We start from the raw sequence: 72089 nt of genomic DNA on the forward strand, positions 1-72089 counted from the left end.
TACCCTGTATAACTTTAAAATGTATAAATTTTTTCTACACTCCCATATTTTTTTCATGTAGTCTCATATTTTACATTCTGAAGTTTTTAATAATATCTTACTACACATGTCCTGTGAAAAGAATATTATGAGACCATTTACCTAATACATCTAAATAAATAAAAAAATCAAATTTTTTATTTAAAACTATATTTTTTAAAAAAAATATTTCTTATGTGGGCTAGTCCACAAGCCCGATGGTCAAACCTTATGCGGGACGAGCTAGAAAAATTAATCCATAGATCCTATGTGAGGCGGAGCAACCTGATCCACTTTTTGCGGGACAAATGCATGGCGGACCTATACGGAACGAACCAGTCCGATTGTCACCCATAAGTATAAATAATTTCATCAAAATTTTAAATAACACAAATCACTGTAGCAAAACTACTTTAATTCAAAGAATACTAAAGTGAAAATATTAAAAGATACATTCTAAATATAATTCAAATATTAAGTCTCTACGTTGTTTATGCTCAGAATTTTGTAAAGATAGTTAGTTTAGGGTTAATTTTGATAATTTGTTAAATATCTACACTAGTCGAAAATTTCAATAAAACTATATAAAAATTTAAGCTAAAATTATGAAAATATCTAATCATGATACTTTAAATCGGTTAAAAAAACAAATTTTAAGAAATATATATTAGTTGAGATCCACTTAAAAACAAAACAACTAACTAAAACTTATAAACTAAAATAGACCTATTATTATAGACAAACTCATTCAATTCTAAATGTTTTATCTAGAAACACTATAAATTCGATGTAATTTTGGGTAGATGGAGTTTAATAAAGAGTTATATTATTAATTAGTATATTACTATTACTAGGATTATTATTTTAATAATATTAATTTAACTAAACTTCAAAGCAGTACTTTTGTTACAAGGTAGATTTAAAACAGTATTTTCCATCAACGGTTTAGTTTACCAAATTTTAATTTAGAAAGTAGCTCCTCCACCATCGTCTACCTAAGTATTGCTTTATTAGAAATCTAAAATTGAATTATTCCCTTCGAGTTTTACTCATTTGCTACAAGACATATCACATGACCCTCTTTGGATAAAAGCTGCATTATTTTATTAAAAGGGATAAAGTTAACCAACATCAACTACTATCTTTCCTATATTTATAAGTTATATAAATAACAAGAGATATTTTAACTCATCAACTTTTATCTCATTATATTATTAGACTATGAAAACAATTTAATATAATTATAATATCATAAAAGATATCATTGATTAAAAAAATAAAACATATATGAGTTTATTTAATATACTGAACCAATGAATTAATACAGTAAAAGATATTAAAAGACATAAATTTATATAATAGTTTGTTATTTCAATGTTAATATTTTGTTTTATTACTTCTTATTTTATATTATTTTTTAATTTAAGTGTCAAGGTTGACATTTACAGAAGAATCTTTGTTTAATATTGTGTTCAATCGTCATTATAGTTCATATTTTGATTCAATTAAAAAAAGTTAAAAAATTTAATTAAAAAAAAAATCGGTATTAACATTCCAGATACAGTCTATCAGTTTTATAATCTATCAATCTATCGTTATCAAATATAAATGTCATTTTTACGATCTATCAGTTAACTCTACCAGCTCTAAGGTCTCGTTATCAAATATAAAGGTCATTTGTACAATCCATCAGTTAGTACTATCAACTGTAAGGTTTCATGGTCAAATATAAAGATTGTTTTTACAATCTATCAATGAATGTTATCATTCGTATAAGACCTCACTATTAAATATAAAAGTCATTTTTTACGATCCATCAGTGAATGATATGAACAGTAAGACCTCACTATCAAATATAAAGATTGTTTTTACAAAATTCATCCATGAAGCTATCAACTATATAGTCTCACTATCACAACTCTCATATTTCTTACTACACTATATGTCGAAATAAACATTATTAAATCAATGAGTGACACACATTTTTGTAAGTAAACATATTTACTTTAAATACCTTGAACTACAACTAAATTAACTTATGTGATTTTGCACTTGACCTACCACTCAATATGTTATATTCAGAATAAACACTAAAATATGAAGATTTTGTGTTAGAATATAACTTTATGCAAAATGGATTTAATAACAAATGTTAAATGAAATTGTCTAACCTATCTACTATTTGTTTAAAGTAGTTAGGAAGTTTTTTATGCAATGAGTAAAATCATGCAATAGTATGATCTCACTTTTTAAAAGATATGATCCTATCTCATTCGAGAAGATTCAATTTTTAAATAGTGAAATAGTACATAACTTTAATCATCATTTATTGTATTTTACAAAATTTCGACAACATTTCGCATTAATCTTTAAGTGACATGAAATAAAAGGGATGACACAAAATCTCCATAATCAAATATAGTCAACACAAGATGTATTAAATGTAGATTATAGGTTATCCACTAATCACCTATTAAAAATGGTTTACTCTTCTCAAACTATCCAACTGAACAATTCAATATTTAATACACTTCCTATTAAAATTTAGGAACACTGAAATTGGAAGAATGTTACATAATTTAATGCATTAAATCTCAAATAAAAAATTAAAGATATCTTCAAAAACAACTCTAACAAAAATTGGACATTATAATGTTTAAAAATAAAGTTCAAATAATATCATAAAATTTGTTAGGGATTAAACACCCGGTACTTAATTAATTCTAAATGTTTCATGCAACATTTTCTATAAAACTTGACTTACACTAATATAACAAAAATACCATATAATTGACTAAAGATATTAACCTTATAAGAGTTCAATCAAAATACATTCAATTGTATGAAAGAAAAAATAATAATTGCAATTTGTTATTAATCAATCACTCCCCCTTCTTTCTCTAAAACCTCTTCCATTTGAGAGTTTTACGTTTTTTGTTCAATTTGTTTCTTCCTAAGGAGGAGAAAGTGAAGGGTAGCTTTGAAAGTCACCGAAAGCAAGTTATAAGAAAGCGGCAAGTAAAAGCCGAATATATACCATCAACCCATTGCGAAACTACACAACGTTTGTTTTTCTTCTTGCATTAACGTATTCCACTTTTTTTGCTCGTAAATAAAGAAAAACCTAACGTTTACTTGGTTTGAGAAATGCTATTTGATATATGGACACATGATATGTTTCTTTTTACACCTTTTTTGAGGCAAATCATGGAGACCCTTTACATACTTTTATGATCAAAATATATATAGGTTTTCCTACAAGAATTCTGAATTTTATTAACCATGCATTTTCAAATATGATATATACAATAAGAAACTATGAGTGGTCTCTGTCACATCAAGAGGAAAAAAAACAGGTAGCTACCAATGTGGTCTGAATTATTGAATTCCAAAATACTCCAAAACGGAAATGATATTCTCTTCTGATTTACCTTCCTAAAACAGAAAAGGGAGACATGGACAACATCTTCAATACAACTCAAATTCCAGAGAGTGACGAAGGAGTAGCTTCCTTCTCAATGTTAATAAAATGGTCAATAATTTTGCTCTAGCCCAAAACAAGTAATTAATATGTAAATAACTGAGAAATTGTGTACAGCCATATATATATATATATATGCACTTGGATATGTTCACTTGAAAGCAGGAAGCTGTCTGGTTTGACCTAATAAGAAGGGAGATTTTAATATAAGGAACTAAAAAAAGTGTTACGTAAAGAGTGACGTTTGAGCCTTTGAAAAAGAAATGGAACAAAAGTTTTGTCCTTAGTTGAAAGAAGCAGAGCGCGGGATGAGAAAGTAAGATGAAAACTCAAAATCTTAAAGGTGTGATGCTTGAAACGTTATGCTATGTTTTCTCCGCCATTATAATACTCCCATCTTAGTTACAGTGACTAATCATAGTCATCAACGTGGAAAAGTTATGAACTACTATTCTGTTCTGTGACTGTGACTTTGTGAGTGCGCATGTCAATTCACCCAATTAATCCAATGTCAATCGTCTTTCTTGACTATCATATATATATAGCCACATATATAGAAAAGAAAGATTCACAAATTTCATTGTTTTATGGTCGAGTTGAAATTAATGTTATGTTTGATAGGGTTAGAGACTTGTACTCTTATTATCTTAGGTTTTTTATTGTTTCTCAGAAAGTAAAAGCAATCTCTTGTTTTAAAGTATTGTGATGGGTTAGTTGATATGATTACGTTAAAGAAAATGATCACCATAACAGTTTGAAAACTTAGCTTACATAAAATTTACTTCCATCTTCCTCCACCACGTTATTTCAAACTTTGCTAGAGAATAGAAAAAAAAAAGACGTTACATAAATACTAAATAAATATTTAAAAATAATAACTGTGTGTGATATTATATTTTATATTAAGAGACATTAACTAAGTTAAAGTCTTTAATTTCACCTCACAAAACGTATGTAATATGCAGATTAAAATCCTCAAAACTGAACTCAAATTAATATATTATATTATTATTTCATAATATATTTTAAACCAAACAAAATTTTAAAAATAATAACTAGATTAATTAATCATATTTTATAAACTGTCCGTAAAAAGACATTTACTATGAAACTTAGGCTTTGTTTGGACTGAGAGGGGATTTGTGAGGAGGGAAGAGAGTGGATTTGTGAGGATTAGAGAGGATGTATGAGGTTGTTTGGATTGAGGGATGATAGAGTGGATTTGTGATGATGGTTTATTGTAAATTTACAAATTTATCCTTGTTATTAAAAAATATTTGAATAATGAATTATGATTTTTTTTAAGTTTGAATTAATTAAATATTTTTTAATTAAAAAATTAAAAAATATAATGAAAATATTTTTGTGTTAAATTGAAATAAATTTATTAAATACATTAAAATTTATGAAAATAATATTTATTATTATATTCATTTGTTACTTTATATAACTATATATATTGTTGATATTATAATTTTATTTTTTTATTTTTATTATTTATAATTATATGTTGTTATTAATAGTATAATTAAATATTTTTGAAATTATAAATAATAAATAAATTTATATAATATTGAATTTTATATATTGTAATAAAATGAATGCAAAAGGATATTTTGGTAAAAATACAATAATCCACATCAATCCCTCCAAATCTCTTCATTTTGTGAAGAGTGAAAAAAAAACCATCCACCCTCTCCCATTCACTCCCCCACCCTCAAAATCCTTAAAACAAACACAAAAAACACCCCTCCCTCCTCCCCATGGAAACAAACACACCCTTAATCTTTCAAGTGGTGTTTTACTATATATAGATGGGATAGGGTTTAAATCTGTATTCTCTTTATGAATAATTATTTTTCAAAGTAAGAACTAAATAAAATCGTTTGTGGTATGAAGTTATATAATAATTTCTTGAATATATATTAGTGATAATATTCTCACGTTAATAAAAATAATTATTAAATAAAAACTAATTTTAAATACTAAAAATAATTATTTATTATATTATTAAATTATAAACAATTTTAGAGACTATAAAAATTATTAATTTCTATTAATAAATAGTTCTTAAATTGTATCTAATTAATTATCAAGATTTTTCTATCAAATTTAAAATAATTAATTTCTATTTCATTAAATAAAAATAACTTTAAAAATAAAAAATAAACAATAATTATATTAAATAAATTAAATATTAATTTAAAAAATAAAAATTAATAATATATAAAATAATTTTTATTATTAATAAATAACTGTACCAAAAAATATCTCTATTTAGTTGTAACTAAAATTTTAGTAGTTAAAATTTAAAAATTATTTATTAATAATATAAATTATTTTAGATATTAATACTTTTAATTTAAAATAATATTTAATTTAATTAATATAATATTTATTTATTTTTATGTTTATAATTAATTTATATTTTATGTAATAACATAGTATGCTTTGAAACCTGTGGAAAAGTGAGAGTCCAAACTTAGGCCTCAGTTGATTGATTGTGCTATAAACCGACTTGTAGTTCACGATCCTTGACTAGCCGCGTGGATCATCATTCAACTCATATTTGAAATCAGCTGGGTGATTCACCAACAAAAACACAATTAATTTTAGCTCCACCCAAAAAAACCAGTCTACCTAATAATATACATAGAATACCAGAAGAACTGGTAAACTGAATTTTGTTTAAGAAAATGTCAAAGGATTGTAGCAACTCTTATTGAAGTTGGAGGAATTCAGACTGCGTAAAACCTTGGTTGTGGCTTGAAGCGAAAAGAATGTCACCATCAACATTGATGAAGTAGTTTTCATGTGTAATTTTATGATAAGTTCATTTAAGAAGTTTGTCTTTAGGTCAAAATATGTAGACATGGTCGGTGAGTTGGAAAGATATTTCCTTTTCTTGAGAGAGAAGGAAGATGATGTTGCCACTATCTCTCAATTCAATAATTATACTCTTGGGAGAGATCAATTTCAAATATTCCAAAATGGAACACTTCTAAGGAGACGTCACCAAACACACATCTGCACATAACCCATAATATATATATGACTTATATATCAAAATCAATTACCAGCACGTTGTTACGTGTGCAACCAACATAATACAAAAAAGATTTCTTCCTATAATCTAGATTTATGTATATATGAGAACAAAAGTTAACTAAAGAGTATATCTTTTAAAAAAAATGACCATATTAATATATTCAGATGTTATTATGATATACAAAATTTAAAAGTGTTTGCGTATGTCAATATAGTCTCATATCGTTCAAGAATTGATGTTAAAGGCAATTTATATACTTCATTCTCCCTTTACCCTTTACCCTTCAAGGTGCCTTTTCAGGATAAAATTGGAGTACTAATCTCTAAAGCGAACAATATTTCGGATGCGATGATTGACTTTAGCGAGTCTGTGCAACCGACTTGAGGTCAGAACAAAAAGAATATATATTTAAGTTATACTTTTGTTTGATCGAGGTTTATTATTGATTATAGAGTTTGAAGATTTGATATGATTTAGTTGAGTAAAAACAGAAAATATATTCAATTCTCGAAATACATGAGTGATTGTTTATTTTATTTTGAATAAGAAGGTTTTCTATTTTAAGGATGAATGAATTTTATGCTATTGACTTATTATGACCATTTTATTAAGGAAAAAACTTTTAAGATCGTTTTATTGAAAAAATCTTGTAAAAATTATGTCGATAAATGAAAACTACAAATAAAAAATGGTAAAAATTCGTCGATAATTAATATTATTATTCTTAATATTTTAAATATTATTAATTATTATATTTTTTGTTGAAGTTATAAAAAGTTAATGCTTTACATTCTATTATAGGAGAAAATCAATCCCAAATTCACTTATTATATAGAAAAATATATAACTACTCTACCAATGCAATTTAGTAATTATTTTATAATTATTATTATTGTCATTATGTTAATATTCTTATTATTAATAATATTAATATAAAATAAAATTATTAGTATTACTTTTTAATAAATTATCATTAATTATAAGAAAATTATTAATATTATTATTATAATCATTATCATATTTATTTTTTATATTATTATCACTATTATTATTATTATTAAATAATTTATTAAAATAATATTTTCATTGTAATATAAAATAAGATTACTAATATTACTATTATCATAAAGTATTATTAATAAGAAGAATTTTTTTTAATATTATTATTATTATCATAATTGTTTTCCATATTATTATTATTATTATCTTTATTATTATTATTATTATTACAAATTATTAAACTAATATTAATATATATTAATATAAAATAAAATTATTAACATTACAATTATCATTAATTATTACTAATATTATTATTATCATAATTCTTTTTAATATTATTATTATTATTACTTTTTGTTGTTATGATTATATTTATTATTATTACATCAATTTATTAAATTAATATTTTTATTTTGTTATATATCCATAAAAAATAAAATTATTAGTATTGTTATTATAAAGGACTATTAGTAAGGTTAAAAAAATTATTACTATTATCATAATTATTATAATTATCTTAATTAATTTTATTATTATAATTATATTAATATTAAGAAATTTATCAATAAATTTTACTAAGAAATAATATTGATGTCTGATTAGAAACAGATAACACCGACGGATTTTAATTTGCTTTTGAATTAGGGAAGAATTTCTCAGTGCGCAGTAACATATAAAAACTAGCGTACAATTGTTTGACCACAAGAGTTCTAGAAAAAGTATGACGTTAATACCCCTCTGAGTTTAATTTTTATAGACTTTAGAAATTATGATGTATGTAATTTCAGTATAGTTATTATAAAAACAAAAATAATAGTATTATATATGACAGTTAATTTCACATACTCTAAAAATTTGTTTAGATTGTTAATGTATTGAAATTAAATTTAATAAATAAATGTAGTTTCCTAAATTGTGGTGGAAGGTAGTTGTTGTGAGATATGTAGGTCTCACATTGATGGTATGTAGTAATTTGATGATTGATGCTCGGAAGTTTGAACTTGAATTATGCGCACTAACCAACCTTTCTCACTTGCATCATGTGCCACAGCAAAAGCTAAGTCTACTACTATCATTTTTATGTCCCAGATTTTCATCATTGTGTTCCCAAATTTGGGTTGAAAAACCCTATCAACATAACAACACATACTTGCCGCAGCCACTAAAAATCTTACAAAAATTATACTTTCACGATTCTTGTATACAACTCCTAATCCAATCCAAATGTGATGGTATAAAAATAAATATATATAATAAAAGATAAGATTAGAATTAAATTATATAAAAAATATTAAAATAATAGTATTAGGAATTGTAATATAATTATATAAATAAAATATAAGTTTTCAATGTATCATTGTCCATCGTACAAAATCTGATGATATTTTTAAAAGCCTTCACTTTTTTTAACTAAAACAGAACAAGAAAATTAAGGTCTTTGACTTGAGTCTTAAGAAAACACACTTAACGTTAATGAAGGACAAATAAGAAAAAGGAAAAAAATTAAAATCCATAATTCTTGTGAGCGGAAGACTTTCTTTTAGAAATCTTCATAGTTAATTAGGTCATTTTTATTGTACTTCCTGTTCGAAAAATTTAATTTCAAGCTCTAATTAATAATAATAATAATAATGAATGATAGAGGTGTTGTTTTGTTACGACGGCGACAAGTAAAATTGAAATGATTCAGAGTTTGTGATAAATTTTGTAGAAGATGGAAAGAGGCTTCTCTTAGAATGATAAATTTTGTAGCATGCAGGATCTATGAGCATTGAACAATGATAGCATGCTACCCAGTGGTGGCCCTCCCATGCTCAATAGTGCCATCAATGAAATTCTTAATTTCCAGGTCCTTTGGGAGATACAAATCTCACTGTCCCATTTGCATGGAGGAGTTTAGAGTTCCTCAGCTTGTGACCCCTTGCATGTCCTTCAACCATACCTTTTTTTCTTCATGAGGCTTTTTTTTTACCAAAGTGGTATAATTTCAAAGGTTTTTTTTATTGAAATGAGATACATTTTTTTAAAGATATTCTGATAGACAATTTCTTTTACTTTATTTTTTAAGAAGTCCTATAATGGAAATATAGTTTTGATCACAGAAAAATAAAATAAATGAGGTGTACAAATTTTAACAGTAAAATTGAGTTATTTTTGTTTCACTCTAACATTAAAACTATACCGCATTGACACGATTTTATTTTTTACAACAAAAATCGTGTCATCGACTTGTCTATCTCAATAATTTAAAAGAAAAATATTTTATTTTCATAAAATCCTTTTAAAATTATCTCATTTTCAAAAAGAAAAACATATTTATGAAGTTTAAAAGATCTAAAACACAATTTCAAGATTTAAATATTATAAAAATATTCTTTTTAACCCAATTTCCTTAGCAATATTTTTTGTTATTGTAAAATTTGCATAACTTTAAAATCCACTTTTTTCTAGAGACAATGGCAATTCAAACTTTTCTTGATGCGGTTACTTAAACAATTTCTTTAAAATCATAAAAAAAATAATATTGGTGGAATCTTAATCCTATATTTGGAAGAAAAGGGGAAATATAAAATGATAAATGATATACAATAGTTGGAAAAATAAAAATGATATTAATAATTGCAATTGAAGGATGTCATATGTATTGTTGTTGGGACAATATGCATCTGTCTCTCATCGTCACGGTTTGGGACAAAGTTGTAAGCTTGTAATTGAAGGATGTCCATGTATATATATCATTGTTGGGACATTAAAGATGCTTCTGATCTTCTTCATGGTTTTGGACTAAAGTATAAGCTGGAATAGTACTACTTTTGATATATATAATGAATGACATTGCTCAATGCTGAAGCAAATAAGCTCCTTCCTTAAAGGACTTACCCAAAAATCCATTCAGCTAGCTAATTTAACCCTAACATAATTTCAACAGAATCATTTGAATGTTTGTCAAAAACAGATTACAGTGGCATGCTATGAATTTATGTCAAACTCTGCCCCTTTTGACTTCCACACATCATCATCAGATAATAAGTTACGATAATTGAATTTGCCACATAAATCAAGGGATACCAGTGTTAATTGTAGGAGTATACTATAATGTAAGGTTGTTCTATATAAATTAATTGTTTTTGGGTAGGTTAAGAAAAGAGTAAACTGTTCAAGTACAATTCAATTGAAATTTAGGAGTGTACAACCAGAAGGTATTTGCCATGCCATTAATTATTAAGATTAATATCAGCATTGCTTAAGGCACGTGTAGGTATACAAACTCCAGATTAATTCTGAAACATAAACTATTAGCCATACACAAGATTTAACTTAAAAATATTTAAATATAATTAATTATAAATAATAAGAATTGGGATATAATTAAATATTTGAATGTTTAATTAAAACTAGTGATCCTTAATGCAACTTTATTGATAGTATCTTAAAATTAGTCAAAGATGCATACTTTAAAATGTGTATCATAACAATTATGTAGACAAAGTGTAACCCGAAATTTATGTATTAAGATGATACAAGATTATAAAAATTGCTGAAATTACTTTGAAGATAAAATTGAAAGTGAGTATCATAAATTGATGACATTGGAGATGTTCTTCTATCTACTAATAAATTGATAAATTGATTTAGGGTTTATTGCTGATAAAAAAAAAACTAATAAATTGGTGGCTAATCAATTAAAAAAATGACAGCTTATTACACCAAAAAACACGAGTGATGTTGAATACCAAGTAAAGCGAGCCTTGGACTGAGCCAGCCCACTGGGCTTTCTCCATTTGATCCAAAGTAGTACTAATACTAGGCTTCTTCTTCCTTCACCCCCACATTTTTCTTCCTGTACCCCAAAAAATTCAAATATCCCAAAACTAACCTTGACTTATAATTTGAAAAGGGGCACCATGCTGCACTTTCTTTGTCACTGTTCATTTTTATCATTGAATATCAATCACTGGTGGAGGGTTTTTATAGTTGTTTGAGGCAAGGTGGAGGAGTACGCTATATTGCCGAAGTGTTGTTTGAGTTGTAAAGGTAAAAATTAAGTTTTTTTTTAGAAACATGGTGGTTATGGAGATTTTGGGATTACTGGATGTCGGGATCCGATAATGTATTACAGATTTATAAATCTGGAATTGATTAAATTGTGTTTTCTGGATGAGGGGGTGTTCCAGAAGCAAATTTTGCATAAATAATTGATTTTTGGATTGCTGAATCTGGAAGCCTAATTCTGTTACGAATTGGTGAATCTAGAATTTTTTTTTTTATTATGGATTTCTGAATCCGAAATGCTTTTTTTGAATGATGGGTTTCTAAATGTGAAATGTATATTTTAAATTATGGATTGGTGGATTCGTAAGTTTACCGAAAATGTCAATTTAGAATTTTTTTGAATTCCATAATCCAGAATGTAAAAAAATAATTACAGTTTAAGTGCATTTTTGGGTTTTTAAAAAATAATAGGGAAAATATAGTCTTTGCATAATATTGTGGGGTGCAGAAAAAAAATGTAGGGGTGCAGGAAGAAACTCCCCTAATACTATTGTAACCTTAAGGCAAATTCTACATCTAACTCTACTCTTTCTCCCTGCACCTTTATATTCTCTTTTTTTTTTTTAGTTTTAACCATATCTTTCCGGAGTCATATTTTTTTTCATTTTAAAGTGGTAGTGATTGTTTATGCTAGCAGGTGGTGAATGATTAAGATAAATTTTGTGATGTTTTTATTAATGATAAAAGTATTTTCTTTCATTTTATTTTTTATTTTTTTTGGTGTATACTAAATTATACCATTCATAACAACCTCTTACTTTGTATTATGGCATAAAACAGAAAAAAAAAATCAATGGAATGCAAAAATGAATTTCAAAATAAAAAAAATTATCCATACTAAGAAACGTCAATTGTTCTTATTACTCAACACACCTTAAAATGACGAAATGATTTTCTCAAATATTATGAAGGATAAAAATATTACTGCTAAAAGAAAGATATACATATGTAAGGGAGCTGTACCGAATTTAGCTAAAATTATTTAAAAATATTAAAATTATGTTTTATTTAGGATTATTTAAAAAAATTAAAAGTTGAAAACACAGAAGTGCATGAGTAAATTAATGGAGGTGAATATGAAGGTCCATGAGTATATTAATGGAGGTGGAGAGAGAAGTTGACAGCTTAGCATAAGATTGATCCAAGCTGATCCTAAGAATACCGAGGAAGAGAATGTGGTTTTGTGGAGTGAATCCAAGCCTGATGAAGAAGTCTAGTACAGAATGTAGAGATGATGATAAAGAAGCAAAAGGAGTAGAAATCCAAAATCCAAGAGAGAAGAAAAGACATGGACATTTGTTTTGTTATGTCCCAAATAAACACTCATCCTTTAACCACCCATGGAAGGAACAGTGGAAAGCAAAGGGTAGCTAAAAAGAATGACTTGATGCAGACCCAGAAGTGATCCTTGGGTTTTCTCTCCTATATAACATTCTCCTAATGCCAATTCACCCTTCACACACCAATCTCATACGTCAAATATAAACCCATAAGAAACTTCAAAGGCACCATGTCGTTGAGTCCTCCGAGAGAGAGATACAATGGGCATGGCCAAAGGCGAGAGAGGCCAACGTTCCAAATGTACTGGTGCTTCCAGTGCAACCGCATGGTCCGCATCGCAGTGGATAACAACCCCTCAGAGGTCACGTGTCCACGCTGCTTCGGCCAATTCATATGCGAAGTAAACGTGCCGCGCCCAAGACTGGTGGTCGATTTCACTACCGCAGACCCCTCCCCAGAAGCGCGTTTGCTCGAAGCGCTTTCCCTCATGATGGAACCACCCATCCGCCGCTTCCCGGGTCTCCTCCAATCCCAACCAGAAGAAATTCCCGTGCACCACCGCCGCCGACGCTTCCGTCGACGCCAACCCGAACCTGAACCCGTCCAAGAACCTGCACACCACCGCCCTCGCACGTGGATAGTTTTCCAGCCCATGGACCAACCCAACCCCTTCCTGCCCATTAACAACATTCCTAACGGCCCCGGTCCAGGCCAATTCCCATTCCCGCTCCCGCGCACCGTGGACACGCGCGACTATTTCATGGGACCTGGACTCAACGAACTCATCGAACAGATAACCGAGAACGACAGACAGGGTCCCGCGCCGGCGCCGGAAAGGGCCATCGACGCGATTCCGACGGTGAAAATTGCGAGCGCGCATCTGAAGGAGAATTCTCAGTGTCCAGTTTGTCAGGAGGAATTCGAAGTTGGCGGAGAAGCGAGGGAACTTGCGTGCAAACACATATATCACTCGGATTGCATTGTTCCGTGGCTGAGGCTTCACAATTCTTGCCCAGTGTGCCGCCACGAGGTTTCCGTACCTTCTTCTTCGGAGGAGGATGAGTGTGTTGATGTTAGCGGAGATGAAGGTAGGTTGCGGAGGTGCTTGAGGTGGACCCGTCGTTTTACTTCGGTTTGGCCTTTCAATTCGAGGTATAGACGGGTTCACCCTCAAGGAAATAATAATGTTGCTGCTGCTTCTTCCAGGGGTGAATCATAATTAATTTTATTCAATTCACTGCTTATTATTCAATCTTCATCACTGTTTCAAATTACTGTTTCATACTTGTGTTACTGTTGCTGTCACTATTGTGATGTGCTGGTCTGCATTCAATTCAATTCCTTCATTGTTTGCTTATGCTATCTTATGAATTATTAAATTATCACTTATGGTCAAAGAGTTGGATTGTTATTATTATCTCTTACCAAATTCCAATTCTCTCTTCGTAATCCATTTATTTCGTTTAGGCTGTAGTTAAAATACATTATCAGAGTTATTTCGGAGGAGAAATTCCTGTGTTATAGTTCTGAATTGAGGAGCAATTTTTGTGTGTTATTTCTGAATTGAAGAGCATATTTTTGAGCTTTTAATTGATTGTGCCTATAAATATTATGCTTGTCTACAAATGTTCTGAGATTGGAATATGTTTTGATTATATACGAAATCGATTGGAACATGATGCAGAAAATAAGTTTAGCAGATTTTGTGAAAATTGATGACCGTATAAAGTGTTATTTATTAGTCTTGATAGCTGATTTGGCTCACCATTTATTTACTTGTTGGCCAGGATATTTTGCATCTGACAGTCCGACACTCTCTAGAGGTACGAACCAAATTCTAACTCTTCTGGGATTCTCCCAAATAACTTTGAAACCTAAGGAGAAAAGAAATAAAAGTTCCACAAATGAAACAACAAAACTGCATATTGATCAGGTGTTTGATTGTGGTGGTTAACCTTCGTATTAGCTTTCATTTTCAGCAGCTAATAGGAGGCAACCCTCTTGCTGCATTCTTTAGGCTCTCCAATTATTTACATCCAAGGCTGATCAACTGGTTAGGGTTACAGCTTGTCTATAAAGGCACTAAACATGATCACCAGTAAGTTCATTTCAAGCCTATTTTCAACTTTTCAACTTTTAGTTCTTGTCCTTCTTCAATAATCGCGTGACTAATGGATATAAGAAAATAACTTTATTTTTTAAAACTAATGGATTAAAATGAATTTTTCAATATAAAAGGAATCAATAGAAAAAGTTTATAATTCTATGTAAACTAAAATAGCAATATCTGGGACTAAAAGCGAACAGGATTAACAATATGGCCAAAACCAACTAATAATTTTTAGAGATTAAAAGAGGTGTGCAGTATAGAGACTAAACTGTCAATTAAAACGATATGTAAATAAATTATGTGTGTACCGAAGCAAAGGCCTGATTCTGAATAAAAATCTCAACGGCTGAAATGCGTTTTGCAGGGGTAACATGTGGGCTTGCGATTCAAAGATAAAGTAAAAGTTTCATTCAAATTGAATATTGGGTTCATCACCACATACTAGGACGTTCGAGATCCGCATGATACTGCCACTGTAAATATTATTTGTTATTGGCAATGACAATTATGACAACACTACTGGCACACTTTTTTTTCATATAAGAAATATCACAAATGCTACGTATCTATTAACTTTATGGATATCTGATATTTATCCTGACCACTTTTTATTAAAAAAAATTCCCAATAATGTTTTTTACGTTTGACAATTATGATTGGGTATGTTGTGTTGAAAATAATAATAAAATATTAATCATGACAAAAATTATAAAACAAATTTCTCAACCAAAAAACCCTTTGTAAATGAATACAATACCTAAATCAAATCTCGTTTTAATTCTCTTGAGCAACAAAATCCTACTTCCCTACATCTTCAGCGAGCGCATTGTGCGAACACACACAAGTAACATTTAATAGTAACTATATTTGATTAAATAAATAATATACAGTAATAGTGTAAAAATATACTATCTAATTACAAATCATTATACATAACGAACTTATTAACTTCTATTATCTTTAAATTAAACCAAATACTCCTAGTTAATATTAATTGTCAATACAAAAAGTTACATCGGCAGTGCATTTCTATTATCTTCTATTATCTTTACATTGGCAATACAAAAAGTTACATAACGAACTTATTAACTTTTATTATCTTTAAATTAAACCAAATACTCCTAGTTAATATTAATTGTCAATACAAAAAGTTACATTGGCAGTGCATTTCTATTTAAATTTAATTTGAGTAAAGATTCATAAAATCCCATTTTAGTTCATATAACTGCTTTTGATTAAAATATATCAACTCTCTATTCGTGACCCCTAAACAAATGAAAGACTACTGTTCATAAAAAAATTTGAGTTACTATTATTTTGGGAATATTCAACGTAGTTTCTCTTATTTTAACTCTTTAAACAAGTTTTGTATTTGACTATATCATTGTCATGGTTATAAAAAAATTTACCACTTTAATGTGCCTCTTTTTTTCACTGATCAAATTGTTTCATATCAACTATTTTGTACCAAACATATTTCCCAGTATATGAATATTTAAACAATGCATGGTGTGTTATCACAAACTAAACATTGACCAACTAGAGTTAAAATTTTGGGTCCTCTTACTTTCATACCAGCAAATCCTAAATCATCCTTCACAAAAGCGGGGGCCGATAGTGAGTACCAGCATGGAACCCTTCTGTATATGCTGTGTTCTTGAATATCATCTGCAATAAAGAAAATTAAGTCATAAGAGGCATACTTGCATAACATGGAGGGTTTGATTTTCTGAAAAGAGAAAAAGTTAACTAGTATGATATACTTACAGCAAGGTTCTTAAACTCTGAAGTAAGGTTTTTCTGTAATTTGTCAGATACCACAGTACCCAGCTGCGGCCCGTGTAACTTTATATTTTCTTCCTTGACCTGTATGACCATTCTTCAGATGCAGGATGTAGTATAAGCTTAGCTTAGGTTTGAATTGAAAGAAATATTTTTGTTTTACCTCTGAAAGCAATAACTGTGATGCTTTTTGCAATATCTCTTCAACGAATTGACCAACATCTGCAACGGAGCCTGAAGATTTAACATTTTTAACCGCTGTCGGAGGTCCCTTTGTACTTTTCTCACCAGAGGACTTGACAACTTTGGCTGCACCAGAAAATAAAATTTACTTGTTAATTTAATCAGTAGTTCTGCTATCATTACGAAGTTAACTAATAATGTACTGAAATTCTGTGAGCCAAAGTGAGTTCAAATGTAAAAAATATAAAAGCCCCTGAAAAACTTAACGCTAAACATTGTAGCAGCCCAATAGGGACTCAGACATTATGAAGTGACTAAGTATCACATTGATTAGAGGTTTAATTGGTTGGTTCTCACTTCTTATTAAGCAGCTTTTTGAGTAGCGGTGTGTAAAAAATTCCAATATTCAAATTCAATCTAAAACCATACTGATCCAAATCACTTTAAGTCCATTTTAATGGATCGTATCAAATTCAAATCCATATTTTTGGATTTTAAATCCAATTTAATTAATTGGATTTATATTGGATATGGATTAAAAAAAATTGGAATATAATAAATCCAAAATCAATGTTCATCCTAAGAAATTGTTTGATCAAGACAATTTTGGTTGGTTTTTGACTGAGACACTTTTTACTCAATCTACGAAGTGTCTCCTTAGTTCGGAAAACAATCATGATGTTGTTGGGTTGACCTTGGATGGAACATCTTTGGCTCACCTTCAGTCGAGGTGTCCTTAACCTAGCCTCCATCAGAGCATCATCGACCTCAGTCAAGGCTTTGTTGGCTCGACCTGGACTAGAACATCATCAGCATGACCAGCCTCGACCAAAACATTGTTGTCCTATTTACCTACATGCATCTTTCTAAGCCTATGGTTTGTTCAAAAGTTTGGCCTAACCTAAAAATCAGTTTATGTTGTCTAATTTATAGAAAGATCTACAAACAAGCCAATAAGTTTAACTAGGCTAACGATCCTAAAAAGGCCAATGGGTCTTGATCATCACTTAAATTATACTCTGTTTTCTAAAGACTAGTATTAAAAGAAATGAAATTTCCAACAAACAATAAGTTATTATATTAAAAATGGGCAGACACGATCAATAAATGAGAAAAAGTTTTCAAGCAAAAATAATCGAACAATGACAAAGTAATACATAAAGAAACAAGAATGGAAAAACTTCAATTAGAATCATTGAACATTGTTATTAATGTTGTCAAACTCGAACTCGGAGGTGGATTGGAAAGGGTATGAAAAATCGTAACCCAAGGATAGTAACTCGACTTGGAAGAGTTACTATTCGAGTTACTACTATATAAAATACTTAAAAATAGATTCATAATATATGAAATGGTCCAAATGGGCCAAGAATAGCCGCAGCCCATTCAAATTTTATTTGAATAATTAGAGTTTCAGGGTTTTATTAGTTAAAAGTTGGAATGGGCCAAAGGCCCAAACTTATTAGGGTTTTTTCAAAATTAGGTTTAGGGTCTTCATCTTCTTCATGCACCGCACAGTCCCTTCTTCATTTTATGTTGTCGTGCACGGTGTCGCGCAGTGGGAGAGGCAGCGCGAAGGCGGAGGCAGCAAATTGCCTAAGCAGCGGTGGCGAAACGCAGCGGTAGTGGAGGCGACACGTAGCGCGAGCGGCAAAACGACACGACAAAGGCACAAGTTAGGGTTTCTGGGTTTCAAATTAAGGATTTATTGGGTTTAGGTTTTTTTTTTTTTTTAGGCCGCCTCATGGATCGCAGAGGCCCATGGATTGTCCGATCCAACCCTTGGAACACCAGATCACTCTGATCCAGTGAGACTCCGATCCCACCTCCAATCCAGCCCGTTTTTGCCTAAAAAGATCGCGAGATTTCCGATCTAACTCGCGATCTTGACAACATTGATTGTTATCCTCTTATTGAACCATTATACTAGTAGCAAAAGTATATGATTACTTCCTATCCCAAAATTAATTATCTAACCTTGAAAAATATCCTTATTATTTAGTAAAAAATGTATAACATCTAAGTTCAAAAACACAATTTGAGTTCATCAGATATAATGGTCTCAGTTTTAATGTTAATTTTAACCAAATTAAATGGATATGGATTTAAACTAATTTCAATCCAAATTTAATCTAGATCCAAAAACTCCAAATCATTTTGATCACATTAAATGGATCTACTTCATCAGATTTGGATTGGATAAGAAATTTTAAAAATCCAACCCATGCCCATCCCACTTTTAAAAATGTGTTATTCAAATGCTTGGGTACTTATCCGTGTCAACAGTTGCTAATGCAACAGCAGATTGCACACAGCAGCTTCATCCAAAGTAAAGGCATATACAAAAGCTAGCGAATTTAACTGCATAGAAAAAACTTGTAGATTGTCTAAGAAAGACAACAAGGTCAAATGGTACCAAATTCAATTTTAATGCATTCATCCTGTAATGACGGTTTTAAGGATGAAGAAAACGTTAAAATAGTAAACAAAATGAGTTAGAAATTATCCCACAAACATGCAAAAAAGGAAAACCAAAATAGTCAGTTGCAACTGTAATAATTTCATTTCTTCAAGACCGCTCACAGAATAAAGTTTACATTGCTAAAATGCTGAATGTAAAAATTCTGGACCACTATACAACCTTGAGCAAGTCTTAAAGGATGTAGATGTATAAGATAAAACAGGCTATATGAACTGCTATATAACCAAATTTTTTCACTTATTTTATGCTAAGATCCTGATTTGGACTTATTCGTATCAATTACATTAAGTGCATCATAAAATATGGCTCTGCTCGAGCTTTCGAAATCAAATTTAGATAACTTAAACTACCTAAGGTTGCTTGCATTTCAGATATATGGAAAAGGCAAATAAAGTATACTCCATCTGGTTCTTAATATGAAACAAATGAGTTCACATTTTTGTCCTAATTATAAGAAACATTAACCTATATTAATTTCAACTTTTTTATACCCCTCGTGTAATGTGGACTCTATTAATGAGATGCTCACTTATTTGCTATGAGTGATTGCATTTACTGACCTATAGACCACAGAAGTCACAGTCATTGGTGGAAAAAAAATTATCTCTTTTACTATATGCAGTGTCATTAAATATTACCACTACTTAAATCATTTAATTTCATAGGTAAATTTGGATAAAAATGAAAAATAAAATGTTATTAATTAAATTTAACTAAATTATCTACTTTCTCTGATCTTGATGAATTCATTATTTGTTTCTTATATAAAGAACCAAAGGGGTTATTATGTAAAGGGGAAAAAAAAGTGATAAAACAAGGCACCTTTACCGATCACTACAAAAATTGAACGTACAGGTATACTCTACTCTCTGAGTACTATCCAAATCATAGAAAAAACATAAAGTAGCTGTTGTTTCAATGCAAATAATAGATAAATGAGAACATTGAATAGAGCCGTTAATAGATTTTTTTTACCTGAAACTGCACTGGTTTCATTACCAACAGAAACATTATGTGCATCCTTATGAACCTGCGACGACTGCTTCTGTGGTTGGTCGGGTAAAACTACTGAACCGGATGGAACTAATGCAGCTAGATCAGGGGGTTGATCTTTCCCCACTGAAGGATTGGCCTGCAGAGGAATAAGGCAGGCATATGAAGATGGACAATGAAATAATTAAAGAATTATTTAAAATTTGCCTCGAATTGACTCACCTCCAAATCAACATATGAGGGATTTCTTCCAATTGATTTAAGAAACTTGTCAAGATCACATGCTTTTAGAGCTGCATTTGTAAAGAATAGGACATTAATTAACTGAGCTTTTCAGTGCATCAAAGCATGAGAGATCTGACATGAGCATCAAACCTTGTCTTACATCAATATTGATGCATAGATGTGCTAAAGGATATCATTTGAATAAAAAATACCATCACTATTTAATAAATTTTCAAAACTGTCAAATAGTAAGCATGAAAGGAAGTCCGTTTGAACTTCAAATATCAATTGACCCGTAGTGTTGGAAAAATACAAGAAAAAGAATCCCCTAGTGTGGAGGATTGCATCTATATAATATTCATCAACTTTAAAAGAATGTAAAATGTGCAAACAATTTTTTTTTCCTTTTCACAAGAGTCAACTTGCTTACATATAGACATGTCATTTGACAGTGGGTGGAAGAAGCAGTGCTCCTGAGTTTTGAAACCTTGATCCAATAGCAATGAAACATCTCTTCAGAAAGGAAATGATGTGACATGAAAGAAAAATACATTAGTTCCTTATGAATATATAAACTTAGTGGATCAGAAAAATGTTTACAAATGGTTACACTAGCAAACGCATAAAAATCAACAAGCCAGTACAAAGCAAGTGTGGTTAAGGTCAAGACATTATTAATAATTCACAGATTTAGTTTATCATTCAAGAGAAGATCCTTTTTATATTTCATGGCAGGAAAGAAGCAACAACTACATTCAAAACTAGTAGGATTTTCATAAATGAACAAAGTAACTTGATGGGAAAACTAGAAGAAAGATAGAAGAATATGGTTTAAACCTAAAATGCTACAACTGCCAGGAAAACATTGATGGATGGATTTCAATTTGAAACATCTTAATAGTGAAAGAGGGATGGTCTTGCAGTAAACTTGAATGTGACCGAACAATTCCCATGAAAAAAATTAAATATATCATAAGTAAACAAAAACATAAGAACATAAGCATACCGTGCTGATTCATTCACTAGTGCAAATGGAGTGACACAACCCAAGGGTACCTGGCGAGATACAGAAAACAACGACACCAAGTAAGACAATAATTTCAATCATGTCATTCACACACTCTTCATTTTGTTCTTAAATTTTATAATAACTAATGTCTAGCCAAGCAGAATATAAGTAATCATTATACAACTGAAACACAGTATCAACACGCAACAAAAAAAAACTACAATGAACATTTTACACTGATTAATAATAAGGTTCTAAATATATAAATTAGGGTTATCTTATCAATCGCTAAACAAGGAAAATGGAGGAAAATCCATAAAGATGATGAATATTCTACAGATAATAGCTATGAAACAGTTTCCATGACAAATTGGAAAAATCCTTTGTCCAGAGCAAGTTTAACTGGATTTATCAATTTCCAACACCAACTCAATCAGTAATTTGTGAATGCCTCAATAAAAATTGTTTCTCTTATACATTATATAATGCAGATAAATAACAAGGTAACTGGCCTAATTTTGCAATCCATTTGTGAAAAAAAAACAAATAACTTTTATGCAAAAACTGTCAAGAAGCCAAGACAAATTCCAGAGCACAAGCCTCCTTAGATTTTTAGTGGTCACTTAAATAGACACAGCTCCTAATTCAGCGGAAGAATGAAAGAGAGAAATGACTGTTCCAACAACACAGCGATAAAACAAAGGCATAGGCAGACCTGAAGTACTTCACCTAGAGCCTCCTCAGGTGCCATTCTGAGACCACCTTTTCCCAAACCAAGCCGCTGAGATAATACTGCTCAGCTTTGAAGCAACAAAGAAATCTATTGATACCTATTGAAGTAAAATGATACAAACTCCCAATGTTTACAAAATCATGCATACCTTTAAGATCTACTTTGGTAGCAGCTAAAGCAGAAACAACATACAACCTGCTTTTCTTATCCTGTTTAATTTAAAAGATAAAGTAATCAGGGAATGCACATAACAATTTATAAACAAAAACAACAAAAGTATCTGGACTTTGATTTTCCTTTTTAATTATATCACACCTTGAGAAATAAATTCTTACTGAGCCCACCCCCCAAATGTCCAACATACTGAGCCTGAAGGTAAGATCAAGAACACTGAATCAGAAAAGATAATACAATAAAATGAACAAGAAAGGGAAGCTATAGTGTTGTATTAACGGGTTTTACCTGAGCGTCAACAGTCAAAACAACTGGATGTTCGTACTGGGAAAATGGAACCTGAAGCTCCTGTGAATAGAAACGTTCAAAGGTGGATTATGTTTGAGGCATTTTGTGATTGGGGATACATAAGAAAAGTGATGAAATAGGAAGAGAACGAACCTTTAACCGCGCAAGAAGGTGTTCTTTGGAGAAACCCATGAACGGCGACGAAATGGTGGAGTGGAAACGATTGCAATCGCAGAGCAACACAGGTGCGGCGGTTCGCTGATCCAAACCCCAAAACACCATCTAATATGGGTGGGCTGCTTCTCATATCACTGGTTCAGTGTCCATCCTTAAATGGGCTTTACTCTTTCCACCCCTTTTCTTCTAAACTTCACACCCAATCTCTACATAAAAAATAACGAACTAGAAATGAAGATATCGGAACTGATTAACCTAATTAATTCTGATTAACTCATCACAGGTTAAGTTTTAAATAGGTTTACCAATCTGATTCACCTTGTAGTGACGATAACAAATTCAATAAGATGCAGTTCCAGGTAACGAATTGAGTGTTTTGACTCGCTATATAAAAAAATTAAAAATTAAACGAAATTAATTAAGACTTTAAATTTAAAATGACATTAATCGACAAAGTTGTATAGCTAATAGTGGATGGATAGATAGTATATTTATTATGATCAATTGAAACTGATGAGATTGTAATTATAAACCCAAATCTCGAAATGCATATTTTCCCACCCATAAGAAAATACCACTTAATGGGAAGACAAGGATATAAGTGATATGCATAACTTAATATTAATTACAATGTTATTACTACAACATATAATTAATACATTCTTGATAAAATAACTTAGTTCCGAATTATAATAGCTTAATTGCGTTTAATTCTTCTAATTCAATATGAAAATATAAGCATATATTTAAAAAAACGTAATTAAGTATTTATAATGAAGGGACAAATTACTTTGATTTGATTATTATGAGTAATTTGTTGTCTGGTGACTTACAATCTCAAAAACCATTTTGTTATTTTATTAATTCTAAGAACTAATTTTACAAAATTTGACAATAGAATGAACTTATCAGAATGGTAATTGCTTCCGGTCTCATATCACTTCACTAATTTCAGAGAAAAAGACGAAAATGTCCTTAAAAAATGGGATAGATATAAAAATACATTAGAACTTCCTAGAATGTATTATTTTCAAAATTTTCTTACCAGAATGAGATTTTGATTTTTGTTTCTGGATTTTTATTTCCGAAACACAATAATTTCTTGGAGATCTATGTATTATTTTCAATTTCGAATTTTCATTTTCAAAATATTGATATTTTCGGAATTTGAAAATTATGTTGGGTGCAGGTTAAAAAATGTTAGGTGTAGGAAGTATTTGCCTATCAAAATTGCACGCCCAAATTATACTAAAGGAGTTGCTATTTACACTTCTTTTGATTACTAATAAATTCCCTTTAATAATTTTTTCCCGTATACCCTACAATTTGCACTCCCCATTTTATAAATAAACCATCACGTCCATTGGATCGTGGGCAACCTCTGACCAGAGAGTACAGGTTCTTCGCTCTTGTCTTTTTTAATTGCAAGATGATTTACTCTATTTTCGAGTTGTTGTAATTAAATAAATGAAATACCGTAAAAATCCTGTTAGAAACATAAAAAAGTATCAATCAATGCTAATTTATCACTATATTACATTATTCGATCGATAATAGGGCAATTACTTTCTGCAAATACCCAATTTATCCTTTGTAATTTATATCTCTTCCTATTTTTGTGTTTCTCTTAGCTGGTAATCTTAAGGCAAATTCTGCATACACCTCCTTACATTCCCTTTACACTTCCATATTAATGGTAAAAATTCAGTTTTAATTTTTTTTAAAATTTTAATAATTATAAATTATGCATAACCTTACATTTTTAAATAGCTTTAGTTCTACATATGCATCCATATCCTCCCTTTCAACCACAACACTTCCATTTTTCTTCAGTCACAACGTTTTAAAGAACAAATTTCATCATTTAAGCATATGTGATAGAGTTGATGAGAATATTCGTTGTATTTGATGTTTCCCAGTGCAAACATTTTTTTTTTAGTTTTGTACTCCATTTTTGTACATTACTTTTTTATTTTTTGGGTTTTGGGTTTTGTGGCTTAAAAAAAAAGTGAACGAAAACACATCCACTGTTAGTAAAACCACCACAAAACTTACCTCAACCACCAACATTCACCTTCACCATTCACCACTACTTGAAAATAAAGAAAAAAGCACCACACTCTCTACCACACTCATAAGAGTATTGTTGGAATTAAAATAAATATAAAGGTACGGGCAGAATTTGCCCTTACCTTATGAAGTGGTAGATGCAATTACGATGGATGCAAGAAAATCTTTTTCACATTCATGCACCTTATACAATATGTGAAATGACAAATTTACCATTTTTTCATCTTTTTCATTGAACATCATTCTTCCTCTTCTAAGTTGCAGTAACCCCACCTCCAAAACACCATCACAGCAACTCTCCACCTCCAATTCCACCGCCCCAATAGCCCCCACCTCCAACGCCACCGTCATAATAACTCTCACTCCTAATGTCACTTGCTGCAGGACCTCATCTTCATTGTCTAAACTCAAAAAAAATTGTATTTTGGATTGTACAATCCATAATATATGTCTTTGTATTATGGATTGTACAATCCAAAACACAAAAATCCAAAATACAATTTTTTGTGCTTAAACGACGAAGGTAGGTGGTTGTGGTGGTGCGCTAGACTAGAGGTGGGAGTTACTATGACTATTAAGAAAATAATGATTATCAAATTATACACAATTAATTTAATAATAATGGGATAAAATCTCAGGATTAGTGGATCACCACATAATTAGCTAATAAAGTCTTCATACACTTGTATATATTTTCTATAGATGTAGATACACAAGAGAATAAGAAATCTCATTTTTTCTTACCATTTTCTTATATGGTATCAAAGCACCGATATTGGTGCTCTAGCAGCCTCTTCATTTTTATTCATTAAATAAGAGATCACATAGGACAAAGAAGGCACTGGTAACGAGTCCGATGGAAACCTGGTACAAGGCTTCACTGCCGAACAAATTCAGCAATTGACAAAGGTTGTTTACTCTCTCAACAAGTAAAAGTGACACGAAACATTGCAGGTTTGTTTGCCCATAAATCGTCTATTAATTATGCTTTTACGAAACCATCGATTTTGGATAGCGGAGCAACCAATCACATTGCATCTAATTCACAATTTTTTACACACTATCATCATTTATTCCAAATGTTAATCTATCACACGCTCAACTGCGCCCATCTCATCAACGTATTTACGGGAACAATTAAATTCAATGACAATATCACTTCCAAAGTTGTTCTTTGCGTTTCTTCTTTTGATTTAAATCTCATGTTCATCAGTAAGATAACCAGTTCACTAAATTGCTGTGTCATTTTTCTTCACATGGTTGCGTTTTGCAGGACTTGGCTACGGGAGGATGATTGACTTGAGTAAACAATACGCAGGCTTAAACTACATGTTCCCTCTTCCAAACCCGCGCATCTCAAATTTCGACCGACCCTGATTTATAGCATAAGTGTCTCGGACATCCTTCTCCGACACGTCTACACCTTGCATCTTCATTACTACCTATTAGTAAAAATATCTCATTCTTATTTATAATAATTGTAGCATTTGTCCCAAAGCTAAACAGACAAGACTACCTTTCCTTTAATCAGAATAAAATCTCATTCACCATTTAATATATTGCATTGTGACATTTGGGGTCTCATAAAACCCCAACTCATTTTGGAAAACATTTTTTTTTCACTAGTCTATGATTATACTAGATGTACTTGGTCATTTCTTATGAATCATGAAGTCTGAAACCCGACATCTCTTAGAATCATTCATTACATTTGCACAAAATCAATTTCAGGCATCTATTAAAACCATTCGCGTTGACAACGGATTGAAATTTATTTCAATGCGTAATTTTTTTTTCAAAAAGGTATTAAATGTCAACGCACTTGCGTATACACTCATAAACAAAATGGAGTAGTAGAACGCAAACATAAACACATTTTAAACACAACCCTCATATTTACCATTAGAATTTTGGATGAATGCGTTTTAACTGTCACATATATCATTAATCGCTTGTCATCCATCACCTTTACTAAACACATGAATCACCTTTACTAAACACATGAATCACCTTTACTAAAACATGAATCACCTTTTGAGATGTTGTATAATCGCACACCTTCACTTTCTCACCTAAGAACTTTTGTTGTTTCACCTAAGCGATTTGCGCGCTCGACAATGCATCTTCATTGGTTATCCTCTCAATAAAAAAGGATACAAAATTATTTGATATAGATGCAAACACTTTGTTTTACAAGTCGGGATGTCACCTTCCATGAAAGTGTTTTCTCATTCTGCCAACAGTCTTATACACAATCCTCACATCCACTACAAGATATTTTACCCGTTATTGACATTGACTTACCCATTGTTGTCCAACATTCACTCGATTCACCATCTTCTCCTACTTGTCACAATGCACCTGAACCTCTAGCAGACCAACCTTCTTCTCCCACGCCCGGAAGTCTAGCTCCCATTACCGAACCATCTCCAGCCGACCTTCTTGTTCGACGATTTAGTCGCACATCAATCCCACCTTTCTGGCTTCAAAACTACGTAACGAGATCTCAAATCAATCATTTGACCACTATCCAAGACCGGCCGAATGGAACCAGGTATCTGTGCATCATTTTCTTTCTAATTCACAATTTTCTTCTACACATAATACATATCTTGCTAACATCACAACAAAAAAAAACACAAATATATAAATAAATATATAAACCTTTACATATAAACATGAATGTTTATTATTAATAAAAATATTCTAACCTTAACAAAATCAAAACAAAGATATTTTAGTAAATCAATATATTATATAATTAAATCTTATTTATTTTTCAAACGCATCAATCACATGAACTATATACATTTTTCATTCATCTCGACTCACTTTTCCTACACCAAAACAATCCCGCTTTCAACTATTTTTCCTCAAATTTTCTTCCATTTTTAAATATACACTCATCCATACAAAGTAAAAAAAATGAGATTATTTTTATACATAAAACTTTCGACAACACAACGAGAATATACTTTTGATGGTTGCTGAGAAAAAAAAATACTTTTGATATAATCGATTATAAACATAAATATTAATAAAATATTTACGATAAATCGGTTATAACTTATTAATACATACAACTACAAACTTTCATAAAAATATAAATTATATAAATTTATAATTTTTTAACAGTTACATTATTAATATACTTTTTATTTGTAATAAAAATAAATAATAAAATAAAATAATTTAATTTAATATTTTTGATAATATATGTATTTATTATAAAAAGAAATAAATAAAATACTAAAATAAAAAGATAACGAATTCAATGTTTTATATGATAATCAAATAAATAATTAAAAAATATTAAAATAATAAATATAATAAAATTATATACTTTAAATTTTAATATTTTGTAAATTAATTAATTTTAATATATTTTTATTTTGAAATATAATTTTTTTATTTATTAAATTTTACAATAATTTGTATTTTAATTTAAAAAAAATTGTTTATATATTTTTTAAAATTATATGAAATGTTTTTTAAAATTTTATTTTACAAATTAGTTTTTAAATTCATTAATATGTAAAAAAAATCTATCATATCAATTGAATCAAACTACAACTACAGATTTTTAGTTACTTTTCTCTCAATTCATATAATCTTAGACAGTTTTGTTCCCAATTCTGTTTTTTTTTTAAATATTCTTCTTTTTTATGAGAGTAAGAATCAGAGTTTGCTTACATAACTGTGATCCCTCGGTCCAGTTTGTCAACTAGCCTGTATTTCATAGAATTCCAAATGCCCGCTGTCAACAGACAATAGTTTCAAACTTTCACTCACACGTTTTAGACCAAATTGTCCCATTTTAGTTAAATACTGTGGGCTGCAGAGCGCACAGTGAGTGAACCAAGAAAAAAATACCTTCACAGTTAAAAAATTAGGTTATATGTTAATGCAAGAAACTAAATTGCATCTAAAGTTGCATTAATTGTCATTGTTGGAAAAGGCTCCATGTGAAGCAAATCAAATACAATAAACGTTTCATTGATTGAAATCTACCAGGGTTCTTGATTAATCAACACTTCCCTAAAATTATGTCCTAATAAGGCCAAACATGGATCATTTAAATCATGCTTAATGTTGGATCTCCACCTCCCTAACTACCTTTTTTGTGTGCCCAATTATTCTTTTTCTCAATCATTAAATCAGAAGTGACTTATCCCACATGAAATACCCAGCAAATGTGTATATTGCAATCAATGGCTTCTTTATATGGGATATCACTATATACTTAAAATTAGTAATGACTAGTCAATAGCACATGGTAATTGTACGAGCACAAACTGGTATAGTTACCAGTACACTTTAAACATAATTCCAAAAGGAACTGATTAGAAAGAGAGTAAAATGCATTTTACTTTACCTAAACAAAATATCAGAAATAATATCAAACAGAAGCACCAATAATTTACAAAATTTATTATAATGGCGTGTTGAATGACACATTGAGCTCACATGCTGGTGGCCAAAATAAGGACACTCACATGCTGTGTCTCAAAACGCAACATTTGAATTGTCATTTAGTTATATCATTTTCATGTGCAGAAATTAGAGAATAAGCTAAATTAAATAGATGCCTTAGGGACACAATGCTATGTAGGGCCATTAATATGTGCATATAGATTGCAGAACAACAGAGGTGTCAATGGAAAGGGTTCATCCCCTGCCATTCTTCCTGCGTATAAGTAATACCAAAAGCAAAAGCTTTCTTGCATCCTTCAATTATGAGAAAATCATAAGGAAGGCACTTTGTCCTTGTTGAGTTGAGACTAGTTAGATGCAATGTAAAAAGAGCAAGAGAGAATGGCATCCCATGTCTTAGCCCATTTCACTATAGGACAGGTCATGTCTGCTGAATCAGCTCAGCCATATGGTTCGGACACATGATGGGGTTGAAAAGTTGGCCAAAAAGCGTCATACTTTGTCTAGCCTTATCGTTGTGTAAAGAATATGATACTGCTTATAATATTCTGAACACGTTAGACTGCCATGAAGTACAAAATAAAGAGTTGCTTGCATCAACAGTTATGACTACAAATTTTCTTTTTCACTAGATATCATATGCTACTAAAGCAAACAAAGTTGGCCCAATTGAATAACAAAAAATTGTTGAGGAATCATCCTTCAATCAAATCATCTTTGATATTCAATTTTATTTATTTTTTCCTTCACCAACTCAATTATTAAAAGCATTCCCAAATTCTAACCCAAAATTTATCACTATGTACTATACATGAATTGGAAATTAAACGGAACTTATTTCCTTCTATGAGAAGAATAAGGTATAAAATACCAAATTTAAACATCAAAACAAGGGAACAGTCTTTGTTCTCTGGGCACTCAGGAGAGCTGACACTGCTTAGAAAAGACACTTTTTTCCAATGGTTTCAAGTTACCACGCTCTGTACATGGTTTCCTAATCTCACTGAATTAGAAATAAGCATCTTTGATACCTTCCCATGCAACAAAGACCTTGCCAAAGATACTCAATAGCAAAAGTCTTCTCCCATAACAGTGAAAGGAATTGCTTATAACTAAGGTTATTGATGAGTCTATGTTTTTCAATTCTCCCTTTATTCTGTGACACATGGGAAACCATTCATGACACTGACATAACAAGCTTTGCATCAATAACACATAATTTCAAACTCTTAGAAATCCATATATGAGAGACCAAAAACTGTTTTATCTCTATATGAATTTCATCTAATATGAACTATCATGTACCATAGGGTAAACAAATTCTAATTTGGTCACAGTCAGTAACATCTTCAAGTTGTACCACTGAAGACAAACGAATTGAATTTTTGGGAAAGAGAAATATTGGAGATGGCTAGAGTTTTTCTCAGCAGAAGCTCCACAAACGGATGTCGCTTTCTTCGTATAGATCATCGAGCAGAAGGGACGAATCAACATCAAAGAAAGCACAACTTAACATCTGATCAACATACTTGGGGGATTGAAGATCATCTAAAGTGTACCAAGGTTCCATCACATTCATAGCCATTGATTCATTTGCTTGATGACAACTAGTGTAGGCTTCCAAAGACGACATCGGCGAGGCATCATCATCGACTTGATCCGAAGGAGAAGAAGCCATTGAGGGGGATGAGACCAACGATGACGAAGAGGTTGAAGCTGGAGATGCAGAAAGGGGAATGGTGGCATTGTCAATGAAACTATTTGCAGCAGCTGCAGCAACTCTTTGGATTGATTTGGGGGACATGACAGCATCTCCAGGAATATATTGTGAAGAGCTTAAAGGGAAATTAAAATGAGCTGAGGAGCCTTTGAGGCATAGAAGTGCAGCATCATAGGCTCTAGCAGCAGCGTCTGGGGTTGAATAAGAGCCTAACCATATTCTTGTTTTCTGGTTTGGTGCTCTGATCTCTGAAACCCATGATCCCCAGCTCCTCATTCTCACTCCCTTGTATTTCCTCTTCTTGCTATCTGATGCTGATGCTGGTGCTGGTGATGATGCTGATAACGAGGATATAGACCGCATTGCCTTTGATGATGGTTCTGTTTTGATCTTGTGCTCTGACTTAACCATGGTAGATGGCTGCAAGTGTAAAGATCCTTCTTCAGTGAATAGAAAATGTTTGAAGAGTGGTTATTTAGGTAGAAAGTAAGGGTACGTGTCTGTCAAGTTTCTTGCTCTTTTTGTTGAGTAACAGTCTTTCTTTTCTCTCACTCTCTCTACCTTCTTGCTGTTCTGAAAGTGGGGAAAAGAATCAGATCAGAAGTGAATGTGGGAAGAAAAAATCTATTATTTATAGTAGACTGATACAGCCACACACAGAGGCTTGCGTCTCAAGGTAGCAACTAGCATATCCTCGGTAGTCAATATACGACATCGTTGCCAGATTGTCTTTAGTTTATTTGAATTTAATACAGACAACTTAGTTCTTAAAATGACTTTTCTGTCCTTTCTTACTCAAGCTTCTTTCATACGTGAGAGATATATACTCATGCCACTTACCACATGTTATAAGCTTCACATTAAATTACTTCAATACTCAATAAATATCATAACAAACTAACTTGTTCCTTATTTTAAATGTTTGCTAACATTTTTTCTGGACTTTTTTTTTTCAAACTCTCTACAAAAGACAATAACAAATAATTAAAGAAAAAAAAACCTTAGATAGTCACAATTACATCTCTAAACTGAACTAAACTCACTCTAATGCTACATTACGACCGATTTCTAAGTTTTTAATCATGCTGCATTTCATTCCTTTGGGTAGAAGGACCAAATACAAACTCTTCTACTTCACTAATATAACCTATTTAATTACCATCATCGAGCACCAAAAGATACATGTGGCTTGTTAGCACATTTTTGAATTTTTCATAACATATGAATGAGACTAGTTACGAGTGCATTAAAAGCTAATGTTCTTCTGGGAGAGTTTTGATTTAGTCATAGCAGCATGCTACCTTTTGGATGCTGAAGGTCAAAGGAGGATTTATTCTACGGCGGTACAAAACAAAATGTACGACTTTTTGGTTAATAATATTAACTTCTCAGGGTGGTTATAATACAACTCGAGTGACTAAGGACAGCATATAGCATGTGTACAAAATTTTCAAACACCATGACTTATAGTTGAAGTTGAGCGATCCATGGATGCTTTAAACTCGAATCCTATGAACCAATCAGAAACCGGAAAATAAAGAAGAAAAGCTCATCAATCTTTGGTCTGACTTGGGAATAAGTCTTCATCTTTCCCTGATGACGACCCAATTTATTAATCTTAGATTGAGCTCTAACAGTAAGGGCAAATTTGTATCACCCAGTGATATAATAGACCAGACCCTGTGAATTTTTGGTGGATATAAATAAATATATACTTTGACATTGAAAAAAAACTTCACACTATTATATGTTATCTTAAATTGTTACTGTATGAGGAAGGCAATATTGTGATATTATGTGTTATTATATGGTATCTTGTGCTAATATTTTTATAGACATAAATAAATATTGTATAGAGATGGAGAGAGACATTGGATTCTCTCTAGGGTTGAGGGCAGCTTCCAGGTGGTGATGCTTGACAGGGATTTGAACTAAAGCTGGTAAGCACAAAAGGTTGGAAGGTAAAATATATTAACTCACAACACTCGACGCGCAGTTCAACAGTGAAGCCATTTGCATATGCAATCCAACAGCTGTTGCTTCTCTGTACTCAGCTGCAAAACCGCGTCATGGACCCTCCTTTCCTCATCAACTGTGGCTTATGTCTCTTATCCTTTTCTCTCTCTAAACTACGGAAACAATATAATAAATCAAACCCTCTCTCCTCAACGCTATTATAAACCATATGCTTACTTTTGTTGCTATTGCTAACGCCTGCATAACTTGACTTTTGCACTCCTTTTTCCCTCCCACTTTAATTATCATCTATGTACTTTCACTCATTTTTCTAACTTTTATCATATATAGCACTGCAATGTAGTTACTAATTAATCTTATCAAACTTAAAGACCTATCTAATTTAACTGCTCAACATTGCTTAACTCAAAAAACCAAAAATGCTCAATCAATGCATGAAAAATTTTCAGTTTTCTCAGTTCATTAAGGTTTTAAATAGGATCTCCTTTCTCTAAAGTTTTTAGTTTTGATATAAAAATTGATCCAACACATAAACACGTATATTTGTTTCAAACTATTATGATTTTTCCCACACAAAAGCAAACTGCTTTTTTTTACTTTGAGAAAATGCCAGCTCTGTCCACATGCTGGAGGTTATGTGAGGAAAAGAAAACGCTTTTTAGGAACAAATGACTCTTTCTAAATAGGGTCAAAGTTGATTTTCACAGGTTCAAACTTCAAAGGGTTTCCTCTGCTCTTTTAAATATTCTCGGGGAAGAAATACGTTGATAATCGAGCTAAATTAATAAACATTTGAATACTTTTTTAATCTTTTTATTTGAAGTTCGTAAACATGAGCATGAGTTTTGTCAACTTTACAGCAAAGGTTTTGCTATTGCCTGCGCTAGCAATGACCCTCCAATGTGTAAGGAGAGCATATATAGTAAGAAACCCAGATTAGCAAAAGTCCATAAATTGTTTTATAATTTGTTGAAATCACTGTCTCAAAAAAAGTCAAAACTAATTTAGAATGAGCAACCTTTTTAACATGGTTTTAAGTATTAACTGGCCACTTTTGATCCTTCAGGTTCTGGTATGCAACAATCATTAGGTACAATATAATGAGACATGAAATGTGTGTGGCTATGCCTTTATTTTGAATTTAGAGTGAAGAGTTTATGAGAGTAAAACTGATTAATAATAACAATTTAGCAGTCAGAATTGCAGTTCCCAATGATAATGCATGTGTGAAGAGAATAGTGTCGTCAATCCGTACATGTCCTCTCCTTTCCTGCTTCCTTCCTTTGTTACATGGTTGGGACTTGTAGAGAGAACACACAGAATATAGATCAAATTTGACTCTCCATCAACATTTTTTAATTAACAACCCAAGAAAAATAGCTTCACAATCCATTATAATTGGGCGTGGCAGCTAAGAGTACGATCATTGACATGGCATTGATTTCATATTAATGATGCGCACATGTTCTTGCCACGCTCAATTTGATTTCGAATTTTCTCATATATTCTGAGACGAGGAAAGCTCTGGTTGTTGGAAGTTTGAAGGAAACTTCATTTGTAAATGGCTATCCATTGGATTAGCTGGACCTTCTCGAATTGGTTTACTTCCATTGTAGCCTACCAAGTATATGTGTGAACATGAATATCATCATCATCATCATCTTATGTACATTTTACCAATACTTAAATTCCAAAAGTTGGAACGTGGAGTAATCACAGGGATGAAAATAAGACTCTGCAACACTGTTCAGAACTGTTTATTAAAATATGGCTAAAATATTTTTAAAGCTTCTTTAAATAAAATAAGAACACACAAATCTTTTGGTTACATAAACAATTTGCTTGGCTTCGTGAATCAGCTTATTTAAAAATTCTGTTAAGCCTGGCCAATTAGCTTGTTTAATCTATAACAATATACTTTGTTTACACAACTTTTTAACAATTTTATCTCTAAAAAAATAACAATTAATTTAATACATCAGTTTAATAATTTCTTTTCTAATTTTATCCTTGAAAAAAATAAGAATCATTTATGCAAAAATCATTCCTTTACTCAATCTTTTTTTTTTGTTCTAATGTTTCCATCTTATTTACATGTGTTTTTTAGACAGGTCAAAATATTACAACAATATAAATTTATAATAATATTTAAAAAATATGATTAACTTTATGTTAATAAATTTATTAGGCTCGCTGATTATTTTATCTGCAATCTACTTACATTAATAACCGTAGAAGTTAGGCTCAAATCTCGCAAAGCTTGGTCTGTTATGTTTCCGCCTTTATAAGACATTGTCTTATATTTAAAAAATATTACAAGAAGTTTATATAAATTTATAAAAATATAGGATAAATTATCAATTTGATCTTTAAATGCATGACACACTGTATTAATTTTTTTAAAAATAATTTTTTTGTTTTAGTCCCTAAATATTTAACTAATCCAACAATTACTAATTTGTTAAGTTTTATGATATTATTTTATTATGAAAATATAATTTTGAAGAGCAATTTTACCATAAATATCAAGGGTTTTACTTTATCATGAAACAATAATATATAAAATAAGAGATAAAAAAGTAAGTAATTGAATTAAGCGGGTGATTCCACTTGAATGATAGTTTACACAACTAGTGCCTTTTTCACTTGAACAAATTTGAGGCTGATCATATATAATTAATTGGTTTTATTTTAAGTATTCAATACTTTCCATTTAAATTAATAGTAATTAATATTGTTCACAATGACTGCATTTAAAAAGGACAAATTTATCCAGAAGGAGTAATGAATAAATACCCGAAACATAGGAAAATTACAACATTGAAAGGCAAAAAATAGTTCATCTACCGCCACACTTGAAACATATAAATCATAGGGGTTGATGAAATATACTCTATGATGGATTTGAAGCTTGAAAGAAATTACATTAAGCAGCCACACACAATTTTAACTTCAAAGAAGAACAATTTGATGTATTTTTTTTACCTATGCTAAACATATTGGCCTACATATATCTATTCATGCTTGAGCTTCCCATGAAGATTGGGAGATAACAGTAGTGTAGGTGGTGAGGTATTTGAGCAGAAAATGTAATAGATGCATGCATGGGTGTGGCCTTTTTGATAAGGTACTACACCTGTACTCTATCTGTCCTTTGTGGCCCGTACCAGCTATAGGACATCCGTACCCTTGGACAGACCAAGACACCCATGTAAAGGACACTACTACTAAATAATGCAGGCAATATGATTTGTAATTTGTAGGGTCAATTAGATTGCATATCCATCTCTTGCCAGTTGGCACATATACCACTAAATGACCTCACACCCACCCTACGGTCTAGGGCCATGCTTTCTTGCATTTCAGACTCACCGTATGTTTGGAATCTCACTGTAAGATTGATGTTGGACGTACATTCAAAAATAGGAACCTTATACTCACTACACTATATACTAACTAATTCTTTGTACGGACCTAGTAGACTCAATTTTAACCAATTCATTACATTATTAAATCCTAATTCTTCTGTTTGAAAAAAATCTACTTAAAAAGGAGTAAAAGATTAATTATGAACAAGGTATTTCGTATTCTCATTATTGACTCTTAAATGTATGGTCAATATCATATTTCTTAACTATATCTATTACAAAGTGGACTTTAAGTCTAACTCAATCCCATAAAATCGGCTCATAGTGTTGAGGTTTGCACCCACTTATATACAATGAAATGTCTTAATCTTGTCGATGTGGGATCTCCAACACACCCCTCATGCTGAGAGTGACAGCTCGTACGTGGGATAACATATTATGGGTAGTTTGATAACGACCCGATAGCGGGTGACACGATAGACCCAATCAACATTCTCTAGGATAGGCTTTAACATGACTCTGATACCATATTACGAAATAGAACAGAGATTAATAAAAGAGAACAAAAGATGAACAAAAGAGTAAAAGGAAGGTAAAAGATATGAGAATGAATATCTCTCTTTTCTTGTTATTGACATCAAAATAAATGGTCTAAATATATACAAGTATAGTAGAATCATAACACACAAAGACAAAATAAACGTTATACCTCTATAAAGAGAAATAAGACACCCAATTAATATTATGATCCTTCTATAACTCTGGTATCCGTATCCTTTAATACACCGCCACAAGCTGGGGAGCAAATATTGATGAAACTCAGCTTGAAACAAATATTCTTAAAAGATTGAGAACTTAAAGCTTTGGTATAAATACCAGTCAGTTGCTCTGTGGTGGAAATGGGAAGCAAATGGATAAGACCCTTCTTTAATTTTTCGCGGACCACGTGACAATCTATTTCTATATGTTTCGTACGCTCGTGAAACACTGGATTTGCTGTAATGTATCTTGCTGAGTCATTGTCACAGTATAAAAGAGATGGTTACTCAAAAGGAACTTCGAAATCTTGAAGAAGATAAGTTAGCCATTGAATTTCACATGTAACAGTGACCATTGCCCCTGTATTCAGCTTCACAATAAGTGTTTGACTCAACATGTGAGAAAGAGACATAACAAAAGATTTGTAAGAAGGTTATAAATTGCTATAAGATAAAACATAATTCAAAGGATATTTAACTCTTGAAGATGCAGTGAAAACATTAAGATTACAATGATAATCCTTTAAATACTCAGGTGGTCTTTTTATTCTTGTGCTCATTCAGACAGATGGATCTGATTCAGAACTTTGTTCTATATCATGATTTTCATTGAGGTTTTGATCTATATGGGAACAATCTTCTTCTAAAATCTCAATTTCTGACTCACAGTTATTATCACTGTTATTTTCAACATTATCACAAGGTGTATTATCACAAGGTACAAGAATGACTTGTGATGGCTAACTTAAGACAGATTGATCTTCAACAAACAAAATTTGATCATTAATGTCAAAACTGTTAGTTTCATTGCTAGTATCTTGAACCCTTTGGTATGGAAAAACATGTTCATAAAAGACAACATCCCTAGACACAAAAATTTCTCTTGATTGAATATTCAACAAAATATATCCTTTTGTCCCCTTTTGAAAACCAATAAAAACACATTTTGATGCTCTTGGATCAAATTTTCTTCTATTTGTTGACAAAGTGCTAGCATAACATAAAGAACCAAACACCTTTAATCCATTAAAATCTGCATCAGTTTTGAAAAGCATTTCATTGACACATGATGTTTGATGTATTATTCCTTTACTGACAAAAAAAATAGTCACCGATAGTGGGTGACACGATAAACCCAACTAACATTCGTTAGGATAGGCTTTAACATGGTTCTGATACCATATTACAAAGTGAATTTTAAGCCTAACTCAACCCCATAAAACCGGCTCATAGGGTCGAAGTTTGCACCCACTTATATACAATGAAATGTCCTAAGCTCTAGTCGATGTGGGATCTCCAATCCAACCGTGAACATTTTGTACATATATATTGAACATTAAGTTAATTATCACAATGAAGACTATCTCGATAGTTTAAAGGAAAAATCACTTATATATAGGTTGTAGAAAATTTGTATTTGATATCAAATTAATAGAAAGATTAGTTGTGATATTTATATTAATTTAGGTTTATTAACGTTAAATCAAGGTATACATTTATCAGCATTTATTATTCTCAATAACTGAATATTTAGTACTAACTTGAACATCATATGACCTTTTTGCTAGTATCCCTACACTTTGATCAAAGATCGAAAATTAAGATTTATCGAAAGTTGACAATGACAAGACCTAAGTGTACAAGTACGATGAAGATGAAACCTTTCTAACCAATACAAGAAAAAAAATTACTAGATAAAAGTTTAATATTGTTGGGTTTGGATAAATTGTCTTAACCCATGTATTATTGTTTGATATATGTATTGATAATTTATTATTGTTTGATATATGTGTTGATAATTTTTAGGTTTATTTATTTTAATGATTATATGTTTTTTTTTTCTAGGTTCCATGTATAGAAGAGTATATATATAAAAAAAGGTACACTTGATATTGAGAATAAACTCTATATATCTTTCAATTATTGGTATTCTCTTATTATTATGGCAAACCCAATGGATACATTTGAGTCTCTAAAGATCCCTTCCATTTTTAAAACCTTAAGAAAGAGCGTATATGTTTTTTTTTTTATTTACATTCATTTTAATTAAACATCATACTTCTAACTTACATTTAATTTTTAATCCAGATTAGTAAATAAAGAGTGAAATTTTATTCGATTCAAATTAAAACATTTGATTAACTAATTTAATTTTAAATTTGAACTTAAAAATTAATATGCTCTTACTTTTCATTTGGCTAAAAGGATATAAACAAACATTTTTCACTTTCTGAAGTCCAAAAGTTTAAATAAGAGTGACGCTGCGGAGTTATGTTCAAAATGGTATATCATACTAACTTGTTAAAAGCAACCTAAACCCTAAACCTTAGTGCATACTAGTAGTGAAGATCTTAAGTTTGAAATTTAGTTCTTAGAAAAAAAATACCTTATAGCAAAACTCACTCAAACACACCCTTAACATAATTTGTTTATTATGTATAATGTTCCGGCATGGTCCCAACTACCTTTGAAATTCTAAACATTTGCTTACCTACAGACATTAATATATATATATATATATATATATATATATATATATCATTAAAGTAAAAAGGAACCGTATTAAATTGTATTAAAATATATTCACAATTTTAATAAAAAATAATAATACTTTATTAATTTTTTAATTTCACTTTTAATTCAAATTAAATGTATAATAAAGATAATTTAAAATCAAGATTAAAAACACTCAACCAGGTGCAATTTATTATTATCACCAGTTAGAATGTGAGTGAGAAATTTGATGAGATGGAATTTGGGCCTAGGAGGGATGGGCAAAAGTGGTTGGAAGGTTTTTTGGATACGAAAAGACGCAAGATCCATGTGGGTGTGGTTTTGACAATATTTCTTTAGAATTATTATTGAATCAAATTAAATGTACTATATTTTTTCCACAGATAAGATAAATAATATATTGTGAAACTTCCTACAAAATAATTGTCGTACATTGTATATAGTCAAATCAACAATCGTATCCTTGTTCATAACTCAGTGCTTCATAGCTGTTTTTATACTATACCAAATAGATTCATTCCTCAACAATTTAATCTAATTAGTCAAGGATAATAAGTCATTTCATTTCATTGTAATAAAAGGAAAGTCATTTCATGTATTTAGATTGATTCCTACAGTATATTTGCATGTGATTTCTTAAAGACAAGTCCTTTCACCATTCATGAATCATTGATATAACTTAGTGATCCTGTGTATAATTTTGATAGTATTCTTAAATAAGTTTTAAGTTTTTTCATAAATTTTGATATTTTTAATTTATTTATTTTATTCGATTGAGTGTTCAAATTTTGTATATTGTTCAATAGTGTTGGTATTACTTTGTTTCGTCATTACTTATTAGGAATGAAATATACTGATGTATTGAACAAGAAGAAAAGATTACGAACACACATTCCATTAGTTAATAATTATTAAATAAAATTTAATGAGATTAGGGAACACCTTACTAAACAAATATAATGATAAAAAAATAATAAATAAATAAATAAAATGAAGTTAAAATACCTTGATTAAACCAATATAAGTATAAAATTAATAATTAAAAATAAAATGAGATCAGAAACCTCACTCAATAAATATTTATAAAATAAATAAATAGATGTACAAAATAAGATTAGGGACAACTCATCAATGAAAATACTAAAATGAGACTTTTCTTTTTCTTTTTCTTTTTCTCATCAATAAAAAATACTAATATAATCATTAGTCACATGCCCCTTTAATACAATTAAATTTCATAACCAGAAAATCCCTCCCAATAATACTTCTCATTTCATTATTAAAATTCATAGTATTCAAAACGAACTATCTGACCATTCAAATCCCAATTCACTAATAACCTAACCACACTTTAACCCAAAATAATGCATCTTAAGGCTTTAACTCTTTAAGGTTTCATTCTCACAATTGTCAATTATTTTTAAAGTCATATAGTAATAAATTAAATTCCTTTACCTTATTTATTTACTTTTAAAGGAATTGACCAAAGACCGCAAAAATTTATTAAAGGAAGAAAATTAGTCACTTGTGCCTCGAATCTTTCCCACAAACTAAACACATTATTACAATCATAGTTTAGTAGATATTAATCACTTAAATATAAGAGGCGATAAACAAAATCCCTACCAACATAGTTTAAAAACAAGGAACATTAAATCTAAAGAAAAAATAAAAACTTGCTAAAAAACAAAATTTTAATAAAAAAAGTTCGTTTTATATCATAGATGTAAAATATTCATTCCTATTGAACTTAATTTTTCTTCTTTAAATTTACATAAAAATATTTACAAATATTATTTCATATTACTGTCAAATATTTATTTATTTATTTTATTACATAGTTATGGAAGCCGCGAAGTTTCCATTAAAACATCCTGTTAGTTTTATTCTTTCTCAAACTAATAATTTATTGTTTAACTCTTAGTTTTTAAAAGTTAAGTTGCTTGAATAATTTCAATTTCTGTTTAATCAAAAATACATTTTTCCGTTCAAAATTAGAAGAAATATCTTCTCTCTCTATTTTTTTACTATTAAATTCTCATTTTGTAAAGATATTCATTTTCATCAAATTAATCATTTTTTTTATATATTTCAAGGAATTGCTGCACTCAAAATTTCCATCCCATTTATTTAAGTAAACTAAATTTATTTGATGACTATATGTGTATGCAATTAGTAAGAATTGAGTTAAACAATTTTAAATATTTAGGAGATTAAGTTAGAGTGAACTTTAACAGAGAATCAAAATCACGAGCTGGTTATGGAAAGATAAAAAAAGCAACTACATGTCAACACTCCTTAAATTTTATTCTGAATGGCATCGTTCTTAAATTGTTCATCCTATACAAATATTCATAGTATATTTATATAACAAAATACAAATATGTATTTTCTGCTAATAAAGCTTTTAATGTCTTATATTATAATCGGGAGCAAGTGTAAGGTGAAAGCAAAAGATATTGTATATAATTGTATTAAATCTGAAAAGGTGTTTGTATACCTGCTGTCTAAAAAGTGTTAATACCCAGTCCTAAAAAACATAAAATAACATTTTAGTAAGACAACATTTAATTTATTATCCCTTAAAAATATGACATTAATTTTACTCAAATTTTGTTTATTTTTAAAAGAAATTAAAACAAAATAATAAATTCATAACCATCCAATAGTATTAGTACTCACCACAAGTGAGTTCAGAGGAGAACGAAGCGCGTGGATTAAGGGTTGTGTTAATGCAACACTTCCCTGACAGAGTATTGACACCACGGTTCTGATTGGCGCATGGCTTGCCACGTAAGCTTCAAAACGCGTCACCCGTAATCCAATACTACGCGCAGTTGACCGCTTGGAATAACATTAATCTCTGCAAGAAAACTTTAAACAATGAACTTTATAAATTATTATTACTGCTATAGATTCAGTTTCTTTACTAAATTACTGTGTCGTGGATAATTGACAAATTTAGATCTGAGTCCCTAAGTTGCAGGGTATCTGTAAACAACTGAGCAATGGCGAAGGACATCAACCTAAGCTCTGGAACCCGAAATCCTCTGCTCTTGTTCTTATGTGTCACCACTCTTATGCTCCTTCGAACCGAGGCTATATGGTTAACCATCCCAAGTAAGGGAACTAAGTGCATGTCCGAGGAAATCCAGGCGCACGTCGTCGTTTTAGCAGATTACTACGTTGTAGCGGATGATGTCAAGGGTCACCAGCCTCAAACCGTTTCTGCCAAGGTTATATACATGCTTATGCTGGTCAAGAGTCCGTTTATTGAATTTTGTTGTCACTGATTTGTTACTATTCACATACCCAGTTTTAGTTCCTTGACAAATTTAGGGCTTGATTAGTAATAGTAGATTTCTTCCTTTATTGAAATTGAATGTTGTGAACTACGGTTTTAATTAACTCATAGTACAATAAGATGCTAGAGTAGTAGTGTTCATATGATCAACTAATTTTAGATTATGACTCTTCTTTTTCCCAGGTGACATCCCCTTATGGAAATAATCTTCACCATAATGAAAATGTTACCCATGGTCAGTTTGCATTTACAACTACCGAGAGTGGGAACTATGTGGCGTGCTTTTGGGTGGATACCAAACATCAAGAAAGTGGAGGAGAGACCACAATCAGCCTTGAATGGAAAACTGGAATCGCTGCCAAAGATTGGGACTCTGTTGCAAGAAAAGAAAAGATAGAGGTGATACATAAATGCAGGTTAAACTATTCAATGTGTCCCTTAACTCCATTTGAAGTTTAAGCTGAACAGGAGCAAATTGTACATTTGAGTCCTACAATTTTTTGTACTGGTTTATCACTCACAGACAAAGCTTTTGTAGCAGTTTTTTATAGTCATTTTTTTTTATGATATTAGCTTTATGGACCAAAACTTAACTTTTAAGTGTGTGTATAAAACTTACATGTTTGTTTCTGAAGGAAAGACTAGAAATAGAAATAACTAAGGAAACTAATTGAATAGTTTAACCTTAATGAATTAAAGGTTTCATTCATTCTCTATCATTGTCTTTGTAATATGTACTATGCATTTTTATTTGTACCAAAGTGTTTAATTTTGATTACATACGTATTCTTTTCGTATTCTTGTTGGACATTGGTTTTAGGGTGTTGAACTTGAGCTAAGGAAACTTGAAGGAGCTGTGGAAGCCATCCGGGACAACCTAATTTATTTGAAGAATAGGTAAATCTCTTCTATTCATACTTGATTTCAGTTGTATTTAGTAGGATGCTATCTTTTTGTATGAGGCCTTATGATAGGTTCTTCGAAATAGCTGCAGTATGTAACAAAGATGGTGATGTGCGACTAACATAACCCGCTATAAAATCATTGCGAAGCATTCTTTATGTTGATTAATACATTTCAAAACTTATTTTTTCTCTTCTCTTGGACATTGATACAGGGAAGAGGAGATGAGGGAGGTTAGTGAAACAACAAATGCTAGAGTGGCTTGGTTCAGTATCTTATCTCTTGGCCTCTGCATCTGTGTTTCGGGGTTGCAGCTGTGGTACCTGAAGCGCTTCTTTCGGAAGAAGAAGCTCATATAGATTTTGCTTTCTTGTGACACTTACCCACAGCAAATTGTTTTCTCAAGTTTTGGAGATGACTCCATCATTGTATAGTTTTTCTTCTTGTGAATCCCTTCATGTGTCATTGGGGTTTGTGGGTTGCCCCTGCAAGGGCTATGCAGAAAATGGAGAGTGTGGTTCTTTCTTTCTTGAAGCTAATCGAATGATGGTAACTGGTTTTGGTAATTGAGCATCTATATATGAATTCCTTCAACATTTTGTCAATTGGAAAAAAACATTCACGGTTAAAAGTATTTGTTGCAAATGATTTCTCCTAAAAGGATAGACTTCAATCTAAGCAAATGTTTTGAGTAGAGCATTTGTTATGAATGAAATGAAACAACAAATGTGTAGAGAGCTGTGGGTGAAATATTTCTTTGTGCCCATGATGTATTAATTGTACTAATTTTTCTTTTTTTAAATATTAATTGTAAGAAGTTCAAGATATTCAAGGTGATTTAATTCAATATTTACACTACTGAAGTGTTGCTTGTACTAGTATATAAGCAATATAGTTACAAGTTAATTTATTAGTTAATTTATTTGTATTTGCTTATTATATTATTACTCGAAGCAGCATACCTAAGGAGAGTTATTTATGCTTATTATTCAAAATAATATTTTTAAGTTGAATTTTACAAACAAGTTAAAGTTGTATTCTAAGAATGAGTTTGTTAGGAGAAAAAAATATGTGAAGTTATATATATAGTAAATTCTTTCGTGAGGTTAAAGTTGCTTAGTAATTCAATTAAATCACATTAAATTTTCGTGCTGCCTTCTTTTGAGTGATAGACTCTTTACATAGTAGATTGAGAGTACCTTTTTCATATACGCAATCAGTAAAACAATTTATTTACATAATAGTGTTAAATAAACTCAGCATAATCTTTTAATAACTTTAATATGATCTAACATGAAAACATTATAGCATTGACTGGGAACGATGGGTTCACATACCAGCAGTCACATTTGGAATTGAAATTGCTGTTTGATGGGTTCTTATAGCAGTCACATTTATAATTGAAATTGCTGTTTAATGAAGAAGAAAAAAAAAGACAAAGTTGTGGTTAAAATCAATTTAAGACTTTACTAGTAATAACTAAGACTTTATTAGTACTAACTTGGTCGTAGACAAGGTAATAAATTTAAAGATTAAACACACGGGAACATAAAATCATGCTGTTTAGTTGGATAAACAGGTTTAAGAAAATATTATCATAAGAGAAAATAAGTTATACAGGAATGGTGTAAATATTTTAAAAATTAGATCTAGTATGATTTCTAACTAGTTAACAGTGAAAAAAATTAAGAAATTAAACTCAACAAATCAAACTGTGTAAAAATAATATAATTAATATAGTTGAGATTTGTTTTTGTTAATTTTTTGAGAGGTATATGTTTCTCGGAGGTTTACTATTTATTTTCTAGTATTATAAAAGTTAATGACAAGTTTTTGGAAATATATTGTTCCTCTATGTGCAATTTTGTATATAGTTTGAGTCATTCTAAAATAATTTTTATTTTTTATTATTATAAAAATATAAAAAAACTGTCTACATATAAACAAAAAGAGTGAAAAAAGGTCATTTTGGAAAGCTTGACATAGAATACTTATTCTGAAAAAAATACATTCCGAAATATATTATATATATTTTGAAAAGTTTGTTCCTAAAAACTATTTCAGAATATATTTCATGGGGTTTAAGAAATTTTACTATAGAGATTTTGTTTTAAAAATCTTATCTATTACAGAAAACATGTTTTCATGAATTCTAAAAAAGTATGTCTTGAAAAATTTCCAAAACCGATAATCAAGAAATCACTTTAAAAAATGTAAAATAGTATGAAATGAATAAAAAAATAATGGGCTCCAAAAAGAAAAAGCCTTGAATTTGAAGTTGGAATTACAAGTAAAAGCCTAGTGGGCTTTTGCAACGAAGCCGATGGAATAGGTAGGGTATAAGCTGGGAGGGAATATAAGTAGTGGGAGTGTTGTGTTGCGCCGAAGAAAAGCATGGCCGTGGGAAGTGTTTTGGGATCGTTTGCAGTAGCAAGGCCCTCGCCGCTTTTGTTGTTTAGAGGACAAAAGTCTTTCAAATTCAGATCTCTGTCGTCTTCATCTTCATCTGCCGAACCTTCTAAAAAGCTCGTTCTCTACTCTAAACCCGGTTGCTGTTTGTGCGATGGCCTTAAAGAGAAACTTCATGCTGCATTTTTACTCCCCGGTCCCGATTCACTCAAAGACGTTGATTTGCAGGTATATTTCTTTCTCTCTCGTAGGTTGTTTTATGGGTGACTATGAGTACGATGTTTTTTTGAGTTGATGTTTGGTTTTGTTGTCAGATAAGGGATATCACCAGTAATCCCAACTGGGAAAATGCTTATCAATATGAGATACCTGTGTTGGCTAAAGTGCTTTCCGATGGCACCGAGGTTTGTTCATTTAGGCCTACTACTCTTCTTCATTCTTAGGGCATACATTGATTATTATATGGAAAATGGTTTTTTTACTCCCTACATCCCACTTAATATTAATATTTTTATTTTTTAATTTTAAAAATTATTTTAATATTTAATATTTTATTTATAATTTTATTAATGATTTTTTTTATTATAAATATTAATATTTTGTTGAGGATGTATGTCTATCACATTGAATTTATTATACTGCTATGTAATTATCACATTGTCAAAATATCATATCATGAATTTATTATACTGCTATGTAATTAAACACAGTGGGGATACTACTCTTATTTATGTGGAACTAGAACATTTATTTTAGGTGGGAATGAAAATTGAAAGGGTGGGACATCCAAAGACCTTAGGATGAATTGCATCTGATTTTCATTGGTGAAGGGTTACAAGGTAGGCAAGTGTCCAGTTTCTCTGAATTGTGATTTAGCTGCGACTCATGTTTCTCTGTAGGAACACCCACTAGATATTATTCCTTGGTTTTCATAATCATAATCTCTGTTCCAACACGAACACAACTAAAAGTAAAACATGGTAGATAGAATCGCGGACAATGTGAATCACTATTTATTTCAAAATCTAACTTTATCTATATATGTTATAAAGTTGTATAGTTTTATGACTTGAATGGAATAACAGTGTTATTTGTGATTCCTTTGGTAAAGTAAGTTTTAATCTGTGTTCCTTTGGTAAAGTAAGTTTTAATCTGAAAAAAACAGTTTTAAATTCTTGTTAGTATACAGTTTTTAATTTTTTTAAGAAAAACAATATGCTTATTTTTTGATAAGGTGTACCGGGTTCTTACCTACATTATATAATTTATTAAATTTTTTTATAAATTCTTGTATTTGTTTAACTTTTTATAAAGATTTAAAAAATTATTTAAGTTTCTGTCTAAATATTATTACTTTTTTTGTTTATTTATGTTATTTTTATTTTTTATATAAAATTATTTAAGTTTATGTTTATTTTTTTTATATAAAAATTATATAAGTATTAATTTTACTTTATTATATAAAATTGTTTATGTTCATTACAAAAGTTTTTATATTTTTATATATAGTTCTTGTAATTTGTTATAATATTTTTTTATTTTCTACAAAAGTGAGTTTTTCATGGATGTTTATTTTTTTATTTTAGAAAAAAAATCAGTTGTTATTTGTTTAACTTTGTTGAGGCAATGGGTAAGATATAGGGAAAGGAAGAAACAAATATGACATGAAATAATTGTGATAATGTTTCTCAACTCTTACAATTTATTTTACTAAGATTATGTTGGAACATTTTCATGGTGATTTTATGTAACATTTGTTTCTTTCTCTCCTTATATCTGTCTCATTACCACTATAAACAATAAGCTGATTCTTTTCTTGAAAATAAATATCTTTAAAAAGCTTTGGTAGAAAAAAAGATATTATAACAAATAATAGAAGAATAACTATATATAAAAATAAAAACTTTTATATGAACATACACTAAACAATCTTATACAATAAAAGTAAAACTAGTATTTAAATAATTTCATAATATAAAATAAACAGAAACTTAATCAATTTTATATTACTTTTTTTAAAAAAAGGTTTAGGAATATATTTTAGAAAAAAAATCAGTTGTTATTTGTTTAACTTTGTTGAGGCAATGGGTAAGATATACGGAAAGGAAGAAACAAATATGACATGAAATAATTGTGATAATGTTTCTCAACTCTTACAATTTACTTTACTAAGATTATGTTGGAACATTTTCATGGTGATTTTATGTAACATTTGTTTCTTTCTCTCCTTATATCTGTCTCATTACCACTATCAACAATAAGCTGATATAAATATCCTTAAAAAGCTTTGGTAGAAAAAAAAAATTATAACAAATAATAGAAGAATAACTATATATAAAAAATAAAAACTTTTATATGAACATACACTAAACAATCTTATACAAGAAAGTAAAACTAGTATTTAAATAATTTCATAATATAAAATAAACAGAAGCTTAATCAATTTTATATTACTTTTTTAAAAAAAGGTTTAGGAATATATTTTAGAAAAAAAATCAGTTGTTATTTGTTTAACTTTGTTGAGGCAATGGGTAAGATATAGGGAAAGGAAGAAACAAATATGACATGAAATAATTGTGATAATGTTTCTCAACTCTTACAATTTATTTTACTAAGATTATGTTGGAACATTTTCATGGTGATTTTATGTAACATTTGTTTCTTTCTCTCCTTATATCTGTCTCATTACCACTATCAACAATAAGCTGATTCTTTTCTTGAAAATAAATATCCTTAAAAAGTTTTGGTAGAAAAAAAAAATATTATAACAAATAATAGAAGAATAACTATATATAAAAAATAAAAACTTTTATATGAACATACATTAAACAATCTTATACAATAAAGTAAAACTACTATTTAAATAATTTCATAATATAAAATAAACAGAAGCTTAATCAATTTTATATTACTTTTTTAAAAAAAGGTTTAGGAATATATTTCAGAAAAAATATCAGTTGTTATTTGTTTAACTTTGTTGAGGCAATGGGTAAAATATAGGGAAAGGAAGAAACAAATATGACATGAAATAATTGTGATAATGTTTCTCAACTCTTACAATTTATTTTACTAAGATTATGTTTGAACATTTTCATGGTGATTTTATGTAACATTTGTTTCTTTCTCTCCTTATATCTGTCTCATTACCACTATCAACAATAAGCTGATTCTTTTCTTGAAAATAAATATCCTTAAAAAGCTTTGGTAGAAAAAAATATATTATAACAAATAATAGAAGAATAACTATATATAAAAAGTAAAAACTTTTATATGAACATACACTGAACAATCTTATACAATAAAGTAAAACTAGTATTTAAATAATTTCATAATATAAAATAAACAGAAACTTAATCAATTTTATATTACTTTTTTTAAAAAAAGGTTTAGGAATATATTTTAGAAAAAAAATCAGTTGTTATTTGTTTAACTTTGTTGAGGCAATGGATAAGATATACGGAAAGGAAGAAACAAATATGACATGAAATAATTGTGATAATGTTTCTCAACTCTTACAATTTACTTTCCTAAGATTATGTTGGAACATTTTCATGGTGATTTTATGTAACATTTGTTTCTTTCTCTCCTTATATCTGTCTCATTACCACTATCAACAATAAGCTGATTCTTTTCTTGAAAATAAATATCCTTAAAAAGTTTTGGTAGAAAAAAAAATATTATAACAAATAATAGAAGAATAACTATATATAAAAAATAAAAACTTTTATATGAACATACACTAAACAATCTTATACAAGAAAGTAAAACTAGTATTTAAATAATTTCATAATATAAAATAAACAGAAACTTAATCAATTTTATATTACTTTTTTAAAATAAGGTTTAGGAATATATTTTAGAAAAAAAATCAGTTGTTATTTGTTTAACTTTGTTGAGGCAATGGGTAAGATATAGGGAAAGGAAGAAACAAATATGACATGAAATAATTGTGATAATGTTTCTCAACTCTTACAATTTATTTTACTAAGATTATTTTGGAACATTTTCATGGTGATTTTATGTAACATTTGTTTCTTTCTCTCCTTACATCTGTCTCATTACCACTATCAACAATAAGCTGATTCTTTTCTTGAAAATAAATATCCTTAAAAAGCTTTGGTAGAAAAAAAAAATTATAACAAATAATAGAAGAATAACTATATATAAAAAATAAAAACTTTTATATGAACATACACTAAACAATCTTATACAAGAAAGTAAAACTAGTATTTAAATAATTTCTTAATATAAAATAAACAGAAGCTTAATCAATTTTATATTACTTTTTTAAAAAAAGGTTTAGGAATATATTTTAGAAAAAAAATCAGTTGTTATTTGTTTAACTTTGTTGAGGCAATGGGTAAGATATAGGGAAAGGAAGAAACAAATATGACATGAAATAATTGTGATAATGTTTCTCAACTCTTACAATTTATTTTACTAAGATTATGTTGGAACATTTTCATGGTGATTTTATGTAACATTTGTTTCTTTCTCTCCTTATATCTGTCTTATTACCACTATCAACAATAAGCTGATTCTTTTCTTGAAAATAAACATCCTTAAAAAACTTTGGTAAAAAAAAGATATTATAACAAATAATAGAAGAATATTTATTAAAAATAAAAACTTTTATATGAACATACACTGAACAATCTTATACAATAAAGTAAAACTAGTATTTAAATAATTTCATATAAAATAAACTTATATAATTTATATAAAAAAATTAAAAAAACATAAATATTAAGAATTTATTTTAAAATATAGTGTTTTTAAAAAAATCTTAAATAATAAAATAAAATAAGTACTAAAATAATTTTATATAAAAAATAAACAGAAACTTGAATAATTTTATATAAAATAAAGAAATGCAAGAATTTATTATGTTTTTTTGATAAATTTTATAATATAGGTCCAAAAGGAATTTACCATTGAATTTTAATCTTCCTAGTCCAACAATACTCCTTTTCTATCTGTGAACATATTTTTTTAAATTAAAAATTATATACCTACAAGAATTTAAAATAATTTCTTTATAACAAAATGATATTAAAATTCATTCAGGTTAAAACTTACTTTACCAAAAGTACAATTGTTATTCTTCTCCACCGTTATTCTTATTCTTCTCCTCATGTTCTTCCTCTCTAGGTTGTTCTTCTTTTCTCTCTTCTCCTTCTGCAATTTACTCTCATAACTTTATATTTTTTATGGATTTTATTCTCTTATACTCTTCTCTATTGTCTTCTCTTCTATGTGCTTTCCTTCACTTTTTTTTTTTTTCAATTCTTGTCGTTCTCAATTTATAGGTCCATTATATGATACAATTTGAATTTTTTTGAGAAATTATATGAATACTCACGAATCACACCATTCAAGTCATAAAATGATACAACTTTCGATAAACTACCATGAAGATGTATGTGTGATTCTAATTACCATGAAGGTGACCATGATTGTTCAAGTAGTTTAATGACAAACTTTTGCATTAGTGGTGTTTAGGAACTATGGTTGTCACCAAACTTTTGCATCCATTTGACTTTTATCTCTCAAAGAGTCAACATCAACATAATTTATTCTTCCACGTGAACAAAACACTTTTTTGAACCATTTTGTTCTTTGAAGAGTAATTTTCATATCTCAATGGGAGGAAAATCTATTTAATTAGTCACATAAAAAGATATGGAACTTATTCCGGAAAGAACAAAATGGTTAAAATGGTACTTTGTTAATATGGATGTAAGGAGACATGTGAAAGTAAAATCTGTAAACTTTTCTTAAAGAATATAAGACTTTGTTAATGTTGATTTTGGGAGATAGATGTCGAAAAGGTGGAAAAGCTTGATAACTAAGCCATGGTATGCATGCACCTATATTTTTAAAGTTTGTCTTTAAAATTGTTCACGTTCATCTTCATGTTTGAAAAAAATTAGAGCAAATACTCTTTCATCATATCAAAAGAAACAAGATGGCTCGGAAAGGATTTAATGTGTTTATAATAATTTTTGTCTTTCAAGAATTTCTCACAATATCATTAAGAGAAAACTAAAATTCGAGACATTGAAGAAGATGAATTTGGATCACTTGATGACAATGGAGTTCTATAAGTATGCTAAGTCATCCTTTGATGAACAAAAGTTAAAATTGTGTTTTCAGACTAGGAAGCTGGATTTGTTTTTCAATGATGGAGTCTTTGATTTTTTTTTTGTGAGACTCTTCATTGAAGAACTTAACAGCTTGTTTTAAAGTGAATATGTAAGAATCTTAATCATCAATTTAGATTTCTATCTTATTGATCGCATTATATATATGCTATGTTAGTTATGTCTAGATGTTGGTGCTTCATAATTATTCTTGGAGTAACAAAATATGGCACCGAGCCTTCCAACATTGGAGTAGTGCAGGTGAGGGTAGCTTAGCACTATGACTTATTTTATTTACTTTCATAATTTAGATGTCTTGCTTTTCGTTTATTGTATCATTCATTTTGTATCATCCATAAAAGGATTTTTTTTTCTAGATTTTTATGTGGGTTTAAATTGAGTTAGGGTTGAACAAGATGGTGTTTCCAAGTCACAAGGTGCTATATTGGTTGTAATTTATTCATGTCCAAAGCTAACTTATAATTTCTTGCAATGTTCATGACAACATAATAATAACAAAATAAGATCAATACAGAGAGGGAATGATTGTGTCTCTGAGGTAAATGTTGTGCTCTCTTCCAGGTGGCTTTACCGCGATTGTCCCCACGTCTAGGAGTGGAGCTCCTCCATAAAAAGATAGCGGCTGCTCTGAAACAACAATAAAGGCATCTCAGTTCAGAAATGTTTGTTTTTTAACTTTACGTTTACCATTTAAAAACCATTTTTTGTAAATTATATTTGTAGATTTCCATTATTCTTTCAAGTTTTCTGTGAATAATTGTGTACTGAATAAATCAATTACATAAAGCCGCTGTGGAAGTTGCACAAAACAAGTTCCATGCAAATTAGAAATTATAGGAAAGTTTAATGCATTTTCTTAAGCATCTGAAACACTATTTCACAACTATCTTTCTTAGGGTTTGAAGTTTTGTTCACTTGTTATTGCTGCGTCTAATCCTTAATGGAAGAGTGCATGTTTTCCTGCAGGTAACTTGGTGGATAATTTTGTGAAAGCATGAAAAGCAAATGAGACATGCAAAATATTCAATCCTGAAGTTGACCCATTTTCCACTGGGAAGATGAAAGTCCAATGATAGTGATGTGTACAATCCAAAATTTTCAACTCCAGATATTTCCGTATAGTATGCTCTAAATTAAACATGTATTGATTCAATTAGTTTCAAGTTGTCAAAATGGTAATTAAACATAGAAATCATATTCAAAAGAATTTTTTTATACATAATTGATTATAATTCGAAAATATATACATTCATCATCACTATAAACACTAATTCCATGTTACACAGTATTCCAATTCTATAAGCCTAACAAAATATTAATTCTCTAAATAATATTTCAATAATTCAACCATTAAGTTTCATATTTAAGTATACTGTTTACACAATATTTCAACAATAAAAACAAAATATTTATATCCAAATATACCTAATTTAATAAAATTCTAGGTTAACTTTCATTACTTACAAATACCTTGTTTTAAAAGATATCTAACTTGAAAGATGAGTTCAAGGTGTTCGAGAGAAGCAAAATCTAAAAAACAAGAACGCCTTCTAAAAGGATTTGACAACTATTTTTTTTTTTTACTATGAATATATATTTTTTCAATTAAATTGAAACCAATTTCAATTATGACTTCAGAAAAAAAATGTCATTAAAAACCCTAAAGAGAAATTTAAAAGTAAAGTCATAGAATTTTTTTTAAAAATAATGATTTTGATTTTTTTTTATTATCTATCTATATTATAATATTTGAAATATAACATAAAAACATAATCCTAATTTTTTTTATCAATTTTGGACTCTCTTCTATACATACTTAAATTGTATAGTTTATCTTTTAAGCCTTATTATGGAGTGCAGAAATCCAGTCCTACAACAAATATGCTAAGTATTGATTATATTTCTAGTTCTCTTGTCTCACTACATCCAAAACATCAATGGAACAATTTTATAAAAGCAAACCACTTTCATTATTTAAAGGTGTTATAATGGCTTTTCTATAGCCTAGATGTATGGCTTTCAAATTAATTATTCTCCCATGCTCTTTTTTCACAGGATGTAATAATGGTTGGAGTTAGTATATTTTAGTTTTTTTTATTACATATAATTAAATTTAATTAAGTAAATTTGACTTTATTTTTTTATTTAATTATTTAATCTAATTTAATGATAGTTGGATTATATTGAATTAGGTAATTACTTTAAATTATTAAAAAATAATACCTTTTAATAGAAAGACTTCAAAATAAACAGTTCTAATATTTTCAAATTTACTTGATAATAAAGTTATATATATAATATAATATTTATACAATAAAATATGAAATTAAATTTATAGTAAAATTAATAAATAATTAATAATATTTATTATAAAATCATTGATTAGGTTTGTAGACTTTAAAACTGACAAAGTCGTTATTTAATTTCATTTTAATTGTGTACACTTAAAAAAAGTGACCTAGCCCACAAAAAAATACAATTAAATTGAGTGGAAAAACTATGCAGAATCTAATAAAATGGGATTATTGCTAGGATCTTGTGTTTTTTCATAAATTTGTTAAGATTGAAAGTATATAAAAAATAAAAAAAATTAGGTAATAAGTTAATTATTTTGTAAAATTTTCTTTTGCATAATGTTTTATGAATTTATGTGTAAGTTTTTTTTTAATTAATAAAAAAATGTATTTTTTACTTTAATTCTATAATTAATTATAGACAAATTTATCCAAACATAGTTTATGTCTTTTTCTTCTCTGGTCTATAGCTACTAGTTTTAAAAACTCTGTCTTCATGGGCATTTCTTTGTGGAGATTTTGTGTTTACGGTTTTTTATTGGTATGGCTGAGTTGGTGTACACTCTTTAATCATAATAATTATTTAAGTCACTTTTTTTTGTATCTGCACAAAGTACAAAGGCATTATTTAAGCACACGTGGTTTTCATAACTAAGGCAAAAATATCCATTTTCAAGCAGGTTAAAGTTGGGTGAGATATCTCAATTTCAATATTCATTTTTTTTTGCACCTTTTTATGAATCTAACATCAAAACCTTATCTTGTATAAGTAAATTCAGCTTCGTGAACACAATATTTGACTCAGTAATCCTCTCATTTTTAAAAAATAATTATTTGTCAAATTTCTATTGTTGAACATATTATATATTTTCCCTCCATATGCTTAAAGTTCACTTTAATTATTTTTAGTCTCCACGAGTTCAAATACTAGGGATTAATAATGATTAAAAATGTTATCTGCAGAAACTTAAGTATAAGAGCTGATACATAAATTTTGTATCATTATAAGGATTAAATGAGTAATTACTCCTTTTTAGGAAAAATGAGTAATTAAACCTTTAAAAAAATAATAGTTTTTTTTAAGACTAAATTAGTCCTTACTTGTGTAGAGATTCTGTTACATATAATTTTTTTTAGATAAATTGAGTGAATTATTTATTTGAGTTTTCAAATAGGTCCGCATAATATTCTGTAAAAATAAACGATTATTAATATAAAAATCTATTAAAAAACATAAGGATTTTATATATATAAAAATTAAGCTAAGGAGACTAATATTAAACAAAAAGTTGTAAGAATAGCAAATGAAAATACAAAATTGAAAAGAGAAAAAATCATTGAACTAATTTGTATTGTCATGCATTCTAATTAATAATATAGGAATAGGCTGGTATTGCATGGGCCACCAAACTTTTCAATAATACAAAACATTTTTAGTATTTTAATTATAAGAAAACGTACCATTAATGTTTATGAAAAATTAAACTAATTATGGGATTACATTTATATAAATTATTATTTTTATTTAATTTTGTAATGATTATATATGTACACAAATTATGGTATATAAGTTTAGGATTAAGCTAAATTTCATTTTCACTGTCTTGTCTTAATATGGTAATACTACTTCTTTTAGGAATTTGAGTTAGAGTTAAATTTTATTATCTTATTATTAAGAGTCTATCTTAAATGTTAAGTTTATCGTGTATAAGTCTTCTCTATTTTAATGATGTTCTCAATATAAACACTGAATATTCGAATGTATTGCAAATCCACATTATTAGTGATATAACTAAATTATATTATATAAATTGATACTAACATCATTTTATAATTAAATTTTAAGTTAATTTTGTGAAGTCAATAAATTTCTTATTTATTTTTTTTATTTTTTTATATATTATATTTATATTTTTTCCTCAAGATGTAAAATAACATGTCCCGTTTAATACTTTAGTAAACAGTTGCACGGCTAGCTCCTCTCTCTCACAGTTTTAATTTAACCATGATTATTTCAACAGATAATCATACAAAATTATACACTAATTAAAAATTAAGAATAAAATTAAAATTAATTAACTATTTATGTCCAATTATATATAATTAAGATTTACACTTGCATTTTAGTATTGAATTTAAGAAAAACACTGAAATAAAGTTTGATATATTTTTTTGTAATTATAAAATCCATGACACCATTAAAATACAATTCTAATTTATTTATAATGTGATTTTTGTACACAAATAATTAATTTTTATTGCTATCCAACAATGACCTCTATATTATTTTGACAAGAACAGTTTACTCTCTCCACACAGAGAGCTAACATCAGTGTCATGTGTCTATTTGTAATTAATTATGAAAAACAAAGAAGACTGTTAATATATGTTTTTCAGACATTAATTAAGAAATTAAAACAATAAACTCTTTTAAAAATGTTAACTAATATATAACTCACTGATTTTTAATGTATCCTATAATATAGTTTTTCTTAATACTAACTGTGTTGGTGGCATTAGTAGCTATTATGGTATTTCGTGTATAAAAGGATGGACATCCCTCTCAGAACGTATTACCTCAAGGAGTGTTCATAATAACCAACCACATAGCATTTCTCTTCACTCTTCCTCTCTTCGATTCAGCCACACTCAACACCATGACTGTCAAAAATATAGGCCAAGTTCTTATTGCTGCAAAATCATATCTCTTAATGATTGGTTTGCAATTTGGCATGACAGGCAATTACATCTTCGGCAAGGATGTTCTTAACCATGGCATGAATCGTTTCGTGTTTATTGTGTACAGAAATGCTATGGCCACAATTGTTCTTGCCCCTTTTGCATTCTTTATTGAAAGGCGTCACTATTTTCGTCTCTTCTTTAATAATTTCATTTATCAAATCTCCATCTATATCTTTAAAACTGTACGTTTTGTGGTGACTCAATTCTAATACCAATATCCTTAATTTATTTTATTCCTTGTTTTGTTTTTTCAGGAAAAGTAGGCTTAAGATGACACTTGCAGTGTTTCTACAGATAAGGGTCCTTGGATTCCTGAAGTGAAGATCTAAAATTAATTAGCCTTACAACAATATCTGTATTTGTAAGCATGCATATAAAGGAATATATATATATATATATATATATATATATATATATATAAAGACTTTTCCATAGACCAATTCAAAATCCTATGACAGCAGTCCAAAATCATCATATGCTTAGTTCTTCCAACATCTTCCTTCTTTCAATCCAATTTACAATAAACAATAAAAAAGATATGCCTTCTTCCTCTCATTTGTGGTTCGTGTGTTTTGTAAAACCCTAAAACCTGCCATGCTTAAAACTCCAGGAGTATTAGCCCAAAAAAAAAACAGACCCTGCTGGAAACAGAGTCCTGCATTATAAGCAACCACTAAAGAATGAAAGTTTTTTGCTCTGGCAGAAGGTGTAGATAAGGCATAGCATATAAACTTTGTCAAACATCAAACACACCTCTTCCTCCATAACATAACATACTGTCTACTAAAAATCATACGCTAGCTTAAGAGTTATGCAGCACAAAAAACCAACTTTCAGACACCTTCAAACCACCTTACAAAACCCACAAGCTGCCACAGAGGCCAACCATATACAACGAAACCTCCAACTCTAGTAACCTTTGCTTGTTGATAGTTCTCAGATATTGGAGGAGGCATTGGAAAATGTTGGTGAAGAATTCTGCTGCTGCTACTAACTGTTTGCACCCTGGAACCAACATCTGCCTAAGCACGAGAATATATATATATATATATATATATATATATATATATATATATATATATATATATATTTACTTGCAGAGAATAACATTTGGGTGGGAAATATCTTCTTTTACCGGATAATAACTTTGTTAATTAAATAATTACATGGCTATTTTTTACCAGGCCAGTTTTTAACCAAAGCTTCACTTACTTGGGGATGAAGTATACTTCGGCTTCCTTCACATCTACCATTATGAATACTGTGCCCTCTATCACCTTTCTGCTTGCAGTCATCTTCGTAATTACTAACTGAGACAACTTTTAAGTTTTTAACTACTCATTTTCATGTATACTACGTTTCATTCTCTATATATATGTATGTGTATATTAAAGAAATACACACAAATGTTGGAGTAATATAAATTAAAAGGGATACTTCAGACATCCCAACCCGTTTACAAAAATTAGTCTTTCATATGATTTAGAACAAGATAACCATTAGGCTTATCTACATCATTACACACTCTAAAGAAGATTACCCTACACTACAGTAGCACTTTGACAGCACCTGCATCCAATTTGCTGCACACACCTGAGAGTACAGCACTTTGGCGCTTGCACGTAGGTTGGAGCATCTAAAATTAAAGGAGGTTCGAAGTGTAGCCAAAGTGATTGGAACATTGGTAACCTTTGGAGGAGCTTTGCTAATGGCAATTTACAAAGGTCCTGCATTCAACCTTTTTCATTCTGGAAGTACAACTCATCATGAAAATGGAAGCACCTCTCACAACAACCACCAAATGGCTGGTGCTATTTATATACTAAAGGGTTGTATGCCTTTGTCGTGTTTCTACATTTTGCAGGTATTAATTAACATTTTCTTTAATAAAATCATACTACTTAATGCGTGTCTGATTCCTGAAGTATAAGGACTCCACAACTCAAGGCATTATTTAAAAGCAAAAAAGCTATTAGATGAATAGAATTCTAGCATGTTGTTAGAAATTATCTAAATTAATTTTTATATGATGTGAGTAATATGAAATAGTTTTTGGGTGTGAATGTGATTTAATAATAATAATAATAAAATAAAAAATTTATTGGTTAATTTAAGAAGTTATATATATATCTTATAATACTTAATAAAAATCTAATCTGATGGAGATTAGAAAAGAGTATAAACGGGTTCTTTCTCTGCAAAGTGTAAAGAAAGTTGTTCAGAGTTAGTAATCAAGAATGAATGTAAAACATAAAGGAATTGCAATTGCAAGAGATAAATTGGATAAAGAAGATTAAAGAAACTGCTCACATAGAAACTCTCATGTATCAAGATAAATGTCCATCTTTGTTATAATTGAATATGATGTGTGAGAATCAGAATTGAAAGATCCTGATATGATTCTCCATTAAAGATATTTTTCCTCAATCTTATGAATCCTAATTTTAAAATCTCTCCAACTTTAAAAATCCTAATTTTAAAATCCTAATTTTATAACTATAAAGAATTAATTGAATAATATATATATATATATATATATATATTTTTATTTTTATTTTTTTCTTTTGCGTTGCACTGCCGAAAATGCTACCAATACTTTATAAAAATAAAGTGGAATTCTTGAAATATAAAGATCTGATCATCTTGAGGTGATTGGATATACAAAGTCAGATTTTGCCGGTTGTGTATCCACAAAAGTTTACATTTGGTTATGTGTATCTTTTTACCAGATGAACAATTTCATGGAAAAGTGTTAAACAGTCAGTCGTTGCTGCATCATAGAGGTTGAATTTGCGGCATGCATTGAGGGCATAGTTCAGGCCAATTGGTTGCGAAATTTTATTTCAGAACATGAAATTGTTGACAGTATGGCCAAGCCATTGAGAATTTATTGTGATAATTCCACAGCTGTCTTCTTTTCTAAAAACGAAAAATATTCCAAAAGGTGTTAAACATATGGAATTGAAATACTTTGTCGTAGGAATAGAACATATATTAGCACTGATCTTATGATTGTTGACCATTTAACAAAAGGGTTACCGTCCAAAACATTTACTGGTCTACTAGTGAATAATGAATGTTGTTATTAATGCTTATTTGACACTCTGAGAGCTCATTGATATATAAAAGTTTATGAAATCTATGTTTTCTAGTTTATGTATATGCATGCAAATTATGGTATGGAAAACAAATTATGTTATTATTGATGAAAATAACATTATGTTTGAACTCACTATGGATTTTTCATTATAAAGTCATATTAAGGAGAAAGGACCATATAGTAGTACATGGAAGGAAGTGTGTTGATTAAAAGACATGTAACCGCCATGACTCTTATTATTTTGTATCCTTTGATTTTGATTGGTGATAGAACCAATTTACGTAAGGCCTTTAAATGCGCATTATGATTTATATAATTATTGAATCATGAAAGTATTATAGCTCATATGAGTCAAGTGAGAGAATGTTAGAAATTATGTAAGTTAATTTCTATTATGTGACTCACATGAAATAGAGTTTCGACTTTGGACGTGAATGTTGATTTAATAATAAAAATAAAATAAAATGTCCATTTAATTGATGATACCTAATGTATTAATAAAGTGACAATATATATATATATATATATATATATATATATATATATATATATATGATACCCGATGAAAATCTAATTTGATGGAGTTTGAGAAATAATAACAATAGGGTTATGTTTCTGCAAATAAAGTTGTCTCACAGTTGACCATAAAGAAAGGGTGTGACAAAAATAAAATTCCCAAGAGATAGATCGAGAAAAGGGAATAAAGAAACTGCTCAAATAGAAACTCTCATGGATCAAGATAAATGTCTATCTCTATTATAATTAAATATGATGTGTGAGAATCATCCTTATGATATTTTTTTTTTATCAGCAATAAATTAATAGAATAAAAGAGAGACACTTAAGGGGTGTCCCAACCCTTATACAAGACCACTCTATAGCTAAGCTAACAACAAAACAAAACAGAGGTAAAAAAACACTTAACACTAGGTGGTTTCAGCTAGAGGGGAACCAATCACGGGGTATAGGTATACACATAGGCCAGTAGAAAAGCACACTGCAATTGACAGAAAAAATACAGAGAGTGATTTCCTCCCATCCTTTCTCAACGTGACTAAGCTTCCTACTTCTTAAGAACGTCATGAATAGCCCAGGCGTCAATAAAACAACCCCCACCTCCTCTACTAGAAAGGTTCCACAACCTCTTGCTTCCTTCTACATACGTTTAGTCTTGCAAAGGTCTTGATTTCACCCTGAATTAGCAGCTGCCATCAGCAGCAACCACTAACAGGGCTTGTGGCAGCAACACTTCAACATGTACCAAACACCCTGCTTCCTTTCTAATTGTTGCCAGACGAAAACTTCCCACCATAACATAACCGACTCCCTACAGCTGGCAGTACAACATCTTCCCCTTGCATCAGCCTCAACCTCCACACAGTGGTCCCTCCTAAAAAGAACCAATTCGCCCCATTACATCTGCTATGTTAACCGGATATTCTTCTTCGCTAGTGTGGATATGACCTCATCCATAGGTGTTGGCCATCAAGATCCTCACAAATTGGTCCATCACCGACCACATACCCCAGCTAATCAACCACAATACCAAAGCAGTTTTGCCATTCTTTTAACAGCCACATATGTTGCATCAGCCTTGGTCTCCATACAATAGAGAAGTTCATTTCTTCACCCTTTAGTGCATAAGAACACTCCACTCCCACCCAGCACCATATTGTGGGTTGTAAAAGAACTCTGCACACCCGTCCCATTCCCCTGACCACAACATTTAGCTCTTTTCCAACTATGTTTGCTGTCTTCAAAGAGCCAAGAGCATGTATACAAACCTCCTTTACATACAAAACTCCGCCATACTTTGTTCCAAGCCGAGACTGATCACGCTGGCCACACTATCTTTTCAACCTTCACTTATGTTTTCCTCTACCTGAGACAAATCAAAAGGCCGCTTAACAACCATCAAAGTACCTACAGCCAGGGACTTTTCTTTATACACCACAAAGCGGACATATGTCCTCACGCCCTCAACCTCGCCCCCTCAATCATCCTTATGATATATATTATTGTATGCTTTCTTTATGTTATTATTTTACACATGTAACCATGCGTGGTTTATAATAATTTAATTGATGAGTGCGTGAAACTCTGTCTTACATGGATTTGCTGGTTTATCTATAAAAATGGTGCAGTCGGTAATTGTGAAAAGATACCCAGTGGAGCTATCATTGGCAACATTGATATGGCTTGCGAGTGGAAACATTTGCAGTGTCACTCGTGGCGGAACGTCACTCCCCCGCTTGGGCCCTTGGTTGGGATTACAGGCTCTATGCTCCTCTTTACACGGTTTGTTCAAATCTATCTGTATTTTACATACGTATTACACTCTTCAAATTTCTCTTTGCTAGCTTTTTTTGTTGTTTGGATCTTATATCATGTTAATTGTCGTAAATAATAATCAAATAACCGACTCGATATAACCATTTAGATTCATCAAGTCGAGAAAAATCAATGATGTTAATGTAAAACAAATCTCATAGACTATTATTTTTGCCTATAAAAAAATTGATGTAGTTTAATATTGGCGTTTTCTAGGGGCCAGGTTCCCTGGTTGAAGAAGTTTCATTTGAAGAGAAGTTTCGAAGTTTTGGGGGTTAGTATATTAAGAAAATTACTTACTTTTTTTTGATTTTGAACAACCTTAGTTCAGTGTTGTGCCATGTTGATATTGTCTCAAAAAAGGGACGATTTGGATTTTAGATGATGAGACAAACATGTAAAATAAAACATGAAGAACGCATATAATAATGTTCTCATAAGGATCTTATCAAGTTAAGATTCTCACATGATTTACATACAATTAAGAAGGAGATAAACATTTATCTTGATCTATGAGAGTTCCTATGCGAGCAGTTTCTTTATCTTCCTTTTCTTAATCTATCTCTTGACAATTCTATTTTTGTCACACCCTTTTTTGATGACCAACTGTGAGACAACTTTATTTGCAGAGACAAAACCCTATTGCTATTATTTTCCCAATCTCCATCAGATTAGATTTTCATTAGGTATCATCAAAAAAATAAAAAATAAAATATATATATATATATATATAATGAACATTTTATTTTTATTATTATTATTAAATCACATTCACGCTCAAAACTCAAACTCTATTTCATGTGAGTCACATAATAGAAATTAATTTACATAATTTCTAACATTTCCCACTTGACTCATATGAGCTATAATACTTTCATGATTTAATAATTACATAAATCATAATGCGCATATAAAGGCTTACGTAAATTGGTTCTATCACCCTACATAAATTGGTTTTATTATCAATCAAAATCAAGGATACAAAAATAATAAGAGTAATGACGGTTACATGTCTTTTAATCAACACACTCCCTTCCATGTATTACTATATATCATTTCTCCTTAATATGACTTTATAATGAGAAATCCATAATGAGTTCAAACATAATGTCATTTCCATCAATAATACCATAATTTGTTTTTCATACCATTATTTGCATGCATATACATAAACTAGAAAACATAGATTTTAGAAACTTTTATATATCAATAAGCTCTCAGAGTGTCAAATAAGCATTAATAACAATATTCATCATTCACTAGTAAACATAATGTCGATATTTTCAAAATGACTAGTAAATGTTTTGGACGGTAACCCTTTTGTTAAAAGGTCAACAATCATAAGATCAATGCTAGCATGTTCTATTGACACTCTATGTTTCTGAACTTCCTCTTTAACGACAAAGTATTTCAATTCCATATGTTTAACACCTTTTGGAATATTTTTGTTTTTAGAAAAGAAGACAGTTGCGAAATTATCACAATAAATTCTTAGTGGCTTGGCAATACTGTCAACAATTCCAAGTCTTTAAATAAAAATTTGCAACCAATTAGCCTGAACTATGACCTTAAAGCATGCCACAAATTCAGCCTCCACGGTGGATGCAACAATGACTGATTGCTTCACACTTTTCTATAAAATCGCTCATTCGGCTAAAAGATGCACATAACCAAATGTAGACTTTCGTGTATCCACACAACCATTAAAATCTGAATCTGTATATCTCATCACTTCAAGATGATCAAATCTTTTATAAGTAAGCATACCAACTACAAAGCTAATAGCTAGTCTTGTACATGTTTGAGCATACATTAAACTCCCAATAACATATGCATAAGGGATAGTCTCCATCTGTTTCCGGTCCAAATCATTCTTTGGACATTGCATGAGATTAAAGTTGTCTCCTTTCTGTATTGGAACATGAGATGCTGTGTAAGAAATTATGTAAATTAATTTCTATAAAGTGACTCACATGACTTAGAGTTTGGGCTTTGGGCCCGAATATGATTTAATAATAATAATAGAATTAAAGGGCCTCTTGGTTAATGTGAGAATATATATATGATGATACCTAATGAAAACCTACATCTGAAGAAGATTGAGAATTAAAAAGTAAGGGTCTTGTCTCTACAAATAAACGTTGTCTCACTATTAGTCATCAAGAAAGTGTGTGACAATAAAATAATTGCCAAGAGATAGATTTGGACAAAGGAGATAAAGTAACTGCTCAAGTAGGATCACTTATGGATCAATGTAAGTGCCTATTCCTTCTTGATTGTATGAATATGTGTGAGAATCATGATGTGATAAAATCTATATGAGAACATTATTGTATGCATTCATTATCATGTTTTAATTTACATGTGGTATTAGAGCCTTGTTGCTCATTTTGTGATTCTCCATTAATATTTTTTTCATAATTTTAAAATCCTAAATTCTTAATTAATCCCAATTGAAGAACCCTAATTTTAAAATTAGGGTTTATAGTTCTAAGTTTTCATTCCTCAATAACAGAACCCTAATCTTCCTGCACCCAACGCCATTAACGGCATCAACACCCTGTGAACCCAAACGCGTGAACATCGCTATCAGTTGCGCATCTTCGTCACCACCCATATCTACAGCCGACGACGCAGGTGAACGCAACCTAGTGGCGTCAAGTAGCACGGTGGTTCGCGCAACACGGTGGCTAGTGCGGCGCGGTGGTTCGCGTAGCGTTCGCATGGTGGGTCTTCGCGCGGTGGTTCCTGGCTGGCGTTCGGGCAGTGGGTTCTCTTTGGGCGGTGGTCCATGGCTGACAGCGCGGTGGTTCCGTGCTGGTTGCAGCTGTGTGCGAAGCGCTAGTGGCGGCAACGATGAGTGGCCATGAGCGAGTACAAAACGGAAGGGACATGTTGGGGTTCGGGAATGGTGCGTGAGAGGGCAAGGTTGATGATGAATAATTAATGCATGTATAATATATTTTTTTCCTGCACCTTAAGCAATTTTGCTTCATGAAAAAGAATCAATTTTTTTTTCTAATGGGACGAGTTGTGCAATGAATAAAAAAATAATAAATAAATGCAACTTACGCCAGTCATTAATTCGATGCACTTCACGTCCTCATTTTTATTAATGGTTTTGTTAAAGTTTAATTAAAGTTTTTAATTCAAATTTTATTATATTATAGAGTCATCTGGTTTGCATTTAATTAAAATTTAATTAATTGTTTGAAAGTGAGGAATGAAAAATTAATTTTTCCGCTTTATGTATTAATTTTTAAATTAAAATTTTGGAATTATTTGTATGATAGATTTGTAATCACTAAAGATCTTTATGTTTTATTTAATTTCAAATCATGGATGAATTTTTTTCAATTAATGATATAATTTATGGAATGATTTGTATGATAGATTTGTTAATCACCAAAGTGATCAAATCTTTAAGTTTTATTTAATTCCATATTACTGATAAATTTTATTTCAATTACCTATAAAATGGATGTTAAATTATTTAAATATGGGTAAATGAAAATTCATTATTATAAGACATTTTTTGGGTCACGTTGATTAGTTGTCCTTATAAATAATGGATATGATGGTTGGTAATGAGTATGTGTTATTAGTTTTGCTTGTATATCCAAAGATAACAAGTGTTTCTAGTTAATGCATATATCTTGCCAAATAAAGTTAATACTATTAGCATCATTATGTTTTGTGTATTAATGAATCTCCCAAAAAAGAACATTAGTATACATAGAATGTTTTCGGAATCTGTATTGTATGTTTAGTTTATGACTCGAAGTATTAATGTTAAGCATGTGTGATTGCAATATCTGTTTTTGTAGCCTTACATTCGCAAACTATGTCTGTTCTAGTCTTTAATGGTCTAAATTTTTTTGACTTGAGTGAAAAAGTTCAATTTCACTTAGGTGTATTGGATCTTGATTTGGCCATTGTAATCGAGAAACCTGTTGCTATTACTGATGATAGTAGCAATGAGGAGAAAGCTCATTATATAGCTAGGGAAAAGTCAAACAGACTTAGCCTGATGTTTATGCAAATAAGCATAGTAAGCAATATTAAGTCCGCTCTTCCCAAAATCGAGAATGCAAAAGAATTCATGAAGTCTATGGAAGAGCGCTCCCAAATAGTTGATAAGTCTCTTGCTGGGACATTAATGAGTACATTAATCACCATGAAATTTGATGGTTCTCGTACTATGCACGAACATGTCATTGAAATGACAAATATTGTGACAAAACTTAAGTCTTTTGGAATGGCAGTAGATGATAATTTTCTCGTGCAGTTCATTTTGAACTCTTTACCGTCTTAGTATGGTCTTTTCTAGATGAACTATAACACTATGAAAGATAAGTGAAATATGCATGAATTGCATAGCATGTTAGTTCATGAAGAGACTAGTATGAAGAATCATGGAAACCACTCCATACACTATGTGAACAATCAGGGAGCAAGCTGGAAAGAAAGAAAGGCTTCATGCATAGTACGATAACCATAAAATTTTATGGTGGTTAAGATACTCATTAATGTCCCAACAAGAGACTTATCAGTAGTTTGGGAGCGCTCTTTCACAAATTTCATAAATTCTTTTGCATTATTAGTTTTGGGAAGAACGAGCAGACTTAATATTACTTGCTATGCTCATTCACATAAACATCGAGCTAAGTTTGTTTGATTTTTTCCAATCCCTATAATGAGCTTTCTCTTCATTACTACTATCATCAGTAATAGCAACAAGTTTCTCAATTTGAAAAGGCAAATCAAGATCCAATACACCTAAGTGAGATTGGATTTGTTCACTCAAATCAGAAAAATTTAAACCATTAAAGATTGAAACAAACGTAGCATGCGAATGTAAAGATACAAGAACAAATAGTGCAATCACACACTTAACATTAATACTTTGAGTCAAAAACTTAACATACAATACAAATTCAAATAACAAGCATTTTATGCATACTAATGTTCTACTTTGGGGGATACATTAATACACAAAACATAATGTCGCTAATTATATTAACATTATTCAGTTTTACATATGCATTAATTAAGAGTATTTATTATCTTTGGATATATAAATAAAACTAATAACGCATACTTATTATCAACCGTCATATCTATTAATTATAAGAACAACTAATCAATTTGTTAGTATTCCATAAATGTCTTATAATAATGAATTTCAATTCACATATACATCATTATTTATAGTTTTAAAGTTCATTTTGTAGATAATTGAAATAAAATTTATCATTTATTTAAAATTAAATAAAACTTAAAGATTTGATCACTTTTGATAATTACAAATCTAACATACAAATAATTTCAAAATTTTAATTTTAAATTTAATGTATAAAGCAGAAAATTTAACCTTTCATTCCTCACTTTCAATTAATTAATTAAATTATAATATATAATGTAAATTAAATTAAATTATAACATTTTTTTTATCGGCAATAAAAAATAAATAAATGGAAACCACTTCAGAGGTGGTCTAACCTTTATACATAAAGAGCAAAACACTTTATCATACTCCTACCAAGAAAGGAACAACCAAACTAACCACAAGAAAATATTACACAACCATCCTCATATAATCCAATGGATTCAAAACCCAATTAGAGTAGACGAAGGAAGCACAGTGAGACTTTGCAAAATGAACAACGATACTCTATATCAGAAGGAAAATAAAACATAAAGAATGCATATAATAATATTCTAATGTTAACATGCTTTACGTACAATTAAAATTAAAAAGAAGATATACACTTATCTTGGATTCATAAAAGTTTTTGTGTGAATAATTTTTATCTTTTTTTCCTCACTCTTGACAATTTTATTTTTGTGACATTTTTTTCTTGACACTGAACTATGACCACGTAATTTGTAGAAATATCATCCGGTATCATTATATATATATCATCAGATTAGATTCTCACTTTATATATTTCTTAGGTTAATCAATAAAAAAATTATTTTATTATTATTATCATTAAATTATATTCAAATTCAAAGCCCAACCTCTATTTATTTCATGAGTCACCTAATAAAAATTAATTTACACAGGGATAGTCTTTCAACCAATCTCCATGCCCATCAACCTCCCCGTAACTCCTAATATGAATATGAAAAGAAAAGACGTTACATTTAGAAGTGTTAATTAGATATTCAGAAAAATGTGAAAAATTTAATTTGTTTAACGCATTTCCCAACCTTTTCAGGGAGTCGTAAGTTCTGGAATTGCATACTATGTTCAAGGGCTGGTGTTGAAACTGAGTGGGGCAATTTCTTCCTACCATATTAATTCTAACCTCCACCTTATCATTTTTAAAATTTTTTAAAATTACCTTTATTTTGGATTTAGAAATCCGAAATAGTAAATATAATTAAAAAAAAATAAAAAATACATTCAATAAAAAATTTCAAAAGAAAAAATGAAAATGCATTTTGGATAAAAATTTTCAAAATTCAAAAATGTGTTCTGAATATCTAAATCTGAAATATTTCTGGATAAAAAGTTCCTTAAATTACCTTTTTTACACTCTTATATTTTAAGGTTATTTTCTTTATTTTAAAAGAATATTTTTGTCATTTTTCAATAACAGGTTTGGTGCACGTTGAAATTGATATGGTGCAGTAGCATTTGAGAGGACCCGTATTTGCCACAGCCTTTAATCCTCTTTGCATGATAATTGTTGCTGCTTTGGGCTCCCTTATATTAGGAGAACAGCTGCATCTAGGAAGGTCTACATCTTATTTTCATTTCCTCTGTTATATATATCCTACACCCTTTATGCTTTCATGTCTACCGTTTATTAATATCTCTTGTTTTTAATAATCAAAACCTTCTAAAAAACTATGCACTTATCAACTACAATTGACAAACCAAGTTTTGTATGAATGCATGGCAGTATAATTGGAGGTATTATCATCGCATTGGGCCTTTACTCAGTTGTGTGGGGCAAAGCCAAGGACTATTCAGAACCCAAATTAGCATCAGCAGATGCACAAGTTAGAAAGTCACAGCAAACTGCTGCAACTGTTGATTCCAAAATTGATATTATTAGTGAGAACTTGGAAAAACAGACATCAACCGAGCATAACAAAATCGGGGAAGAAAGAGAGATGTATGTTGTGTAGGTTTAATTACCTAATCAGTGATTCCTTGTCCATCCACAATGTTTGGAGAAAGTTAAAGTCATACTAGACATGCATGTAATGGTATCAAGCACATAGCTAGCAATAGTGGATAATAATGTGTTTTAGTGAGCGATTGTTTTGCTCTTCCACTCGGTCGGTCGTTTCCGCACTCAGTTTCCTACTTCGTCTTCCTCCTCTCGGTCGTCTGAGAGTATATGACTGAGATAGTACTTGTACAAGGCACTCCGACGATCAAGTCAGTCAGGGTATGACACTCGGTTGTCAGAGTACTATAGATAATGACGTACCTGATTCTTGGATTTTGTACCTCTTTATATTACCTTAATGGACTTTCGTTGGTGGGCTAGATTAGGAGGTTGGTTCGTGTTTAGGGTTGTGCTAAACAACTCTTAATTATGAGTTAGTCTTGCTGACTTGGTTAACCCATAATTCATCGTCATGGATCGATTGACCACGTGATATTCTTATCGTGATCGTGATCGTGATCGAGTGGTCAAATGTTTTGGGATTCTTTCGGTCTTGACAGTAGATAATGTATTAATTAATTATCTTAGTACTTTTGTAACCTATGTATTGATAAGCCAGTGAGGATTATTATGAAATTTGCTCTTTAACTAATACCCACCTCATCATTGCAAAAACTGAATTCTGCCAAGTGAACCATGCTTTGTATCTGACTAATAATAATTAAATAACCAATTGGCAATATGAGTTGGATTTATGCAATTGGTCATGGCTTAATTAAATAACTAACCAATGGAGTTTGTGATTAACAACCAAATCAATTTAAAACACCTCTACAAATATATTTTATTTTTGGGCTGTATAAACCAGAAATTGCATCAGGGAAAAAAAGTCAACCTAAGAAGACTGGCCAAACTGTTGAACAGCAGTAAACCGAAGACAACATTACTGTTGGTCAGATTTTTCTATTAAGGGACAAATTATAATTTCACCACCCCTATGGAGCTACCCTTGACTTATTAGCAGTAGATCTATACTTGGGTTCAGGTGCAAAAAGTAAGGGGACTACTATTTCTACCCCTTTGTTTACTCTTCATACCTCCAATTACGTTGGACATTTAAAAAATACTCTCTTTTGTTCCGAGGCCCAATGTCTTCTCACCTCCCTCACTACCCCATCTTACTGCTGAACCTCATTATGCTTGCAAAATGTTAAAAATAATAGTTTTTTTTTATAAATAAGAACACTTATCAAACAAGTAGTAAATTCTACAAAAAGTTATTATCTTTCCAAGGATTGTCGTTTAATACCAACGACTACCTATACTGAGACTCTTTGAACAAACAAAATTGATCAAGGGTACACAACAATTTGTAGTAAAAGAAATATAAAGAAATTGGGTGAGAAATAAAATGAAAATACAACATACTATTTAGTGCCTAGAAAGTGGAAAATATGTGTTTAATCTTTTAATCATTATGACACATAGTACTAAGTTAAATCCATTTATGGGCTCGGGTAAAATCAATTAACAATAAGAAATTGTTGGGCTCAAGTAAAATATTCCCTTGTAGGTTTAACAAAAATATCATAACACTATTAGGATAATTTCTCCACTAAAAGAGAACACTAATAGAGTTTGGTCAGTTTAGCCTAATTTCCGAACACAACTAAAACAACACGTTTTTATTATTATGGAAGAAGATATTACAAATTGAGATATATTAAAGTGAAGGAGGAGATAATTTATAACTCTCAAACCTTTTTTCCGAACACTAAATCCGACGTGGAATTTGGAATTAAGCTAAAATGGACACTATCCACACAATGTC

At 30.0% G+C, this 72089-nt stretch overlaps 5 protein-coding genes and 1 pseudogene across 16 annotated transcripts; 4 read left to right on the forward strand and 2 right to left on the reverse strand.

Moving 5' to 3' along the window:
- Positions 1 to 12945: 12945 nt before the first annotated feature.
- LOC137822563 (E3 ubiquitin-protein ligase RING1) lies at positions 12946 to 15572 on the forward strand. 9 transcript variants are annotated; one of them, XM_068627472.1, is made up of 4 exons: positions 12946 to 14036; positions 14672 to 14707; positions 14864 to 14982; positions 15359 to 15572. In XM_068627472.1, exons 1-2 carry the CDS (start codon positions 13114 to 13116, stop codon positions 14685 to 14687), a joined length of 939 nt encoding a protein of 312 aa, XP_068483573.1. In that variant the 5' UTR covers positions 12946 to 13113; the 3' UTR covers positions 14688 to 14707; positions 14864 to 14982; positions 15359 to 15572. The 9 variants fall into 9 exon arrangements, with proteins under 9 accessions (XP_068483573.1, XP_068483570.1, XP_068483568.1 ...); XM_068627469.1 differs by having other exon boundaries at positions 13036 to 14092; positions 14818 to 14982; XM_068627467.1 differs by having other exon boundaries at positions 13036 to 14092.
- Positions 15573 to 16398: 826 nt separating this feature from the next.
- Positions 16399 to 23172, reverse strand: LOC137821038 (uncharacterized). Its single transcript, XM_068625450.1, has 12 exons — positions 23017 to 23172; positions 22864 to 22923; positions 22717 to 22770; positions 22550 to 22610; positions 22384 to 22460; positions 21666 to 21715; positions 21090 to 21172; positions 20657 to 20727; positions 20417 to 20573; positions 16940 to 17085; positions 16762 to 16860; positions 16399 to 16662 (listed from the first exon to the last, which is right to left on the reverse strand). The coding sequence occupies exons 1-12, from the start codon at positions 23143 to 23145 to the stop codon at positions 16591 to 16593; spliced, it is 1059 nt and encodes a 352-aa protein (XP_068481551.1). The 5' UTR covers positions 23146 to 23172; the 3' UTR covers positions 16399 to 16590.
- Positions 23173 to 30378: 7206 nt separating this feature from the next.
- On the reverse strand, positions 30379 to 31863 carry LOC137820936 (ethylene-responsive transcription factor ERF014-like). The gene has a single exon (XM_068625282.1). The coding sequence runs from the start codon at positions 31673 to 31675 to the stop codon at positions 30968 to 30970; it is 708 nt and encodes a 235-aa protein (XP_068481383.1). The 5' UTR covers positions 31676 to 31863; the 3' UTR covers positions 30379 to 30967.
- A 10951-nt stretch (positions 31864 to 42814) lies between these two features.
- On the forward strand, positions 42815 to 44654 carry LOC137820937 (transmembrane emp24 domain-containing protein p24delta5-like). Its single transcript, XM_068625283.1, has 4 exons — positions 42815 to 43117; positions 43369 to 43584; positions 44006 to 44082; positions 44303 to 44654. Exons 1-4 carry the CDS (start codon positions 42890 to 42892, stop codon positions 44445 to 44447), a joined length of 666 nt encoding a protein of 221 aa, XP_068481384.1. The 5' UTR covers positions 42815 to 42889; the 3' UTR covers positions 44448 to 44654.
- A 1742-nt stretch (positions 44655 to 46396) lies between these two features.
- LOC137820410 (uncharacterized) lies at positions 46397 to 53901 on the forward strand. 4 transcript variants are annotated; one of them, XR_011082621.1, is made up of 6 exons: positions 46457 to 46725; positions 46812 to 46901; positions 47254 to 47336; positions 52819 to 52901; positions 53223 to 53323; positions 53628 to 53901. XR_011082621.1 is itself a non-coding variant. In XM_068624492.1 (4 exons), the coding sequence occupies exons 1-3, from the start codon at positions 46483 to 46485 to the stop codon at positions 53301 to 53303; spliced, it is 414 nt and encodes a 137-aa protein (XP_068480593.1). In that variant the 5' UTR covers positions 46397 to 46482; the 3' UTR covers positions 53304 to 53323; positions 53628 to 53901. The 4 variants fall into 4 exon arrangements, 1 of the variants encoding a protein (XP_068480593.1); XR_011082623.1 differs by lacking the exon at positions 47254 to 47336 and having other exon boundaries at positions 46437 to 46725; XR_011082622.1 differs by lacking the exon at positions 52819 to 52901.
- A 3656-nt stretch (positions 53902 to 57557) lies between these two features.
- On the forward strand, positions 57558 to 70271 carry LOC137821819 (WAT1-related protein At4g08290-like; annotated as a pseudogene).
- Positions 70272 to 72089: the final 1818 nt, after the last annotated feature.

The sequence above is a fragment of the Phaseolus vulgaris genome, chromosome 9 (genome assembly GCF_000499845.2).
Source record: "Phaseolus vulgaris cultivar G19833 chromosome 9, P. vulgaris v2.0, whole genome shotgun sequence".
NCBI classification, from domain to species: domain Eukaryota; kingdom Viridiplantae; phylum Streptophyta; class Magnoliopsida; order Fabales; family Fabaceae; genus Phaseolus; species Phaseolus vulgaris.

Bases quoted from the DNA above. Each gene is read 5' to 3' on its own strand.
- LOC137822563 (XM_068627467.1), top strand. From the start codon at position 13,114: ATGTCGTTGAGTCCTCCGAGAGAGAGATACAATGGGCATGGCCAAAGG. The intron at 14,093-14,671 runs GTGAATCATAAT...CTTGTTGGCCAG, and splicing joins TGCTGCTGCTTCTTCCAGGG to GATATTTTGCATCTGACAGT. The intron at 14,708-14,863 runs GTACGAACCAAA...TTTCATTTTCAG, and splicing joins CAGTCCGACACTCTCTAGAG to CAGCTAATAGGAGGCAACCC.
- LOC137821038 (XM_068625450.1), bottom strand. From the start codon at position 23,145: ATGGTGTTTTGGGGTTTGGATCAGCGAACCGCCGCACCTGTGTTGCTC. The intron at 22,611-22,716 runs GTGTGATATAAT...TAAATTAAACAG, and splicing joins GTAAGAATTTATTTCTCAAG to GATAAGAAAAGCAGGTTGTA. The intron at 21,716-22,383 runs GTCTGCCTATGC...GTATCTCGCCAG, and splicing joins CTCTAGGTGAAGTACTTCAG to GTACCCTTGGGTTGTGTCAC.
- LOC137820936 (XM_068625282.1), bottom strand. From the start codon at position 31,675: ATGGTTAAGTCAGAGCACAAGATCAAAACAGAACCATCATCAAAGGCA.
- LOC137820937 (XM_068625283.1), top strand. From the start codon at position 42,890: ATGGCGAAGGACATCAACCTAAGCTCTGGAACCCGAAATCCTCTGCTC. The intron at 43,585-44,005 runs GTGATACATAAA...CATTGGTTTTAG, and splicing joins CAAGAAAAGAAAAGATAGAG to GGTGTTGAACTTGAGCTAAG. The intron at 44,083-44,302 runs GTAAATCTCTTC...ACATTGATACAG, and splicing joins CTAATTTATTTGAAGAATAG to GGAAGAGGAGATGAGGGAGG.
- LOC137820410 (XM_068624492.1), top strand. From the start codon at position 46,483: ATGGCCGTGGGAAGTGTTTTGGGATCGTTTGCAGTAGCAAGGCCCTCG. The intron at 46,726-46,811 runs GTATATTTCTTT...TTTTGTTGTCAG, and splicing joins TCAAAGACGTTGATTTGCAG to ATAAGGGATATCACCAGTAA. The intron at 46,902-53,222 runs GTTTGTTCATTT...GCTCTCTTCCAG, and splicing joins TGCTTTCCGATGGCACCGAG to GTGGCTTTACCGCGATTGTC.